General features: G+C 38.3%; 2 protein-coding genes and 1 pseudogene across 2 annotated transcripts; 1 reads left to right on the top strand and 2 right to left on the bottom strand.

Moving 5' to 3' along the window:
• Positions 1-3,805: 3,805 nt before the first annotated feature.
• On the bottom strand, positions 3,806-9,721 carry LOC122484225 (annotated as a pseudogene).
• Positions 9,722-10,631: 910 nt separating this feature from the next.
• LOC122482541 (tripartite motif-containing protein 77-like) lies at positions 10,632-18,528 on the top strand. The gene is made up of 6 exons (XM_043578857.1): positions 10,632-11,042; positions 11,700-11,795; positions 14,337-14,567; positions 15,259-15,281; positions 16,199-16,296; positions 17,812-18,528. Exons 1-6 carry the CDS (start codon positions 10,632-10,634, stop codon positions 18,303-18,305), a joined length of 1,353 nt encoding a protein of 450 aa, XP_043434792.1. The 3' UTR covers positions 18,306-18,528.
• Positions 18,529-27,419: 8,891 nt separating this feature from the next.
• Positions 27,420-30,249, bottom strand: LOC122483223 (tripartite motif-containing protein 77-like). Its single transcript, XM_043579963.1, has 3 exons — positions 30,057-30,249; positions 29,093-29,190; positions 27,420-28,080 (listed from the first exon to the last, which is right to left on the bottom strand). Exons 1-3 carry the CDS (start codon positions 30,191-30,193, stop codon positions 27,587-27,589), a joined length of 729 nt encoding a protein of 242 aa, XP_043435898.1. The 5' UTR covers positions 30,194-30,249; the 3' UTR covers positions 27,420-27,586.
• Between the last annotated feature and the right edge of the window lie 21,241 nt (positions 30,250-51,490).

The raw sequence follows: 51,490 nt of genomic DNA, 5'->3' as shown, positions 1-51,490 counted from the left end.
GAGTTAACTTTCATCACTTGGTGAAGGTAATTTTTACTTACTGTAGAGTTAGTTTTTCTCTTCCCCTACTCTATTCTTTGTAAGTAAATCACAGAGGGGAGGAAGGGAGGAAGGGAGGAGAGGAGGAGGGGAGGGAGAACTGCCAAATTGTCTTCCAAAGTAACTGGTACTGTTCATTCTCAACAGCACTAAATGGGAGTTCCTGTCACTCTGCATTGTCACAAGCATTTGGTGTTATCAGTTTTATTTTATTTTATTTTATTTTAGCCATTGTACTAGATACATAGTAATATGTAATTATGGTTTTAATTCCAATGTCTCTGATTATTACTGATTCAGAATATTTACATATGCCTATGTGCCATCCAGATATCTGCTTTGGTGAAATGTTTGTATCTTTTGCCCATTTTAAAAATTGGGTTAGTTACTTTCTTATTTTTGAGCTTTAAATGTTTTTTGTGTGTATCTGCTGAATACAAATATTTTATCAGTTGTTTGCAAATATTTTCTCACAGGATGTGTCTTGGTTTATATTCTTACAATGATATCTTTCAGAAAGCAAAAGCTCTTATTTTGTATAAAGTCAGATTTAACAATTTCCTTTCATGAAGTGAGCTTTTTTTTTCTTTAAAGAGAGGTGACTTTATTTATTTATTTATACATGTTTGTTTATTTTGAGAGAGAAAGAGCATGAGCAGGGGAAGGACAGAGGGAGACAGAGAATCCCAAAGCAGCCTCCACACTGTCAGTGCGGAGTCCAACACAGGGCTCAGTCCCACAAACTGAACCCAGAGATCATGACCTGAGCCAAAATCAAGAGTAAGGCGTTTAACCGACTGAGCCACCCAGGTGCCCCAGAGCTTTCGGTGTTTTGTCTAAAGTTGTTCTTTCTCCATCGAAGGGCCTTTATAGTTTTGTGACAAATCAGCTGACCCTCCTGGGCAGGTCTCTGTTCCACCTTCTCTCTGGTTCTGATGATCCCTATGCCTATCTTTTTGTCAATACCACATTGTTATTGTCCTTGTCCTGACTACTGAGCAATTCTAGTGCTTCTTGAAATCTAATCATGTATTTGGATATTTTTATTTTTAAGATTGTTTCAAGCTATTCTATTGCTTTGGTGTACTATAATACACTTGATTTTTAAAAACTATTAAAATAAATTTTTCAATAATATACTTTAGAGCCAGCTTATTTATAACTACAAAAAATTTTCTAGGATTTTGTTAAAGCTTACACTGAATTTATAGATCAAATTGAGAGAATTGTCATAACTGTATAGGTTGTCCATTCTATGAACATAGTTTATTTTTCCATTTATTTGGATCTTATTCCTTTCATCATTGCTTTATAGATTTCACTGTACTGATCTGCATATGTTTTAAGTTTATACCTAGTTAATGTATTTTCTTAAAAGTTAACAATTTTGTTTTTCTCTGACTTATTTCTCTTAGCATAACACTCTCTAGCTCCATCCATGCTGTTGCAAATGATGATTTCATTCTTTTTTAGTGCTTGAGTAATATTCCGTTGTGTGTGTGTGTGTGTGTGTGTGTATACACACCACATTTTCTTTATCTGTTCATCAGTCAATGGACTTTTGGGCTCTTTTCATAATTTGACTATTGTTGACAATGCTGCTATAAATATCAGGGTGAATTTATCGCTTCAAATCTGTAGTTTTGTATCTTTTGAATAAATACCTAGTAGTGCAATTGCTGGATCATAAGGTAGTTCTATTTTTAACTTTTTGAGGAACCTCTATACTGTTTTCTGAAGTGGCTGCACCAGTTGGCATTCCCACCAACAGTGCAAGAGGGTTCCCCTTTCCCCACATCCTCACCAACACTTACTGTTTCTTGTGTTTTTAATTTTAGCTATTCTTGGGGCTCCTGGGTGGCTCAGTTGGTTAAGCGTCCGACTTCGGCTCAGGTCATGATCTCGCCTTTCATGAGTTCAAGCCCCGCGATAGGCTCTTTGCTGACAGCTCAGAACCTGGAGCCTGTTTCAGATTCTGTGTCTCCCTCTCTCTCTCTGACCCTCCCCTGTTCATGCTCTGTCTCTCTCTGTCTCAAAAATAAATAAACGTTTAAAAAAATTTTTAAAAAATCTTAGCTATTCTGACAGGTGTGAGGTGACATCTCATTGTAGTTTTGATTTGCCTTTCCCTGATGATGAGTGATGTTGAGCATTTTTTCATGTGTCTGTTGGCCATCTGTATGGCTTCTTTGGGAAAATGTCTGTTCATAATTCAGATGTCTTCTGCCCATTTTTTAATTTTTTGTGTTTTTGTTTTGTTTTGTTTTGTTTTTTGGTTGTTGAGTTGTATAAGTTCTTTATATATTTTGGATACTAATCCTTTATCAGATATGTCATTTCCAAATATCTTGTCCCATTCCATAGGTTGCCTTTTAGTTTTGTTGATTGTTTCCTTTGCTGTGCAGAAGCTTGTTATTTTTATGAAGTCCCAATAGTTTATTTTTTCTTTTGTTTTCCTTGCCTGAGGAGGCATATCTTGTAAGAACTTGTTGCAGCCGATGTCAAAGAGGTTACTTCCTGTGTTATCCTCTAGGATTTTAATGGTTTCATGTCTCACATTCAGGTCTTTAATTCATTTTGAATATATTTTTGTGTATGGTGTACAGCATATGATTTCACTCATATGTAGTGAAAGAAGTGAAAGAGAGAAACAAAACAAAGGAGCATAGGGGGGAAAAAAAGAGAGAGACAGACAGAGAGGCAAACCAGAAAACAGACTCTTAATTATAGAGAACAAACTGATGGTTATCAGAGGGGAGGTGGTTGGGAGATACATTAAATAGGTGATGGTGATTAAGGATTGCACTTATTTCAATGACCAGTGAGTATTTTATAGAAGTGTTGAATCACTAAATTGTACATCTGAAACCAATACTACATTGTATGTTAACTAACTGGAAAAAACGTTAATTTTATTGGGACATATTTGACATACAATAACCTATAAATACTAAAAATGTGCAATTTGAAGTTTTTCAAACAACTGATGACAACTGATATGAATTTGCAAACAACTGATAACAACTGATATGAAACCTTCACCAAAATCACGGTAATGAATCTGTCCATCCATCATCTGTGAAAGTTTCTTTTGCCCCTTGTTTTTGTTTTTGAGGTTTGACTTTGGTAACAACTCTTAACATGAGATGTACCATTTTAACACATTTTAAGTATTGGTAATGATCTCTAGAATTTATGTGTCAAGTTAATTCACTTTTTGAAGCTTTTATAAATGAGGGCTTTTAACATTTTTCAAATACAAATTTTGAAGCTATAAATGGATTGTTAAAAAAAATTTTCATATACAACTTTTTCACTGCAAATATGTAGGAATCAAGATGACTTTTATATATTGACCTTTTATCCTGCCACCTTGCCTAACTCACTTATGAGTTCCAGGATATTTTTAGTAAAGTCTTTGGGATTTCCTACACTCATAATCATGTCACCTGTGAACACATACATTTTATTTTTTACTTTCCAATGTTTTTCTTTTTTTCCCTCTCCAATCAGATTTATTGGACATAACAAAATTCTACATACAAAGTGACCTGGACCTGCTATTTCAAAACATGGTCCTTTCTTAAATATTTTGATAAATCCATCTATTGAGTGTTTCTATTCATTTCTCTAAAATGAATAGAAAAGTACTCAACGCAGATAATATACATGACCTGACTACTGGAACTTTAATAGTTCTACAAGGTAATTAATGTAGGTAAGATGCCGTCCCTATGACAAACTGTTGGAGAACTGACAGGAGATGTTAAGAGGCCATTTCACACACTGCCACTGTGATGCTGTCATGTTTCTGAATTGTAGTGCTCCAATTATCTGATTCAAGAGACACACCACAGGAATGTGGGGTATGAGGTTACCTTGCTGATTGCTAGGCTAGAACAGATATGACTCTAGCATGTGCATCTGATAGGGTCCCACAGAAGCCCAGATTAAGTCCTTGTGAATCTGTGCTCCAACAATGGAAGAGTTCTTCACTATGTCCTCCAAGTGCTGTGCCAAGTATGCTCCTCCATCCTGCCCACTGTCCCCTGGTCCAGGATCCCACAAGGTGTCCAATGTTTGTCATTTTGTTTTTTCTTGTTTTGCTGCACTACCTAGGACTTCCAGTATAATGTTGAATAGAAATTGTGAGAGAAGACATCTACTATCATCCTAAAATTAGAAGAGAAGAATTTGGATTCTCATTACTAAGAATGTTGTCACCTTGAGATTTTTCATAGAAACACTTCATTGAGTTAAGGAAGGTCCTTTCTGTTCCTAGGTTACTGGAACTTATTATCATGAATGGATGTTGTATTTTGTTGGATGCTTTTTCTGCTTCTATTAATATGTTTTTCCTTCTTTAGAAAATTAATAAGGTAATTTACATGGATTATATTTGAAATGTTGAAGTAACCTCATGTTTTCTTGAATAAAGAAATTTCAACATGCTATATTATCTTTTTAAATATTGTTGGATTTGTTTCAAAAATGTTTTGTTGAGGATTTTTGCCTTTATGTTCAAGGGGGATATAAGAATTTAGTTTTCTTTGGTTGTAAAGTTTTTGTTTGATTTTTGGATTCAATTACTTTCTCAGTTGTCTTTCTGTTTTCAACTTCACTCCTTTCTGCTGTAATTTTATTTGTTCCTTCTTTCTGTTTACTGTATGTATAACTTTTTCTCCCTCTAGTATCTTTTTTTTAATGTTTGTTTATTTTGAGAGAGAAAAGGGGAGAGTGAATAGGGGAGGGGGGACAGAGAGAGATCCCAGTCAGGTTCCACTGCAGAGCCTGATTCAGGGCTATATCTCATGACCATGAGATCATGACCTGAGCCAAAATCAGGAGTCAGATGTTTAAATGACTGAGCCACTCATGTACTGCTAAAGAACTTCTTTTAACATTTTCATGAGGTGGGGTTCCTGGTCCTATATCCTCTCAATTTCTTTTTATTCTTTCCATTGTACTTTAACCTGAGAAATTCTTTACTTCTCCTTTACTTTTAAAGAATCTTTCTAGGTCAGTGTTTATTTTCTCTCATGCTTTAAATATTTCATTCTACTCTTTTCTTGCCTACGTGGCTCCTGATGAAAAGTCAGATGGATTTCTTATCTTTGATTTTCTGTCAGCAAGGCATTTTTTCCTCTGAGTTCCTTCAAGATTTTTTCTATTTGGTTTTTTAAAGTTTAAATATTATAATTTTAGTATTTATTCCACTTGGTGTTCTCTGAGTTTCCTGATGTGTGGTTTTGTGTCTAACATTTCTTTGGGGAAATTCTCCATCAGTATTCAAATATTGTTTGTTTCTTTCTTTCTTCTCCTTCTGGTATTCCCATTACATGTATATTATGCCTTTTGTACTTGTCCTACAGTTATTTGATATTCTAAGGGTGTTTTTTTTTTCCTTTTTCTCCTTGTTTTTTAATTTTGATATTTCTATGGAGATATCCTCAAGCTCCAATTCCTCAACCATACCTAGTTTACTACGGAGCCCATCAAAGTCATTCTTAATTTGTTACTATATTTTTTTTGGCTCTAGAATTTTTAGAAATACTTTCTTAGTATTTTCATCCCCCTGCTTCATTATGTGTCTGTTCTTGTATGTTGTCTACTGTTTCCATTAAACTCTTAGCATATTAATCATAGGTTTTAGAATTTAATTTTGTAATCTGATATTTCCACCATTCTTGCCATATGGGACTCTGATTCTAATGCTTCTTCCATCTCTTCAAGCTGTTTTATGCTAGTTTGTTAGTTGTAGTTTCTTGACGAAAAGCAAACATGATACACTGGACACAAGGGATTGCAGTAAATAGGCCTTCAGTAATGTGGTAGTAAGGGGGTGGGTGAAGAAGATGGATTCTGTAGCGCTATGATTAGGTTTGTCTTTTAGTGATCCTGTGTCCCTGGTCCCCTGTGACCTGGAGGTCAGCAGTGCTTCTCAGTCCCCCACCTCTTGGATTTAACACAACAGTGTCTAGAGGGGCTAGAGTTAGGTAGTCCCTTTCCCAGGGAAGTTGGCTCTGGTTAAATAGTTTCTCCTTTTTAAGGAGGACAATCCTTTTTAAGGACAATCCTCTTTAAGAAGAACAGAATGCTCTGACATATTTCAAAATGATTAGTTTTCCCCTCCTCCTGCCAGAGCAGCAGCGATTTTTTCCCCCAATATTCACTGTGAGGACCTGGTAAAGTTCCTACAGGTGAAACTCATAAAACTGTGGGTCCTTCCTATGAGTGAGTCCCCCTGGAGTTTTTAACTCTCAGACTTGTCCACACTGAGTCTCCAGCCATTCATCAACTACAGTACAGGTTTCCTACCCCAGCACCATGTCCCATGGACAATTCTGCTATGCTAAATTGAGACTCTCTGTATCTACCTATGCAACCCTCTCCAATTGTGGGGAGCAGCACTTTGCCCTCTGACCTCAGGGAAATTCTTTGATGAATTTAAGAGTTGTTGATATTTCAGTTTTTCAGATTTTTATTTGTTAGGACACAGTGTGATTTCTGAGCTTCTCACATGTTGCACCAGAAACTGGAAGTCTATGCCTCCACTTTTCAAGTTTCATTTTATTTCTTCAAGTGACTCACTCATTATTTATACCTCTATTTTCATTATTTTTAGTGTCTTAGAGTTTAAAATACAGGCATACCTCATTTTATAGCACTACACAGATACAGAGATTTTTTACAAATTGAAGGTTTGTGGCAACACTTTGTTGAGCAAGTCTATCGGCACCATTTTTCCAGTAGCATCTTCTCACCTCATGTCTCTATCACATTTTAGTAATTCTCAAAATGTTTCTAATTTTCTTATTACTATTATATTTGTTATGGTGATCTGTGATCAGAGAATATGACTCACTGCAAGGTCTGATAATGGTTAGCATTTTTCAGTAATAAAGTAGTTTTTAATTAAAGTATGTAGGTTTTGGGTGGCACCTGGGTTGCTCAGTTAGTTAAATGTCCGACTTCAGCTCAGGTCATGATCTCACATTTTGTGAGTTTGAGCCCTGTGTTGGGCTCCATGCTGACAGCTCAGAGCCTGGAGCCTACTTAGGGTTCTGTGTCTCCCTCTCTCTCTGCCCCTCCCCCTCTCATGCTCTGTCTTTCTTTCTCAAAGATAAATAAATATTTTTAAAAAATTTTAAAGAAGTATGTAGGTTTTTTTTAGACACAATACTATCACACACTTAATAGACTACAGTATAGTGTAAACCTAACTTTTATATGCACTGGAGAACTAAAAAATTCATTTGACTCAACTCTATTGCAATATTTGTTTTATGGCAGTGGTTCAGATCCAAACCTGCAATATTTCCAAGGTATTCCTACAGACATCTTTAAGTGATTTTATCCCCCCTTCAGTAATACTGTACCTCTTCAGATGTGATGTCAAAAGCTTATCATTGTCCTAATTTCTCTTTCCTGTGTCTTATGTCGTTGTCATTTCACTTTTACATATGTCATAAACACATAGTACGTTGTGGCTACTGTTTCTTTAAGCAGTTAGTTATCATTAAAGAAAATATGATAATACCTTACATTTCATCATTATTTATTGCATTTCCAGTGTCCTTCATTTCTTTGTGTAGATCCAAGTTCCCCCCCCCCCCATACACACACACACATGACCTGCTTTCCTCTGAAGAATTTTGTGTGTATTTTTTTTTTTGTACATTTGATCCACTGGCCCCAAATTCCCTCTGTTTTTCTTTGTTTGGAATAGAAAATATCTTCTATTTTTGAAGGATGTTTTCACTGGATATAGAATTGGGTGTTGACTCTTGTTTTCTTTCCATGCTTTAAAGATATCATTCCATTGTCTTCTTTGTTGCATAGTTTCTGGAAAACTTATTGTTATAATTCTTATTTTTTATTCCTCTGTATGCAATTTTTTCCCCTCCTAATGCAGTGGCTGCCTTCAAGACTTTCTCCTTGTTATTACTTTCAATCAGTTTGAATAGGACTTGCCAAGGTGTGGGGTTTTTGTGTTGGTTAGTCCAGTTTTTATTGTTTTCTGGTTGATATTTTCTGAATATCATGGATCTTTTTTTGATGACTTTAACAAATTTTGGAAATTTTTCTAAAATTATTTCTTTAAATGTTTCTTCTGCCATTTTCTTTCTCTTTGTCTTTCTGGGAATTCAATTACACATATGTTATGTCTTTTAATATTGTCATACTGCTCTTTGCTCGTTCAGTTTTTATTTTCCACTCATGGTACTTCCTCTTTGTGTTTTCCTTGTGTGTTTGGTATTCGCCTATTTTTGGGGTCACTCATACTTTCCTTGACTGTATTACATGTACTATGAGGCCTGACAATGACATTGTCTACAGATTTTGTTCCTGGCTTATCTGAGTCTGCCTTAGAGTTTTTGTCTCTCCCGAAATTACCCATGATTCTTGCATGATGTCTACATATTTCATCAAAGACTTTAATATACTAATCATAGTTATTCTAAAGTCCTCATTTCATAGGTCTAACATCTGTGTTGTATCTAAGGCTGGCTATGAGGAGTGCTTTGTCAGTTCAGGTGGATTTTTTTTTTCCCTTTTGATATGCCTCATCATTTTTTATTGAATACCTGATATATATGCAGGAGATACTGTGCTATGACAGTAGATACTGTAAGTCTTTTTCATGTTTTTTGGTGAGCACAGTTTCTTCTGCCAGACCTTTAGTATGATGATTTGTGTTAATCTAGTCTATATTTGACATGGGTTTGAAGTTTGTTATGGCTATGGTTACCAAAGTAAGACTGTGTTAATGCTATGGGTTCCAGAGACCTCCAGTGCCTCTAATAGAGGTTTTCTCATCTTCACACAGTTAGCAAATTGGCTAACTCTTTGCTGTAAGAGTTATCTTTCTTGTGTTGTGCATTATGGGGTATTTAAAGGGATTTGTGGCCTCTACCCATTAAATTCCAGTGATATGCCTCAAGTTGTGACAACCAAAATTGTCTCTAGATAGTGCCAAATTTCCCCAGTTGAGTCAGGGGAGCCCTCAGTTGAGGAGTACTACTTGAAAGATATTCTGTTTACTTCTTGGTTTGGCTCTAGGTCCTCTTCCCAAAGAGACCCTATCTCTTTCATCTCTCTAGCTGTATTGCTCCCTACAAATATCTGTCTATGATCTTAAGGGGCTTTGCACACTTATCCTTGCTCACATTTGGTTTTTAGCAGCTAATTAAACTACTTTATCTTCACAGAGATTTCTATGGGCTCCGGTGGAATCTGCCCCAGATAAACATGAACAGGTCCTGTTTTGCTCTTTCCTTGTGCTCTCTATGCAGAATCTATCTTTGCTGTTTGACTCGCTACCTCAATTCTCTAACAGTTTCAACACAGGTCATTAATGTTTCATTTGTCTAGCATTTTTTCTTGTGGTAGGAGGGTGGCAACCAGCTTTCCAGCTCTCTACATTTCTAAGCTGAAATGGAAAGACCCCCTTATTTTTATCATGTCCCTGCATGTCCCAAAAATGTCCTTATTGGCTGGTAGGTTTTTAAATCTAGGAACGGGTCAAAGATGCCCCATCCTAGTTAATTTTCATATTTTAGTCACCTCCTGTATAATCATTTCGAAACATTTTCTCCTAAGAAACTAAGATTATTTGAATAATCCAGGATTTTTGTTTTGTGTAATGTCTCCTAAATGTATTTGTCTAACTTTCCGCCATGGTTACTTGCAGATTAAATGTTTCTGGGAGGGATACTACAGGTGTGCCATAGTCCTTAAGTGGTCCACATCTATAAATGCATGAAATTCATGGCCATGGTTTGGTTACCTGGTTAATGTATCTGCTAAATATTTACCTTGAAAAGGTACTATTTTCTCTTTTGCATTTAGGAACAATATTTTTAGTAGAACTTTGTTGGTATACAAATACTCTCTTCCCAAAGTCTTAGTTATTTTAGCATCTACTGACGATTCTTGCCAGATTCAATTATTGTTACGGTGTCTTTTTATTTTTTTGAGTTAATCTCTCCAGAAAAGGTAAGTAAGTGTTCAGTGCCATTCTTGCAAATCCAGAAGGTTTTTCCCATCCCCTTGTTAGGCTCGGAGTATTGGCTGTTGTACTTAAGCTAGTTCACTTTGATATCATAAAATGGGAATGCAAATGAGTACTGTATCCATATAATGTCCAGAAACAGAAAAAACAGATTTTTCTTCCATGTTTCTTCTAAAAGAAGAAAACCTCTTATAGACTCTTCTGGGAGTCTTTCTTTCTCTTATTTCATTGGCCAGAATTGGAGCACATACCTGTGCTAACCAATCAAAGAAGAGAAAATAAGGGGAACCCATGATACCTTTGGACAAAAACAATGCCCCCTACTATGACTAGGGGTGAGCCAAAACCTCTGATGTCTTTGTAAAAGAGACAACATGGCTGACAAATCCTGAATTTCTAATGGAAGCTGAAAAGCAGGGCTGGAGGCATGGCTGGAAAACAAGGACGCAGGCTCTCAGTCTGGAATACTCTCCTTCCGCCTCACCGTCTTACTCCAAGCACCACCCATCCTGTTATGCATGTGTGTATTAGTGAGCAAAAGCTTATTTATTTTATTTCCGTTTATTTCCTCAGAAACATGGATTCTACTTTTGTGCGCTACGCCCCCAGTCTGCTTATCTGTTCCATCTGCAAGGACTATTTCACAGACCCTGTCACCATTAACTGTGGACACAGCTTTTGTACTCCGTGTCTCTGCCTCCTGTGGGAAGATGCACAGCATCCTACCCGCTGCCCTGTATGCAGGGCAGTATCTCCACGCATGGACTTCAAAAGCATTATTTCTGCTGAGGGACAAGCTCGTGCTAAAAAAGAATCAGTTGCCAAGAAGTTACCGAGGTCTGCCAGGCAGGTGTGTTGGATACACCAAGCACTAAAGAATATCTTCTGTCCAACTGACAAGAGCCTGCTGTGTTTGCAATGCTCTCATTCACCAGGGCATACCACTCACATACACTGTCCAGTTTCACAGGTTGCTGAGCACTGCAGGGTAAGTACTGCCTCTGAATGCATGTGAAATGTGGAGGACTTGATATCTGATAGGCAATGAGCAAAAGTGATTTTATTTTTCTTCTCTTATGCCTTAAACAAGTAGAATTTGTAAACACCATCTGCCAGGCATGATTCTAAAACCTATGGATACAGCACCGAAGAAACTAAACAAACATCCTTGCTCCTCTGAAGTTTAAATTCTATTAGGCTGGGGGAGAGAAATGATGATGACTTGAAGAGGGTGCTGGTGTTTCAGTGTAACTGGCCAGGTGGATAATCTCTAGTGGCAGTTGACAGTCATTGGCTACTTCTGCCATGATGACAATAAGGCTCTTCAATATGTTCTAATCATGCCATAGAAAACATGATGGCTATATTTCAAAATTAATATGAATTAAGATCCGTTTCTGAAAATGTTCCATGTTACGTACAATATCAGTACTAGATTCCTCAGATAATGGATTTCATTTCCAAATTCAGGAACTCTACTTTTGGTCAGCCTCCCAGTTTTGACTTACTTGCCTTCCCAAAGAAACTCACTGACATCTCTGCTTCCTTTTTTATTTTTCTCATGTCTATCCCTTTATCACTTTTTGAGGTATCTGAAAATTACATATTTGTTTTTCTAGTGCTCAAATTTGTAGTTCTTTTACAGGAGAAACTTCTGATGCAAATGAAATCTATTTGGAAAAACAGGCAGAGAAATCAGAGAAATATAAACAAAGAGTACAACTTACTTAGAGTATGGCAGGTAAGTGGGAAGCCCTGTTTCCCATGGAACCAGCTTGGGACAGATACCATGGTAACTGACAGTGGAAGAACCTAAGTTAAATCATAATGTTCCCTGACCAGATGATCAGAAAAAGAGCTACATATAAGAACTGTATGAAAACATGACCTTCAGTGCAGGATTTCACATTGAGTCCATTGCATAACTAAAAGCCTTTCCCTGATTTTTCTGGATAAAGCAATATGTGCCACTAATACATTATCAGGGACAAGAAAATGCACTCTCACAAGGCAGAATGCAATGATCAGTAGGATGGAGGTAAATACAGACTTCCGTAGGAACTTAGTAAACTTTGAATGTTAACAAAAGCTTCTCAAACCAGTAAAACATCAGTGTGATAAAATAAGTTATTAGAATTTAATTTCCTGGGTATTGATGGCAAAGAGTTCTGAGGGAAAAGAAAACTAAAGATGAGACAACCAGATAACCCATGGAATTGTTTGAGATCTCGGTGCTGGTCCTACTGATTAGTAGATAGGGTATGAAGCAGAACATAGTGAGAAGTGTGGCTAGAAATGTAATCGTAGCCAGGTCAAGAATGCAAATGCCTAGTTAAGGATTTTTGATTGTGTCATTTATTGATTCACAAAGAGGAACAGAGAACCTGATCTAAAGAAGAAAATGACACCATTATTTTCAAAGAACTTGAGCAGTACTAGAGGAGACCTAGAGACCTATAAAAAGGCAATATTAGGGAATAACAATTCACTGAACAGGAATCTGTACATGGTGCTGTGAGAGTGCCAAAGAGGAATAAGAACATTAGCTTGATTGTTTAGGATGGATTTCTGATGAAACATTCATTCATATGAGGACCTATGGTATGTTGCTCACTGTTCTAGGCCAACAAAGAGATATATAACTGGACAAAAAGAGAAACAAATCACTGACCTCAGTAGTTTATAATCTAGTGAGAGAACTAAATCCAGAACATTTATGAAGTCCTTGCAATAAAATGAAAGCAGAAAATGGGTATAAAGAGTGCAGGATGGAATGTGCTGGTATAACCATTGCCAAGGTTACATCTGGGCAGAGATCTGAGTGGTTGTTAGAAGATGGTGGGAGATGAGCACCTGAGAATGCAGCTTCCCAGAGCAGAGGAGACAGAAGAGATTAGTAAAAGAAATGAGTAGTAAACAGGATCAAATGTGGAAAGAAGGTGAAGTACTATAAGAATGAATCATATTATTTCAATTTAGTAAAAATAGGCTCTTGGTTAGAACCTATTGTTGGAATGTGTGGTTCAGGAATGGGTAGGAGACAGAAGGGAAGACTCATTGCTTGGATGAATAGTTGAAAATTGCATCCCTGGGCACAGTGAGTTTGATCACATTTGGTCAATAAGTCTGGCTTTGATGGCAATGAAAGTGTTAGCATAGAAGCTGGATAAAGTCATTATAATAACGATATTTAGTTTTGACATTTCCAAAATAATTTGATAAATGTGTATATGTTTAAAAGCTGTGTGAAAAGAAAGGGAAAGAGTGTGTGAAAAAGTGTCTGAATGAGAGAATAAAATGGAGACAGGTCCATAGGACAAGGGAGAGAGAGACACAGAGACATGAAGGCAAGGCAAAAACTAGTATTGTGGGATAGTAATGTAGACCAGTAGTATCTCTGAGAAGACAAGACAGGGGGACCAGTAAAGAGGAGATGGGTTTAGCCCTGGTAGTAAGGGGCAGGCAGAGCCCAGCACTGGTGGAAGAGCGTGTGTAAGCAATGGAGGTAATTTAGAAAGATCAGGTGTGATGTCCTCTGTTATCCTGAGGAAGCAAATTGTTGCTTTTTCCTGAGAGCAGATAGTCAGTTTGTAAGTACAAGCATTGAAAAGAATGGATTATGGTTTTGAGATTATTAGGAATCCTGTAAAACAACAAAATTTGATCTTAAATTTCTATTTTCACATGAAAATATGGAAGTTTGAGAGTAAGTAGTTGGAAGCAGTGGTGCAGGCAAACAAATAAATGAAAAGGAAGAAAAGGAAGGAGGGAGGAAGGTAAGAAAGAAGCCAAATATGTGGTTTCTTAGAAGGAGAAAGACCTAAAAATGTATGTAGTACTTCTATGATCTGAATTGCTTCCTCCCCCAATTTGTATGTTCAAACTCTAACCCCCAAGGTGATGGCAATAGGAGTGGGGGCTTTGTGAGGTGATTAGGTCATGAGGCCACAGTCCTCAGTAATGAGACCAGTGCTCATCTAAAAGAGACCCTGGAAATGTCCCTTGTGCCATCTGCCATTTGAGAACACAACGAAACGATGGCTATCTAGGAAGTAGACTCTCACCAGATGCCAAATCTGCCAGCATCAATCGTAGACTTCCCAGCACGCAGAACTGTGAGAAATAGTTTCTGTATTCATTAGGTACCCAGTCTGTGGCGTTTTTGTAAAAGCAGCCCAACAGACTAAGACCAGAACATTGGGCATAGCATGCAAACTGTAGATAATGAGAGAAGAGTAAAACTGTCCAGATACATGACCTAATTAAACCAATGTCACTTCAGGGTTTTGTAAATCTAAGGATGGTGATGATCAAGGCTGAATATCCTAAGGTGTACCAATACCTCCACAAAGAAAAGCAAAAACATTTAGAGAGCCTGGCAATTGAAGGCAAGATAATTTTTCATCGACTCCGGAGAAATGTAGCTAGAATGCTTCAAATGGGGAAACTCCTGAAAAGAATCTATGAGGAGCTGAAGGAAATGTGCCTCAAAGCAGATGTGCACCTGCTCCAGGTAAGTACTGAGGAAGGATGAACATGAGCCTGGCTGGAAATCATTTATATCCACTGAGATCCATATCCCTTTTGACCTCCATTATTTTTCTGGTTCCAAAGTTCAAATTCTGCCTCCTCTGTGCAATAGCAGGCTTTGCTCCTCCAGTATAACCCAGAGATCCAGGGTCACATCCACCTTATACAGGAAAAGGAAAACTATATAGAAATGTGAGGAACAGATCCAGAAAAAAATCATCTCACTTTTTCTACTAAGAGTTTCTAACCAACTGCCACAAAGCAGCTTTTAAATACATAATTTAGTTTTGTATCTGGACTTGTCAGTATGTGGGATGTATCCATTCTTTCTCTTGTGAAATCATAGATTTAGAGCCCACACACCCTTATAAGAACTTTGAAGAAACCCTTCGTGAATCTCACTGTATATTACAACCAAAGAGCCATTGTTTGCTCTAAGAACATCTTCTGCTTTAAATTTTATCATGATCATAATTTTATCATATAATAAATAGAAGACCATATAAATAGAAGACCAAATCTTATCTTTTTAAGGATAAGGAAAAGGGCAAATGATTTTACCAAGGAAGAAAGTGGAGATAGAGAATTTTCCAGTTCAGTCTCATAGCCTCAGACTAGACTAAACAGGGGAATATCTTGTGCTCAAAGCTAAGCCTTCCTCTTTCTCTTTACAGGATTTGGGAGACATCATGAAAAGGTAAATTTGCCCCTCCATCCAAGTTATGGCATCGGTGACAGTGGTCAGGTTATTTCTGCTGAGATGGACCCACAGCTTTTTATGACAAGTTTCTTTATGCCCTCATTTATTCCTTGTCTAAGACACTTCTCGGTTTTATATTGACCACTCTTAGGTAAAAGTGAGGGTTGAAGCAGGGTGTGGTTTCAGCTGCAAGGCTTAATGCAGAAGTTGCCAGATATAACTTTTTCCTGCCTCTAATTTTCAAAATCCTAATTATTTGAGGATTATTCCACATATTCTATGGGAAAGGCAGATAAGCTCAGAGAGAGGTGCCTGGGTGGCTCAGTCCGACTTCGGCTCACGTCATGACCTCTCAACTTGAGGATTCATGGGTTCGAGTTCCGCATTGTTTTCTGTGCTGACAGCTCAGAGCCTGGAGCCTGAGTCTGTCTCTTTCTGACCCTCCCTTACTTGTAGTCTGTAGTCTGTAGTCTGTCTGTCTCTCTCTCTCTCTCAAAATAAATAAACATTAAAAAAAAAACAGATAAGCTCAGAGAGGCAGCAGGTGGAAGGATGATAAGAGAGGGGAGGAAAAAAGATGAAAACCCCTACAGAGATTAAGCTCTATATATTAGGCCCTATTAAGCTCTATTTGACACCTATTGGGTTTCAGGAACTAAATGAGAACAGCTGTGTGCCTTCCATAGGGAAGGCCAAGGGAGAAAACACATTTGTGAGTGATCTATCTTACTGAGATTGAAGTGATAAGAGCACAGTAGCTAGTTATAAAATACAAGAACAACTACAACATCCCTCAGTTTGTGGAGTTAAACTCTGACCCTTTGCACCCAATTGTGAGGATTTTGAAGGAGCATCTTCAAGGGAGGCTTATGATAGGACTAGAGGGGTCAGTAAGTGGTTCTGTTTCTTTGCAGGAGTCAGTTAGTGCAGGCGCACTTGCCCCAGCCTGTGGACCCACAGCTCAGTGAGTGGACAATCACCGGGATGTCTGAAAGGCTTAACAACTTCCGAGGTAAGAGGTGGCACCCTGGTGAGACCCCACTATTTCCTCCATAAGGAGATACACCTGGAGGACCTCTCCTCATTGCTCTATTAGTCTTTGCAGAGAACTGGGAAGCAGATAAATATGCAAACCCTTGTAACTAACCATATTTTATTATTAGATACCTGAAGCCAGTCAAAAACAATTAAATATAACACTTATATGACAATTTACAGTGAGTTTAAAAAAATGAAGCACTTGACATATAAATAGTTATTTGTTGGGGGACGGGGAGGCAAGCAGGAAAGGAGCAGAGAGAGAGGGGGGAGAGAGAATCCTAAGCAGGCTCCACACTGTCAGTTTGATGTCAGCGCAGAGCCCGACATGGGGCTCCATCTGATGAACCGTAGGATCATGACCTGAGCTGAAATCAAGAGTCAAACGCTTAAACAACTGAGCCACCCAGGCACCCTGAAAGCACTTGACACATAAAACTGCATATTCATTCAGTGTATTTTAACTTATAGTTGTTAATTGTAGTTATACGTAGATGTTCAGATTCCTAGAAGCACCTTAAATTGTTATTTAAATGTTTATCTAAAAATTTAAGTTAGTGAATGTATTTGAAAAATCATTAGATTTTAGATTTAGAAAGGGATAAAAATGTTTATAAAAAACAGGTACAACCAGAAAACACATGGAATACATGATTTGCTGTGTGGATTCGCTGTCCCTAAGAAAGAAGTAGACAGTGAGCCTGGCTGACAGGAGAAGCAGGCATGGGATGGGATAGGTTGGATTCCGAGTCCGTGATGCCTGAGTTAGAAATTCAGCAAAAGGAACCACTTCTAAAAAAAAAAAAAGAAAAAAAAGGCAAATATGGATTTCCAATTTCTTTTCCCTTTGCTTGTTGACATGTTACATCTTTGTGTTTGGACAAAGTTATCACTATTTAAGACTAATAAGAATAACAGTATCATATTTTTGAAATGATATATAATATTTATTACTGTTACTATATTTATTTGATTTTGTGCAAGTTGATAAATGAGAAAGCTTAAGTGAGTGAAGGGCCATCTTGGTATTTACTTGGCATCAATGAGCAGGCTCCCAAATTTTCAATGAGCTAATGAGAATAAAACCAGATCCTGCCATCCTACATCTTTATTCTCAGAATTGTTTTTCATCTAGTTGTATGAATAGAGATATACTTACTTAGGCAAGAAGCCCCTTCTCCCGAATGGGTCTCTGGATTTCCAATGACACACACCCTGTATAGTCACTTGTGATAAAGGAGTGTTCTGGGGCAGTTAGTGTGGACTCTGCCATGAAAGCTGTTACATGTTCCAGAATTTTACGAGGAATTACTAAGTGGTAAGTACCTTGAAACTGGCCATGGTGGTGTGGGAGTGTTCACAGCAAACAAACCAGTTTTGTTTGGTTTTAGAGATTTGGTTGTTCAGCATTTGCTAGAACACTATTGCACTTGTCCCACAGAAATTTTAAACGCTGTTCTTTGACTTCACTGTTTTCATTTTACTTAAGTGTATATTACATTTGATGATAAGATAAGGAATTACCGTGTGCCTCTGTTTGAAGACCTGAGACGTTTGCAGTGCTGTCCCGACCATCAAGACCTGCCCCACAGTCCAGCGAGTTCACAGTATAAGCCTTCCTGGGCAGCTCAGACCTTCACCTCTGGCAAATATTACTGGGAGGTGGATGTGGGAAACTCTCAGAATTGGATTATAGGACTTTGCAGGGAATCCTGGACAAAACGCCATGACATGCTGCTCAACTCTGAAGGTATCTTTCTACTTCTGTGTGTCAACGTGGATGACCATTGCCGTCTCTTCTCTGCCTCCCCACCACTGCGCCACTACATTCCAAGACCCCAGGGCTTGGTAGGGGTGTTTTTAGATTATGAATTTGGTATAGTAAGCTTTGTTAATGTTGCCAAAAGTTCCCTCATTTGTAATTTCCTTTCCTGTTCCTTCTCCTTCCCTCTCAGACCTTTCATTTGCTATGGACCCAAATGATCAGGAACAGCTCACAAACCTGACCAAGGTCTTAGCAATTTTAATAGCTGGGGAGGGTTCTATCCTGGTGACTTCTTGAGTGGGGAAAATCACTGATGCCTCATGGTCTTGAACTTCATTTTACCTTCAGGAGATACATTTGTTGTATTATTTTTTAAAGTGGTGACACTGTGAAGGATGTACATTTGTCTTTTCTATTTTATTGAAATAAAAGTACTCGATTTTATTATATTGTGTGGGATATGTTCACTTTTCATATGCTATCTGGGCTTGCTAGTGGTGAAAGAATGCATTGATGTGGAAACTAGCTAAATGGATGAACGCAGAGCACAGAGGATTCTCCTTCCAGACAGTTGTCAAAACTCAATATCATGGAATTCTCTTCTCCCTCAATTCATCTGGCTAACTTCCCCCTCCATAAGTTCTCAGTTTACTGGACTAGTTTAGGTCACATTATAACAAAGCTCAACAACAGCTTATCCCTTCCCTTTGTAGAACTCACAACAGAATTTGGATCTTCTTTTCTAATTTGCAAATCACTAGAAGGGACAGCCAATTTCACTCCTCTTCATAGCATATTCCAAGAATGAAACACCAGTCTGGGGACGTGAGAGATACAACAAAATATTTGGATAAGTAAAGGAATGTGTCAGGGCACCTGGATGACTCAGTCAGTTGAACGTTGGACTTTGGCTCAGGTCATGATCTCATGATTTATGAGTTCAAGCCCTACACTGAGCTGGCTGCTATCAGCACAGAGCCCGCTTCAGATCCTGTCCTTCTCTCTCTGCCCCTCCCCAACTTGTACTCCCTCAAAAATAAATAAAACATTAAAGGAATGTGTCAAAATTATTAAAAGCAAAGGCTATATATATAACCAACAAAGGTTAAGATAATGTAGACACAGTAAGATAGGAAGTGCTGAGAAATATTGTTGAATAAAGAAATGAATTATGTTACTGTTCAGATTCATGGGTCAGAAATGACTTTTAAGTGAAAAGATATAGATTGTATATAATTTGACTGCCTAGTGTTGCTGTAGGTCATTCTTGGTGATGAGCACAGTATTCCAGGAATGTAGACAATTTTTACCAGAGTTATACTTATACAGACAATAAGACCTAGAAGTTTAGATACTGCAGTATTTTTAAAGAAATTACATATAGTAAAAATATACATATATACATTTTGGAGGATGCATAAACCTCAATCAACCTCAGTTCTCAACCACATAAAATATCAAATGGCCAACAGTCAAATTTCACTTCAAAAAATGCTTCAGTCTTAGATCTTAGAAGTTTGCAAAATAGCCAGACAGTAAAGTCAAACTCTCTAGGGATGTGAGGTACAAAATGATGACTATAGCTAACACTGCTGCATGGTATATGGGAAAGTAGTTAAGAGACTAAATCCTAAGATTTCTCATCACAAGGAAAAAGGTTTTTTTTTTTCTTTTGTGTAAAGAAGGAATCGATCTCTGTCTCTCCCCCTTCCTTTCTCCTTCTGTCCCTTCCTCTTCTCTCCTTACTCAAGATTCTTTTGGAAGAGAGGTAATATTCTGCCAATTAAATTCACTTCTGTGAAGATGTAGTAGTGAAGAAACTATCTTAAATTTCAAAGAATTGCCTAGGGATTATTTAAAGCAATATGATGATGCTCTCATCTCTTGGAAGTTTCCAAGAATTGCTGCATGCTTAACAGTTCGGTGTTGACCTCTGGCACTGGTCAAAATGGAATAAATCTCCAAAGTCTCACTCAGAGATAACAAGTAGACATGCTGAGCAGAGCACCAAAAATAAGGACTTTGTATGTGAGGACTCTGAGGCATTAAGAATAGAATGTGAAATGAGATGAGTTAACATTGGAATAATTAATTACCCATAATGGGGGTGAGTGTTAAGGAGTTCTTTTTCCTCTTCTCTTCCCTAGCATTGACTGGATGAAAGGAAGATCCACTTCTCTGAACTTCACAGCAGGAGCATATGGCAAAAGCCCCCAAAGAAACACCCACTTCTAGCCAAAGGACCAGGAAGAGAGGCCCCTCATACATCAAAGTGTGGGAAAAAAATCCTTTTCTTCTTCCTTTTTCTCACCCAGCCCTGACGCAAGGTCAGCCCCAGTGACAAAGCTGCGATGAGTGGCAATAGGGAAAGACCTTTGCCCGAAGAGAGAGCCTTTTTTTTTCCTCTGGGGAAAGGGCCTCTGTTGTCCCAGTTCAGGGATTAAATCCCCTTTCTTGTTCTCTTTTCTGTTGCTTCTTTGACTTGAGGACATGCACAGGACCTGTCTGGGTGGTAGGATTAACTCTGGGAGAGGCTCCAGCTTTGAAGACTTGCTCTTAAACTGTGTAAGAAGTAGCCAGAGACTTCTAACATGGGCTGGATGTCCCCCACCACTGGCACAGTACTCTCCTGTGTATTCCACCAGGTCTCCCCCTAGTGTGTGGCTTGTCCTCTCGGGATGATGAGAACCATCTGTAGCCCTGACTGTGCACAGGTACTTCTCCATCAGCTCTCTGGGGAGGTTCTTTCCCTGACCTGCAGTGTTGTCCTCACAAGCATTCACTGCTCTGCACCCAGCTGTGGATTCCAGCAGTGGGGTCCTCCACGACCCTCTAGGGTGCTTCCTCTGTGCAGCTCTACCTTCCACAGTATTCAGTCTTGGGAACTCCAGCCACTTTGACATTCTTGACTTTCCAACCGTCTCCTCAGTTCAGGGCGACCCCTGGGCTGTATGACCTCCTCCCCACTGGGCTACATCTGCAAATCTCCAGGGAGTGAAATGGGACCATCTTTGAGGTCTCCTCATTTGTTCCCTCTCTGTGTTTACTCTCCTCTGCTGCTTATGAAACTTGGAAAAATGTTGTTTTATACCACATTTATGGCTTTTTCTTGTCTGGGGTAGAAGAGCAAATCCCATCCCTGCTACACCATGTTTTCTTAAAACCCAAGTCAGAGGGGGAATTTATTAAACCACAGATTCACATTCTTTAATAGAGAACTATTGATTTTCTTTTCTTTTATTTTTAGCTTCAGTAGTGTGTATCTTTCATTGAATTTACTCATTTCCTCTTGGCTGTCAGATTTGCTAACATTGGTGTTTGCTAGATATTTGTTTTGCTGAATAATCTTTGTAAGCCAGGTTTGGATATTGTTGGGGTGAAGGGCTTCCACCTGAGTTTCTGGAGATAAGGCTCTCACCTTTTGTTGTACTGCAAGGAGTGGGCCCCATTAACAAGTGGTATGGGATGAGTGCCCTTCCATCACATCCCCATGGCAAGAAGTACCTAGTGGAAAGAAAAACTCTTCTGATGGGTTCTAAGTACAGATCTGACTCAAAAGAGATGGGAGCCCATGAGCTTTGGGGCAAACTGCTCAGTGATGGGCCAAGAAAGAAGAGAGGGTCAGGGAATTCCAGGATCATAGTCACAGTGGTCCATCCTGGCTCTGCTTTGCCTGGTGATCTCAGGTTTAGATCTTTTCACTCTGGGGCTGAGGATCCCTGTCTTCAGTCTCCTCCCACCTACCCTTTGTGTGTCGACTGTTTTAGAAGTGGCCAACCAGGACTGCCAGGCACTAACATAAGAGCCTTCCTGATTCCTTTGAGCCCTACGCATTCCTGGTGATGCACGAACGCTGCCCTATGCATGAAGAACCTTGAATGCCTCTCCCTGATATCACTGGCTTCTCTTCACTGTACTCTAAGTAGAAGAAGCCAAATGCCCCTAGGCACTGTCCCTTTAAGAACAAATACAGCAAAAGCTTTCAAAACTCTCGGTGTCAGCCACCTTACCTCTCTGCACTGTCAGGCATTCTTTTCCTCACTGTGTTGGGCAGAAGAACCCATCTCCATGGCCCCAAATCCAGCACAGTGCTGGTCTACTGTGGGTGGTTAGGGCTTCAGGGACGTGCAATTCCTGGTCCCAAGGGAGTCAGGGAAAAGACACTGTCCTAACAGAAACTGAGGCTAGAACAGGAGAAAAAGTTTTTAAAAAGGTTATTGAGGGGCTTCCAACTCTTGATTTTGGCTCAGGTCATGATCTTGCAGTTCCTGGGATCAAGCTCCTCATTGGGTTGTGAGCTGACAGCACAGAGCCTACTTGAGATTCTCTCTCTCCCTCTCTCTCTCTCTGGTCCTCCCCTACCAGAGCTTCCTCTCTCTCTCTCTTTCTCTCTCTCTCTCTCTCTCTCTCAGAATAAATAAATAAACTTTAAAAAAATAAGTGATTGAAAAATTGAAGGATGGGAGCTAACTCCACCACCATCCCTGCTGTAGTTTCCTAAGTGTTTGGCAAGGGAAAGCAAAGCTGGAAAGCTCATAATCTATATTGTACCATGTTTGACTGCAGCACCCTTGAAGGAACAAGTGGTCCTATGGCTCTGAACCAAAGTTGTGTCAGCACCAGAGGCATCTCCCTCTCCCCAGTGTGTAGTACTCCAGAAGCTGCAATGAACATGCAAGTGCAGATTATCTTTTCAAATTAATGTTTTAATTTTCTTCAGACAAATACACAGAAGTGTAATTGTGGTGTCATGTGGTAATTCTATTTTTAATTTTTTAAGGAACCTCCCTACTGTTTTCCACAGTGGCTGTACCACTTTAACATTCCCACTAGCAGTCTACAGAGTTTCTTTTTCTCCATATCCTCCCCATCACATTATTAAATCTTGTCTTCTTGATGATAGCCATTCTAATATATGTGAGGTGCTATGTCATTGTGACTTTGGTTTGTATTTCCTTGATGATTAGTGATGTTGAGCATCATTTTGTATACCTGTTGGCCATGTATATGTCTTCTTTGGAAAAATGTCTATTCAGATATTTTGTCCCCTTTTTAAAAAGTTTTTTAAGTTTATTTATTTATTTTAAGAGAGGGAGGGAGGGAGAGAGCAGGGGAGGGTCAGAGAGAGAGGGAAAGAGAAAACCCAAAGCCAGCTCCTCACCATCAGCACAGAGCCCCAGGCAGGGCTCGAATTCATGGTCTGTGAGATCATGACCTGAGCTGAAACCAAGAGTCGGATGCTGAACTGACTGAGCCACCCAGGCACTCCTGCCAATTTTTAGGTCAGATTGTTTTATTTGTTTGTTTGTTTGTTTATACATTTATTTGCTATTGAGTTGCATGTGTTCTTTATATATTTTGAACATTAGCCCATTCCCAGATATATTGTTTTTTTTTTTTCAAAGTTTATTTATTTTTGGGACAGAGAGAGACAGAGCATGAACGGGGGAGGGGCAGAGAGAGAGGGAGACACAGAATCGGAAACAGGCTCCAGGCTCTGAGCCATCAGCCCAGAGCCTGACGCGGGGCTCGAACTCACGGACCGCAAGATCGTGACCTGGCTGAAGTCGGACGCTTAACCGACTGCGCCACCCAGGCGCCCCTAGATATATTGTTTTTAAATACTTTCTCCCATTCAGTACATTGCCTTTTCATTTTATCAATGGTTTCCTTTGCTGTGCAGAACCTTTCAATTTGACGTAGTCTCATTTGTTTTCTTTTGCTTTGTTGCATTTGTTTTTGGTGTCAGATCCAAAAAATCATTTCTGAGACTGAGGTCAAGGAGCTTACTGCCTATGTTTTCTTCTAGTTTAAAATGGTTGCAGGTCTTATGTTCAAGTCCTCCATCCACTTTGAGTTTATGTTTGTGCATGATGTAAGATGGTGGTATTGTTTCATTCTTTTGTATGTGGCTGTCTGGTTTTCTCAGCACCATTCACTGACGAAGCTGTTTTTTTCTTTATATTCTTGGCTCCTGTGTTGTAACTTTGTTGGCCATGCATGGGTGGGCTCTCTATTCTGTTCTGTTGATCTCTGTGTCTATTTTCAACTCTATACTATCCTGTTTTCATCACAATAGCTTCGTGACATAGTCTGAAATCAGGGAGATGGATGCCTTTAGCTTAATTCTTTATTCTCAAGATTGCTTTGGCTATCCACGGTCTTTGTGGTTCCACACAAATTTTATTATTTGTTCTGTTTCTGTGAAAAATGCCATTGGAATTTGTATAGGTATTGCATTGAATCAGTAGATTGCTCTAGGTAGCATGGACACTTCAACAATATTCTTCCAATCTATAAGCATAGATTCTCTTTCCATTTATTTGTGTCTTCCTCAATTTCTTTCACCAATGGCTTATGGTTTTCAGTGTACAGATTTTTCACCTCCTGACTTAAATTTATTCCTAGGTATTTTATTCCTTTTGATGCACTGTAAATGAGATTATTTTCCTAATTTCTCTTTCTGATACTTCATTATTACTATATAGAAAGTACAGAGTTTTCTTTCAATTTTATTTATTTATTTTGAGAGACAGAGAGAGCACAAGTGGGCGAGGGGAACAGAGAGAGGGAGAGACAGAGAGTCACAAGCAGGCTCTGCACTGTCAGCACAGAGTAGGACATGGGGCTCGAACCCACAAAACTGTGAGACCTGACCTGAGCCAAAACCAAGAGTTGGACAGTTAATCAACTGAGCCACAAAGGCACCCCAGAAAGTTAACAGAATTTTGATGCTGATTTCATATCCTGCAACTTTACTGAATTTATTAGTTCTAACAGTTTTTTAGTAGTCTTCAGAGTTTCCTATGTATAATATCATTTGCGAATAATGACACTTTTCCTTTTTCCTTTTTAATTTAGGTACACTTTATTTCTCTTTCTTGAATAATTGCTGTGGCTAGAACTTCCAATACTATGTTGAATGAAAGGGTGGAGAGTGGGTTTCCTTGTCTTGTTCTTGATCTTAGAGGAAAAGATTTCAGCTTTTCACCATTGAGTATGTTACCAGCTTCAGCCTTCATAGATGGCCTTTATTATGTTAAGGTACATTCCATCTATACCTGATTTGTTGTGAGTTTTTATCAAGATTGGATGTTGAATTTTGTCACATGCTTTCTCTCCATATATTGAGATGGCCATATGATTTTTATCCTTCAGTTTGTTAATGTGGTATATATCACATTGATGAATTGTGGAATGTTGGACCATCCTTGTATCTCTGGAATAAATACCACCTGATCATAGTGTATGGTCCTCTTAATGAATTGTTGAATTCAGTTTGCTAATATTTTGTTACAGATTTTTGCATCTATGTTAAACACAGATATTTGCTTGTATTTTTTTTTTCTTGTGGCATCTTATCTGGTTTGGTATCAGGGTAATATTGGCCTCCTCATAAAATAAGTTGAGGAGAATTCCCTCCTCTACAATATTTAGGGAGGTAGAGGAAGATTGTTATTAGTTTTTCTTTAAATGTTTGGTAAAAATTACCATTGAAGCCATCTATCTGGTCCTGGACTTTTATTTATTGGGAGGTTTTTGATTATTGTTTCAATCTCTTTACTAATAATCTAGAAAGGATTAATCTAGTAATCTGGCATTCAGATTTTCTATTTTTTTATGATTCTGACTTGGTAGGTTGTATGTTTCTAAGAATTTATCTATTTCAGGGTTCCAGGTTATCATATTTGTTGGCATATAATTGTTCATATTATGATTAAACTCATTTCGTACTTCCTTCCTAATTATCCTCATCTGGAAATATAAATAGTTTCTCTTTATTCTACTTATAATTATTGTGAGGACTGAAAGAGTAATTAATTTAAGCTCCTGACATTCATGGAATTAATTTAAGCTCCTGCCTACACATGGAATGCTTTCTATAAATGTTGGTTGTGTTTTATGATGTATCCTCACCAATATTTTGGTGAATTGTTAAATATTAAGAATTAATGTCAATTCATTTTAAGACACTTTCATAAAGTAATTCATGCTCAAGAACACATTCTATGCTACTGATTTTCTGCAATATAAGGAAATGAAATACAAAATATTTACACGTCATTTCAATTTAGCTGGTTTTATTTATCTCTCTGCAATAAAAGTTTGCTACTCCTCCTTATTGTTGTATTTATCTTAATCTTTTTATGCTAATACACAATTAAACATATAAAATATAAGTGTGATTAAGTGTATGATGCTATTAAAACATATAGTACATTCATATGTATGCATACGTGTGTTCATATTGCTTCTGTCAAATGATCCATCATGCATCATCTGTCATTAAACTCCTGGGTGAGATTTACCACCCATGGGTGGGCTCAGTTATTCTCGGACTACCCTAGATATCCTCTCATTAACAAACACATTGCCAGACTTTTAATCAAACCTGTATATTTGAAATACTGATTCTATTTATTGTATCCTATAACTTCCAGTAAGTGAATTAAATGTAATAATATTCAGCATTATGTATATGATTCAGGATAAAAAATATAATAAAATATGTTTATTGTTATAATAGTTTAATATACCATTTCTTTCAATCTTTTATGATTTGATTAACTTTAGAACCATTTTTAATGAAATGGGTCTCTTCATTATTATCATTAGCAAAAACTTGCATGGGTACATATAAATTTAGGCTATCCGTAACTACAGGTATTTTCATTAAAATTATTAAAATTTCTAAAATATGCAGTCTTATTATCTCTGTCAAAGTTCTGTTTCAGTAAGTATTTTTGTGTCTAATTTGCTCAGCCTATCAATTTTAAAGGCAGCCTAATTCACATTTCTATTAAATAACACTCCTGAGTATTCTCATTTGATTTTGGTTACATTTAGTACGTTTTTTGACAGTGATAGAGCATATTCTTATTTGCTGCCTTTTAACATCTATGAATTTACTCATTTATTGAATGTCAATTACATGTTAAACTCAGTGCTACCTACTGAAATATATCTATACATTAGCCTGGCATATATCTTCTCATAATGGGTAAACAAGAGGAAGAGGGGCAATATTAGCTTGTGGACTTTACAGAGAGTATAATGTCTTCTGAGACCATACAATCAGGAGACCTCATTGAGTCCAGAAGCTTTAAAAAAGCGTTCCATGAAGAAGACATTTTAAAGCTGAGACTTGGTGAAGAAACACACCTTAGCAGATGCAGAGCAAAGAGGAGAAAATTCCAGGTCTGCCAGTGAGAAGAAACCTGTGCTCTTGCTTTAACCCATGCAGTCAAGTAAACCCACTCAGGCATTCTTCGCCTCCAGCTACCTTAGAATCAAGTGAAAGGACACGACGTAGAATAAAGATGGCATCAACCTCTAAGAGAGATTGTTTTTATTTAAATACAATGGAAACAAATGTATACGCTTGTAATTATCAACCTTTAAAAATAGTCAATGGGTTGGATAAAGGAAGACGTTGAAGACCATCAAGCAGGCACTTCGCTGAGCTGATGCTTGAGGTCACTTTCTGACATGTCCCTCCTCACGAGGGTGCAGAGCATAGAAAGGGTCTGAAAGGAAGACAGAAGGAACGTGAGAGGAAACTGCAAATGAGGGAGCAATTGGCCACATTCACAAAGCTCACCACACCACACTCATAATCCAGGAACACCCCCACGTGGCCCAGAGGCCTTTCTACATATTGAGGTGACAGTGGGGAGGAGCTAAAGAGACGACACTGGTTGTCCTCTTTGATACAAAAGAGTAGAAAAATCCCCTCTGAGTCAAGCGCCATGTCATTCCTCATTGTCCAAGAATCATCGCAAAATCCAAGGGCCCAGTTCCGACAGTTCCCCACATCCACCTCCCAGTAATGCTGACCACAGGTAAATGTCTGGGCTCCCCATGCCAGAAAGTATTTTGATCTTGTTGCATTAGTGACAACGTCAGGATGATCGCGACTGAAGAGCCAACGTCTCAGATCTTCAAACAGCGGCATGTGACAGGTCGTTGTTTCATTTTCAAAAAAAATGGGCACTGCAGGAGGAAGGAAACAGTCACATTAACATGGAGTGTTACCAATTCCTGATGGACGTGGGCTTAATATCGCGTCTGGGTTTCTAGCTTTCCCTGGAAACAAGGGCCAGGGCAGTGAGGAAGCTCTAGAAATCTACTGTATGCCACAGCCTGTCTTCATAATGAGCAAATCATTAATGAGACAAAATAGAAGACATTTATGAATTTTCTTAAAATGTATAAAGAAGAGGGATATTGCTAAGCTCTGGTTTTTTTCCTCTGAAACTTTTAAAATTGGGACATCATTAGTAATTCACAGTAACAGAAAGGAGTAGCCAACTTCTCTTCTCAGAAAATAAGAATAACTCTAAATAATAATAATTCCTAAAGAGTGGTCACTTTGCCTCATATTTAAGTATCCTTTACCAATATATATCAAGATAAAATAACCGGAAAGAAAAATTCATATCTTCTACAAGTAGAATGTTTGTGAGAATTTTCAGCAAATGTAATTTTTGAGAAGAAAATTATGCAATAAGTGGTTAGCTTACTTTGTGGGGTTGTGTAGAAGTATTCATTTTCTGTTCTTAACACTATTGATTTATACAAAGTATTTTTGTATTATGTGAATAAAGGATGTACTGTGTAAAGTGCGTTTATTGTGAAACATTCCAGAAAACAAAACTCTCTACTCACCTCACAGCCAGTAATCACCACATAACCCGAAACCTGGAATATACTGAATGTTCATGCAGATTTACATGTTTCATACAGTTGACACCAAACCTCAGCATGATGCACACATCAACTATCGTTTCCTATTGCTTACTTCCAGGTAGCTTATCATAAACTATTGTACTGGGTTTTTCTCCAGATATTATTTGTTGGTCCACATATATTATTCTTCCACAAAGGCAAATTGGGTTACAAAATGCCCAGATATGAAATCATCAATCGTACAATGGAGCAACATAACCCGTAGACACTAGCTGAGGAGAACGCACGGCTATCCCACCAAAGGGCGGTCTATTACCAAGAAAACGGTTGAGTCTCTCTATCAGCCCTGTGATGGGCCATGAACTGAGTCGTGGATCCACAGGTTGGGGCATGTGCAGCTGCACTGACTCACTCCTGCAAAAAAGAACAGTCAGTTACTCTTTCTGAGTTCATTTTCATTACAATGGTTATATTTAATGTACGTCCCCGTGAAGATGCTTCATTAAAATCCTCATAGTTAGCATCGTAAATAGTTATGAATGTAACTCCACAAACGAGGAAACTTAACAAATATCCATTTATTTTATGAAGAGCAAACTAAACCCAATTCTACCTCCTAACACTTTGATCCTGGCATAATATTTCAGGATCTGGTTCTTCACAGCCAAGCAGGGGTTCTGCAAAATGGCTCGAAACTGAGGACATTACAGAGGGCACTTTGATTTTTAATCCACACTGGTCACCACCGAGATGCTGTGTCCATATAAGCACAGCAAGGGGGTGAGGAGCTTAGCCCGGGCAGAGATTCTGCTCCCAGGTCCCAGCTTCCGTAAGTGCCACAGACAGCCTTTCCACGTGAAGCTGGAGTCAGCCACGTGCTACGTGGGAGCCCAAACCCTACATGGTCCTCCCCCCGCCCGCCCCGTGGCTTTCTCTCCCTTCTCCCACTTTATGCTTCTCGGAAACACCTATTTCTCCCACATAAGCCTGTCACAGCTTTGGGCCACATCCTCAATGTGTTCTTACGTTTCTAAGCACTAAAATCGTAAATGGCGCTTTGTCTACACGCAGCTTGTGCACAGAACTGCCAACCACACGCGCTTCCACAGAGCCCTGTCCAGCTCCACCTTACACAAAATGACAAACGCGTCTCTACCTTATGAGACATGGAAAAATAAAAATGGGTTCTATTATCATAATAAATCACGCTCCTATTTCAGCACCAATACCCTGATTACTCTTAAACAATTCTCAAACTTTTAATATAGGCGTAAACTTACCTTTTTAAAGTGTTTTCAAAATGCTGCAAAGAGAAACAGAAAAAAAAAATCTCAGTATATGCCTCAAGATTCGCAGTAGAGACCTCATTACTTATTCCCAAGAGTGCGTAAGCCCCAATTCCAGCAAATTGTATCATGTACACGGAAACAGAAAGAGAAAATGAATTGTATAGATTCCGAAATTTCTCATTTTTGCCAGGTCCACATACAAATCCACAGTCTTCAAACAAGCTTCTCGGGGCTGTCCATCAGTAAGTGAATGTATATTGCAGCTTGAGAAGGAGGTATTCTCTAGGATTGTGTTTAACCTGCTTTTTCAGACTTGGGTTGTTACGCATGGCAAGAATACCCTTTGGACTTCTGCATCACCGAGACAGGTAAAACCCTTCCCACAGCATCACAAAGCATCACTGCCAACGCGTGACGGTAGACGAAGAGATTGTGGACGTTCTCCAGGCAGCCCCGTGACTCTCCTCAGCCCTTACCTGGAGCAGCTCCACGTCTGGTTTATGACACGTTTTCTTGAGGTCCTCATACATTCCTCTTAGGAGTTTTCCCTTTTGGTCCATGCTGTCCTCACTTGCTCTGAGTTGTTGTAAAATCTCGTTGCTTTCTTTTTCCATTCTCTCTAAATAACGTCTCTCTTCCTCGAAAAGCAAGTGGTACACCTTCCGATATTCAGCACGGATCATCTCCCTCCGCAGAGACACATAACCCTGCGGTGAGTGAATTGTTTAGATCACAGAGCAGGCTCTCCCTGTCTTATCATCTGCTATTTCTCCTCTGACATTTAGCAACTGGGTACATTCTTGAAAACAGAAATTTAGGGACATCTTTCTGCCCCCTGATCCCCTTTTCTGCTCATTTGGTTATTTTTTGGCACTAGAAGTGAAAACTTGACTCTAACTCCTTCCCCCAAATATCTACGTTTTCTTAATAATAGGTACTTGTGATTTAATAATTGTCCTGCCTAATATGCTAAGAATCCTCATTACTGAATCCATTTCATCTCTTGTATGCCCAGATATTTTAGCTACAGACTAACTCGCTTTCTGAAAATAATAGCAAACATTACTTCCTAGAATAAGATAAGATCTTTCTAAAATGTTTGCTTCCACATCCACAAACTGCAAGCAGACCAGAACCTTGTGTGTGTGAGTGCAGCTTAACTCATCCTGCCCAAGGCTCTACACCCCCTTTCTTAGCTGACTTCCACATGTCCTTAGAGACTTTGGTCAACAACCACCTTCCAGTATTAATTCCTCTCTTCTCACTTTTTTTCACTTTATCTTTCCCTATTTTCCTCCCAACATTTAAACGTGGTTTGTTCATGCACATAGTTTTGAAATTAAAACAAACGTACTCGGTTGACCCGATGTCTTGGCTTTTGTGGTGTCATTTTTACTCCAAAAAAGCCTACTTCTTGTTCACAGGTATACATTCACTGGACTTGTTTACGGAACTCTCAATCATTCTTCCAATCAGTGAAATCTCTCTTTTATTCCTGTTTTAATGAGATTGCTCTTTATCTCCCCAGAACCTTCTTTGCTGAATCCACATGAGTTGTTACATGCATGTTACAAAGTTCTTTAAATTTCATCAGTCCTTCTTGCTATAAACCCTGCATACCCTGGGCTTCAAGGAAATCCCTGTCTCCTGGTTTCTAACAATTTGCCTTCTCCAGCTACTCTTTCCCAGCTGGAGTTACTAATACAGGGATTTCCCAAGTTATCTTTCCATGTGAAAACTTTTTACTTTCCTTTCTAAAAATTCCCATGTGAAAACCCTCTGCTCCAATGCCTAAAATTTTCCAACAATTGTGAAATGCCCCTGTCCCATCCCAATCTTTCACATAGGTTCCAATCTTACGCATCCAACTGCCTCCTGCACATTTCTTCTAGGATATCTCACAGGAACTTACAGTGGCACATTTCTCAAACTAACATTATCTTAACCCAAACCAGCCATGCCTCCTCCATTTCTAACCTTGGTGATGTTCCCATTTCAAATCAAAACCTGTCTCATTTTTAAATTTTACCCATTTAACATTCCACACTCACATCAGATTTTCTGGCATTTCTCTACCATAAAGGCTATCCCTTGAATCCCTCTACTTCCTGTTATCTGTGGTCAACTCATTCCCGATCTTTCCTTTCAGGATTCCTGAACAGTCTCATATTTGCTTTCTTGATGTTCATTTTGAGGTCTTCCAGTCAGTATTGTCTTCACTTTGCAATCTAAATCAGCTTTCTAGAAAAGAATTGCGATAATACCTCTTCTTTGCCTAAACCCCTTCAGAAGCTTTTAATTGTATTCAATATGCTTCAACTTCTAAACGTATATTAGATGAACCTTCAACAAAATGGTACCTAATTATCTGTGCCTTTTTCTGTGTTTCACTTGTATGCTTCTCATTACACCAATCATATTGACCTTCTGTATTTTAAATGAGTTTTTTATTCATTTTACATGCAGCCCATCCACTTAACATGCTTACTTCAACTATGCTTCTCATAAATAGGTCACGCTTGATTTTTAGATCTGACTTCAAATATCTCTACTATCACTCACTTTCCTTGATTGTCTGCACAATGGAGAAGTACAAGCAGGTGTGGGGAAAACCTAAGTTTAGTTTGAGATGTGTATAATTACCTCTTCCTAAAAGCTATTTCCCTGAATAATCATATACCTTGATTTCTGACCTCATGAAGGTGTCTGCCCAAAGTGACCTTCCACATTGTCTTTTCTGATCGTCATATTGAAAATTCAATTTTGTCAAAGCTACTTTCCTTATTTATTTTACTACTGTATTTTTCTTAAAAACACTTATCATGATGATTCATACTCTAAGTTTTCTATTTTGACTTGTTAAATACCTTTCCCAACTGCCTCATGAGCTCCTTGAGTGCAAAGAAATCTGTTGCTTTTGTCTATTTCTATATTGGCCTGGAACAGTTACTGAGATACAGTAGGCACTGAATATTTCAAAGAAAAAATATCCTTAAGGATACCTTGAAGTAATGAAGATAATTTTGTTATATCACCTTGTCATTCATACAGCTCCATTTTGATTCCTTCAAGGTTCTTTAATAGTGTTTGTTTATATTTCCATTAGGAAATCTTTACTTCCTCAGAAATATGGATAAACTTTGTTTCACGTCTCCTATTAGTAGGATTTGATCCATATTTTTGAATCCACAAATGATAAATCTACCTTCCTCTCTCATTCATTAGGTCACATTTTGAAGTAACCAATGTTACATTTCCAGCCATCTCTCAACACTGCATCTCTTATTTGTTAACCAATATGAACTTTATAGGATCTCAACATCTTCAGGATTCTTCTAGTTCTAGGCTTCAACCTTCACATATTTATCTTCTTGATATCCTCATGAATTTACAATTTCAAATTGTCCAATCATTGGAATAATCAGATAATATCTTCTAGATAAAGATTTTTTTTTTTTTTACTTTTAAGAAACCCTGTATTTATCTCATGCACCAATTACTGTCTCTCATGATGATAGTGATTTTCCTATACCTGTTGATGTGTTATGGTGTTATCCAGGAAATAAAATCTTTTAGCTGGATGTTTTGATTTTAGGAAGAAAGGCTAACAAAATGACATACCTCCCTGTACGTGGTTAGGTGGAACTGGTTTGCTATTGATTACCCACTCATGGAAGACTATTAACATTATGATTTTAGCTCAAATTTTTATTGTATAATCACTGTGTGTTAAAAGCAGTACTAAAGGGAATCCCTTACTTATGTCCCCTGTTCTGAACTTCCTGTTCTCTCTTTTTTGATTTCTCCAATTTTCTTGTGTCTTTTCCCACACGGACCTCATTTCTTACAGGAGCTTTTGCTACAAAAGGACCATGAATGTGAGCATAAGAAAAGCTGTTATTGAAATTTTCATCTCCTAACAGATGGAGAAGGGCAGGGAATGCAAGATACATGATTACTGAGAGGGTAAAGTGCCAGTACCTTTCATTGCTAAGCCCAATGTCAAATATGGAGGACTTTTATAACCACAGAATAAAGCTCCAGTTGGAAAGGGTGTCTCACCAGGGAGGAAACTGGCCCTCAAACTTTATGTCATCAATAAAATTTTAATTAATTGAAAACTGTCTCAGATTTTAACTATCCTGTTCCTAGTTATTATCTCCTAATATCCTATTATTTTAACGAAGAGACAGTGTTTCTAAGTCGACTCCATTAGTTGAGGCTTTGTACAATCATGGTTATCATGGACAATAATCATTCCTGAAACTAACATATTTGTCCACCTTAGTCTTACATTGAATTGTCACAGTTTCTGTTCAGTATGATGCACAAATAAAAATTATCTTTATTTCCTAGCCTCTCAAATATCAGATCCCCCAGACTCTTAGCCATTACTTACCCGGTATTCCTCAGCAGTCCAGTCAGTGGAACAATGTCTGTGGGCCTCACGTTCCTTCAACTTACAGCACAGCAAACAGAGCAAGTCCTTCATAACCTCACAGAAGAAGTTCTTTGTTTTCATGTGTATCTCACACATCAGTTTTGCAGAGCTCGGTAAGTGGTAAGGTCTTGCCCATCTGACAAGGAATACATGAGTATTCAAAACAATGTTGGTTTTAGAGTTCAATAGATGGGATGTTTCCCTGAACACAGGGTAGTAAGGAGGATGATAGGCTTCCTCCTGGAAGATAGAAAGATAAGGCATACAAAAGCTGTGCCCACAGCCTATAGTGACTGGGTCTATGAAGTACTTCACACATATGGAGCAAAGTGAATTAATTCTGGAAGATGTTGGAATCCGTATTTATTAAAAGAGAAAAGAAAGAGAAAATTAGTTTGTTATGGGCTTTGAAAGAAGTGCATATTCAAAACTTTTAAAAATCCCAAGAGGCATAAGAATTATTTTCTTTGTGTATGTATGAATATCCTAGTATATACAGCAGGACATGCTATGTATTACATATACCAGATGATGAGGAACAGAGTCCTCATGATGTAACTTATTGATTTGTCAAACACGGCCTTCCTACCAGAGTTTCAACTCCCTTGTACAATTTCAGTTTTGTTTATTCATGTCCTGTCTTCTAAATGGACCTGAGAATGTAGTACAGATCCAATCACCAGCCACAGAGAATGGGTCAGATTTCACCTAATGCAATCATCCTTATCCCTTTGCCAGGGATTCATTATAGGCCACTTGACTCTGTTTAGCTGATGAGATTTGAAGGAAATGCTATTAGGAGGATTTTTTTAAATGTTTATTGGCTCCTGAGAAGAAACATTAGGAGAGTCAACTGTTTCATGTTCCTCTGGATGGTGTTTGAATGTGATGCATGAGACTGCCATTTTGTGACCACAATGTGCACGTGCCTAGAGACCAAAGCATACACCTTGAGGATGACAGAGAAATGGAAGACCTGGGTGTGTGACAGTGTCATCAGGGCATGAATGTAAGTAACTCTAGGATCGACCATCAATGCATGTAAGAAAAATTAAGGAAATAGAAAAATAATTTTACACTCATCATAATTAATCACCTCTTCTGGAAAGAATCATAAATGGATATGAAAACCATTGGCTAAAGAAGTACTCATCCAAAGATTGTTTGTTAATAAGTTCCTCACTTTATTACCAACTAGTATATTAAATCGTTTATTGAAATTTTTAAAAGTATGTAATTTTAGTTACCATAAATTGTGACTAAATATTCAATTATATGGTTGCTGTTATCTTTCCCATCTGGAAGAATTTGAATGAGAGGGGCTGTATATATGGAAGGTTGAAAGCTTATTGTGGGTCCAAAATAGACATGAGGGGAGTTATTACTTTACTGAACAGTTATAAAACAAGCTTTACAATACCTCTTTGAAAAATAGGTAGCAATGAGACAGTGATGCCTACAGATATATTTATGAATAACAGTTTGTGGGAGGAAATTTATGGCTTTCTGCTTGATGAACACACAATTTTCAGTGACATGAAACATAAAGCCTTCCCTCAAACCCACCCATCTTGAGGAGATAGTTTGAGGGACAGGAAGAAAGTTGAAAGTTTAAATTTGCCCTGTGTAGAATGGCCTAGAAACTGGCCAAGAATTCATTCTAATATAATCATTTCTAGACGGATAACATTAATGATAATATTAAAGTGAATATTAAATAACATTAATGATAATATTAAAGTGAAATATTAAAATAGAAGCTAATACTGTTTTCTAATTCTGGACATGACTCCTCTTACCTGGATTACCTGTTTTAGTCTTCTTAACAATAGTAGTAACTTATTTTCTATTTTTACCAACACTTTATGAGGAAGTTGGACATAGCATGAGTAAAATAAGTTACTTGTCTAAAAGTCACACATTGAATAAATGATCCCATACTCAAATATAGATCTTACTGACAGAAAATGAAAGAAAAAAAAAACCCTACATTTTGGTGTCCAAGATGAACACTAAATCAAGAAACATTTACTCATCTCTGAACTGTACTGACAGTAATCTATTATAAGATATCATGATAGTGGAATTTAGGAAACAAAACAGATGAACCTATGGAAAGGGAAAACAAGAGAGAGAGTGAAACAAACCATAAGAGACAATAGAGAACAAACTGAGGGTTGATGGAGAAAGGTGGTGGGGGATGGGCTAGATGGGTGATGGGCATTAAGGAGGGGACTTGTCGTGATGAGCACTGGCTGTCGTGTATAAGTGATGAATCACTGAAACCAATACTGCACTGTATGTTATCTAAATATAATTTAAATAAAATTTTAAAAAGAAAAGAAGATAAGATATCGTGATAAAATACACAATATTCTGGTATTCAGTGGATCAGAGTTTAAAGGATGATATAAAACAAGTTTTTTTTAAAACAGTAAATTCTTTTAATGAGAAATGTGTAATGTGCCATGGAAACAGAGAAAAGAGAACCATCTGATAGTTCACCTTTGGTGACACAACCATGCTGCACGCATTGATAGTGCGCACAAAGAAATTTACTTGTCTTAATGTCTAGCATATTTAAGAACATCATCTCCTCACAGTCTACATCATTTTTATTTTCATTTATTTTTATTATTATTTTTTAATGCTTAGCCATTTTTGAGAGAGACAGACAGACAGAGGATGAACAAGGAAGGGGCAGAGAGAGTAAGACACAGAATCTGAAGCAGGTTCCAGGCTCCAAGCTGACAGCCCATAGCCCAACATGGGGCTCAAACTCATAAACCGCAAGATCACGACCTGAGCTGAAGTCAGACACTTAACAGACTGAGCCACCCAAGTGCCCCAACAGTCTACATTATTTTTAATAAAAAAAACTTGACCTACTTTATTATTTTTTAATTTATTTATTTTGGGAGAGAGAGACAGTTGGGGGGGGGGGGGCAGAAAGAGAGGGAGAGAGAATCCCAAGCAGGCTCTGTGCTATCAGTGCAGAGCCTGACATGGGGCTTCATCTCACAGACTGTGAGATCATGACCTGAGCCAAAATCAAGAGCCAGACGCTTAACCAACTGAGCCACCCAAGTGCCCCAAAGTTGACCTATTTTAAACTAAATGTTGTATAGTTTGTTTGGATCTTATCTACTACCTTCAATTTGAAAATTTCAAAGCAAGTCAATTTATCTACTCCATCAACCCTAAAACATTCAAGACATTAATGATTTTAAAAAGAGACTAATATTGTACTCATAATTCAATTGGACTTATTATCTAGAACTCCAGTTCTCTATTAAATGATATATACCTCAAGTCAGCATGACTGTCAGCAGCAAATGATCACTGTGTTTTAAGATACAGATTTTTCTTGACTTACCATGGGGTTACATCTGAATAACGCCACTGTAAATTGAAAACATCATAAGTTGAAAACACATTTAATACCCCTAACCAGCTGAACATCATAGCTTAGCCTCACGTACCTATAAGTGCTCAGAGCACTTACATTTACAATTGGGCCAAATCAGCTAATACAAAAGTCCATTTTAGAATGAAGTGTTGGGGCATCTCGGTGGCTCAGTTGGTTAAGCCTCCAACTTAGGCTCAGGTCATGATCTCACAGCTCGTGTGTTGGAGCCCCGCGTCAGGCTCTGTGCTGACAGCTCAGAGCCTGGAGCCTGCTTCAGATTCTGTGTCTCCCTCTTTCTCTCTCCCCCTCCCCCACTCACACTCTGTCTCTCTCTGTTTCTTAAAAATAAATAAACATTAAAAAAAAATTAGAATAGGGGCGCCTGGGTGGCTCAGTTGGTTAAGCGTCCGACTTCAACTCAGGTCACGACCTGGTGGTCCGTGAGTTTGAGCCCCGCGTCGGGCTCGGGGCTGATGGCTCAGAGCTGATGGCTCAGAGTCTGGAGCCTGCTTCGGATTCTGTGTCTCCCTCTCTCTCTGCCCCTCCCCCATTCATGCTCTGTCTCTCTGTCTCAAAAATAAACGTTAAAAAAATTTTTTTTTAAATTAGAATAAAGTGTCAAAAATCTGCTGTAATGTATTGAATACTGTACCGAAAGTGAGAAGCAGACAAATGGTTTAAGTGCATCAGAGGTCAATCGTCACGGTCGCTGGCTGACTGGGAACTGCGGCTGCCTCTGCTGCTGCTCAACGTCACCAGAGAACCAATGTTAGGGCACATTGCTGGCCCGTGAAAAGACCAAAACACAAAACTTGAAGTTCAGTTTCTACTGGATGTGCAACACTTTCTCATCACTGTGAAGTCAAAAAATCATTTGGTCCCACCATCTTAAGTCGGGGACTGTCCGTAAATTGATTTGGCTGCACTCAAGAGTCCTTATTTTCATGTTCAGTGGATGCAGAGAACCTTCCCGTATCTAAACTTCCTCATAGGGAAAAGTAACAGTCTTCTCTGGGTCACTCCAGTTCCTAAACACTTGACAATCTCCCTCTGAAAACTGAAATCCAAGTCTGAAGCTGAGAACATTAAGAGACATTTTAAACACTCAACCTAACAATGAGTGTTTCTGGGATAATTCAGCACATTGAATCGACCGGCATTTTAAACAGACCTGAGATACAAACATGTACTTAAATATGCACATACACAGAGCATAACATGAACAGCTTGGTAGGCATGGATAGATGACTTAGTATCTACAGAAAAATAATACAATTAGCATATATTTATTGCTTTACCTACCACACTGCAAGCTATCTGGTGCCAAATTATTTTCTGTACTTCACGATTATATATGAATAATCAACGCACACAAAAATAACAGAGGAAAAATAATCATACTAACTCAAAAAATAAATACAAAGAGAAGAGGCTGCATCCTCATAATGGACTAAATTTAAAGTAATGAAACAATTTCTACTATTAAATTCTTTGGAAACAACCTAAACAAACAGACATGTGGATTATCGTTCCTAATTTTAAGAGAAAATAACAGAAGTTGCTTTCATGAATATGAGTACTCACCCGTGGTTACTGGTAATGGAGATTTCCATTCTTGTTCAGTAAGTGATTCTGTTAAAGTCGGTTCAAGGATGAGGCGCTCACCTTTCAGTAGCAGTAAATTTCTGAAGCCAACTCCAACTCCAGCCAACTCCAAACACAAAGATTCTACGAAATAATGAACTCGGCCCTTTGCCTGATGTTTTATAGTCTTTGAAGTCCAAGCCCATTTACCCAAAGTGCTTCAGTTATTGAATCTTGGGAAAGGTGTTGGGTTACATGATTCGATTTTTGCAGCCTGGTAAACACACCCTGAAGATTATGGCTGATTGGCAACCTTCTTAAACCAACTTATTCAAACTTCCACATTCGATCTCCAGTAAGAAGCCACACCTTGAGTTAACCTATGTGATCCATATGGGTCTGTTGTTTTTAAAATAAATGGATCCCCAAAATATATTCTTCCTATCTGCTTTTCAGAAACTATATTACAATCCTAATTGCACCAACCCATTACTACACACTGTATTTGGTTATCTGTGTGAATCTGTATGCATTCCTTTTTTTTATGTCAACAAGTAGTACTTGTTTTTTGTTTTTTTCACTACTTTCCTGATATTTTTTCAGAAAGAAACTTTATCCACATTTGGTTTATCAGTACAGTGTGATCAAGCCCCTAGCCAATAATACCACTTGCTGGTCTGGCAGAACTATCCTTCTACTGTTTTATGGATCGTGTCAACCTCCACTGAACTAAAATTCTCTGAAATTTTATATTTTTCAGTGAGTCCTCCACAAAATTCTTCCCTTTTAAAGGTTGTTTTCTTTTTGGAAACACAGTACTGTTTTTTTTGTTTTGGTCTAAAACTGCACACACAATAGCTTTTGCTGGTTTTTCTTTAAGACTCTGCTTTTTTTCTTATTACCTCACATATTTTCTCATATACTCCTTTTAATATTCAATACATATGCATAATTGAAAGATTTATGATCTTTTGTGGATTTAATGATCACACAGTTGGTGTGTACTACATGATTGACTCCTAGAAGGCATCATACACATTTTTTTAAATGTTTATTTATTTATTTTGGGGAGAGAAAGAGAGAGCACAAGCAGGTGAGGGGCAGAGAGAGAGGAGATTGAGATATAGAATCCGAAGCAGGCTCCAGGCTCTGAGCTATCAGCGCAGAGCCCAACTCGGGGCTCAAACTCACGAACTGTGAGATCATGACTGACCTGAAGTCAGAAGTTTAACCAACTTAGCCACCCCAGGCACCCTAGGCATCATAAACATTTTTGTACAAGAAATGCTATATTTTCTGGTAAGTTTAGGCAACTATCAAAGTTTTCTCCATCTTGACTAGACGTGCATCCTATTCAGTCTTTTAAAAACATTTTCATGTTTAGTCAATGATAGATCTTGGTGCTTCACCCAGGGAAGGATCTTAGAATGGAAACACTCTACTTTCACTACATCAAATGATCAGTGATCGCAAATCTGCTCTTCTAATGTAGGCCATGGCTAAAAAAGTGAATTATGGTCTTGAGATTCCAAAACGTTTTTCTTTAATATTATCTTCTCTTGGAAATTACATAAACACGTTTACCCTTGACACCCCTTCATTCTCTTGTCTACCCCTGCACATACAGCAGTATAGTAAATGCTTTTTACTTAAATGTAAGTTTCTTGAGGAAAAGATCGTGAATGATCAACTTTTGCAGTGGTATTACCCAAAATATCACCAGGTCTATAGTGGGATGTGAAACCCTTTTTGTTGCCACAGTTCTATGGCCTGGGAGTGTGGAGGGGGGTTAACTCTGGGAGAAATCCTGCTTTCAAGGCTTTATTTTAAACAGTGTAAAGTAAGACCAGAGAAAAAAATTTTAAGTTTATTTATTTATTTTGAGAGTGGGAGAGAAAGAGAATGTGTATGCATGTGTGTGCAAGTGGGGGAGGGGCAGAGAGAGATGGGGAGTGAGAGAATCTCAAGCAGGCTCCGCACAGTCAGTACAGAGTCCCACGGGTGCTGGTTTGATCTCACAACCTGTGAGCTCATGACCTGAGCCAAAATCAAGATTTGGATGCTTAACCAACTGAGCCACCCAGGTGCCCCAGGACCAGAGAAGTTTTTAATCTAGGCTGAATCTACCCCCCCTGTAGTGGGACAATACCCTTCTGAGTACTCTACCCTATATCCTGAGTAGTGTAAGGACTTTCTGCTGTGGATGAGGGGAACATCAACTATTCCCAGCCCTGTGAGAGCTGCAGGTATTGTTTCGTGGGTTTTGTCATCTTTTCTTGATCAAGTATTTTCCTAATATGACTTAACTGATCTGCACTCAGCTGTAGATTCTAGCTGTGTGCCCCTTTACAGATCTGTGTGTGTGTGTGTGTGTGTGTGTGTGTAGCTCTCCTTTCAACCAGTAGTCAGTCCTGGGAACTCCAATCGCCTTGAACTCCCTGAACCCACAACTCCAGTCAGGATTTCCTGTCTCAACACTGAGGTCTAGAAATCGCCAGGCGGTAGGCATGGATCTACACTGGATCGCCTCATTTCTTTCTTCTCTGTGCTGCCTGTTGGCTAATGTCTGAAAGCTGTTGTTCTACAGCTTTTTGTGCTGTTAATGTTGTTATTAATTGAGATAAAATCGGAAAGAAATGTAAGTGATGAATCACTGAATTCTAATCCTGAAACCAACATTGCACTACTAAAATTTAAATATAAAAAAAGGAAAGAAAAACAAAACAAAACAAAAAACTTTTTTTCAGAGAAAATAAATATAAAAATAGGAGAGGCAATAAGGTTCCCACTACTCCCTTTTGCTTAAACATAAGTCTGTGGGAAGACTTATAAACTAAAATTTCAAATTTTTTAATGGATATAGAGGGTTTATTTTTATAAAACATTTTTGAAAATGTATCAGTTTTTATCTTCAGTGAGTGTTGGTATTGTGTCTCTTTCATTCTCTCTTTCTTTCTTTCTTTCTTTCTTTTTAAGTGTTTTGGTTTTTTGAGAGTGAAAGCACAAGAGGGGGAGGGGCAAAGGGAGAGAGAGAATCTTAAGCAGGCTCCACACCCTGCATGGAGCCAGAGGCAGAGCTCAATCTCACAACCGTGAGATCATGACCATGACGTCCTGACCTGAGCCAAAGTCGTGAGTCAGATGCTTACCTATCTGAGCCGCTTGACCCACGGAGCCACCCAGGCACCCCAGGTATTGTGTCTCTTTCATCAGTATTGCCCATTTCATCTAAGCTGTCGAGTTAGTTGGCACAAATGTGCTTCTAATATTACCTTCTTTTCATTAAGATGTCTGTTGATCTCCACCTCTTTTGATATGTTTTAGTTCTTCTCTTTCCCTCTCCCCTCCCCCCCCTCCCCTCCCCACCAGAGTGTGTTTGTGTCTGTCTGTCTGTGTGCTTAGAGCTGCTAGGCTTGAGAAACAATGACTCCCTTTGATTTTTACTGTGTATTTATTCTCCTGAGTGAGTTAGGTAAGCAGGCTTTGGCAGTGGTGGAGTGGGGCTGGGGTCTTGCATAAGAGTTTCTAGAAACTAGGTTCTAGGCACTTATAGTGTTGTAAGCACTGGGCCCCACTACAAGGTGTCGGGGTATGTATGACAAGTATCTCCAATATACCCATTATTAGGAAGTACCTGATGGGAAGAGAATCCAGTATGGGTCATCTGTAAATACCAGATTCTACTCAGAAGGGAAAGAAACAGGGAATGTACAGCTTTTTTAGGGTAAAAGGGGCAAATGTCAGGGCTTTCGAGAAGAGGAGGCCAGGAATCTCCAAGCTCTTGGCCACAAAGGTCCATCATGACCCTGTCCCCTGTCTCATCTAGTGTCCCCTCAGGTGTGAGACCCTCCCATGCAGGGAATGAGTACCCCTGGCACAAAGCCAGCTCCCACCTCCCTTGTCAGGGGCATCAGGAGCTCCTAATCAGACCGGTCAAGCATGTCAAGCAGGTACTGCCCAGAGCCTTTGGACAAGAGTTCTCAGATTCCTTTGAGTGCTGCCCATTCCTAGGGATTCCTGGGCCCTGTCTAAGGTGGGGGGGGGGGGGGGGGGGGGGGCTGGAAATACTCTCCCCAGATTTCACTGATCTTTCTTGGGTGTGGAACATCCCCCACTGTACCCAAGTGCCAGGGGTCAGTTCCCCTAAGGAGAATTCATTCTGGAAATAAATGCGACCTAAGGCTTTAAAATCCTCAAAGGGCCGGCCACCTGATGTCTGCACTGTCACTACCAGACATGTGGCAAGGTAGGGACCCTGGTTTTGGCCCAAAGCCCAGCACAGCCCTTGGGTAAAGCCAGGGCCTGGGCTCCAGGAAGGTGCCATCCAGGGTCCCGCGTGTGTCTAGAAGATGCAGAAGTTAGAGCCACTGAGGCCAGAACACGAGGGAAAAATCATTTTTCAAATAGGTAACAGCAGGGTGTGGCAGGAACTGCAAGCCACTTCTCCAGTCTCCCTGCTGTAGCTTCCGGAATTGTTAAGAGAGCCTCCCTGCCTGTCCTGCTCAGTGCAGCACCCTTCATGCCCTGTGGGGGGCGCGTGGCTCTGTGACTCCAGCACAGGCATGAGAGACAGCCCTGGTCTCCAGCTTCTGGAATAGCCACCCTCTGGCCTCCAGCTCACCCTCTGCCTCCAGGCAAGGTTGGGGAAATGTTGGACCCAGAGCACCCAAACCTTGCCTAGAACCCCCCCCACCATTGTAACCACCCCCAGACCGGTCCCCCCTCATCCTGCAAATATCTCTCATCTCAGCCAGGAGAGTTGCTTCACCTCATTACCAAAACTTAATATATTAACTTTTAAATGCTCATCTGATGGTAGTGATTGTCATTTTAATTTTATGTCTCTAACTATGAATGAGGTTGAGAAGATCTTCACGTTTATTGCTTCTCCTCCTGTGAAGTAACAGTTTCAGATGTTTTTCCTAGGGGGAAGGCGCTGTCTCTATTTTTCTTCCAGATTGGAAGGAATCTTTACATATTTTGGATATTCATCCTTAACTAGTTTTATGTTTTACAGTATTTTTTTTCTCATTTTTTTCACTTCCATTAGGGTGTCTTTTGAGAACAGATGTCCTTAAAAGTTTTGTAGTTAAATTGATCAGTAGTTACCTTGTTTAAATTGTGTTTTTTGTTTCTTCACTGGGAAATCCCTTTCTAACATAGAACCAAAAAGATATTTTCCTGTATTCACATCTTTTAAAATGATGAATTTGCTTTTTCATATTGAACGTACCTGGAATTAATTTTTGTGAAGTGTCACAGAATACTCACTGGGAAGTTTCTCTTTTTTAATCCATTGGCAATGCCTACCTATTCAGTAAAAAATCACATTTCCATATAACAAGTGAGTCTTAGGCTTCCTCTTTGGTTTCTGTGGGTTTCTTGTCCATCTCTGTACCAGTGTCTCACCTCTTAATTGTGTGTCGAGACCATAACATTTGTCACTGATATCTCAGAATGCCTAATGATGTTTTGACCCATAGAAGAATGCTGCTCTACTATTGCCAACATCCATATTTGTATAAAGTGTATATGCTTAAGTATCTAGTATGTATTTGCATGTAATACATTGCGATCTTCTCATCACGTATTTCCAGAATTTGAAATACACCCAAAAAACAACATACCTAAAAATCTGATTGCAGTGTCTTTTTTGAGTAATCTTCAGGAAAATAAATTAAACTCACTACTTTTTCAACTACATACATACAGCATTTTTTCAATGCTATGTGGTATCTGAATTTTCCAAGATAAAGAAAAAAATTTTTTCCTCTATTTAAGTAGTCAAGAATCCAGAAATATGACTATCTAACTTCGTTTTTGAAGTCCTCAACATTCTCTTCAGGATCTTAATCTCCACTATTATACTTTTTTCATTAAAGAATATTTAATCAATATTACTGAATCAAAGTGTGTCTAGTGATACTCTAGCTCTCAGGTGTAAGAAATTTACTTGGCCTTCGTATCTGTAAACCAGCCTCATTCAGTGTTTCCCAAAGTTTGGCATTCATCTGAATTACCTGGAATGACTGAAAAGCCACGGATTTCATCCCCCGTCATGTAACATTTTTGATTCTGTAGGTCTTGGCTTTGAGCCCACAACTGGTATTTGAAACAAGGCTCGGGTGATTATGATGCTGAGGGAGCCGAATGAAATTTTGAGAACCGTGGACAGTCTCTTCTTCATTCCCTATTATCCTCAACATTTCGTATCCTCTATTGATCTATGTCATTTTCAATGGTTGACAGAATTCCTTCTAATGGCTATTCTCAATTATTAGTCAGAAATGTGTGGAATCATATGTATTTCAGAACTACCTTTCAGATATGGACTATGGCAAACAGAGTATATAGTATGTAGACTGTAGCAATTATTGGGTAGTGTAGTGTAGTCAAACCCTGCTGCCAATAAGGCAATCATGTTCACTCATTTATGAATTGGTTCACTCATCAAATATCTGTTAAATGCATGCTATCTCCTAGACACTAGGTTACCTGCTGGGGTAATGAACACTTTCTATATTTCTTGCAATTTCCACTACTGGAAAAGATACAGTCAAATATATTTGGAGTTCATATAAAGAAAGACCTATCTTGGTCCTGAGGGTCAGGGGAGATTTCCCCCTAAAACAGATTTTTATTTTTCTTCTGAGGGTGAACTGAAGTGTAGGACATACTAGATTAAGAGATGGGAGAAGAAGTTTCAGAATGACATGGGCATTGTAGATAACCAAGTCTGTCTATGATGGGCAAACTCTGTGTTCCTACTTTACACGATTGAGCTGGAATCACACACTCGTGTATTTTTGTAACTCCAGTAAACTCCCAAACCAGGTGTGCAACCACAGCATGTATTCTAGATAAGTGGGCCACAGAGATGATTTTAATTTAAAGAAGATGGAACAACAACAACAAAAAAAAGATGGAATCAAAAGTCAAGGAACATATACCAATTGGCCCAGAGATTTCTTTACTGACAAACACTGGGAAACTGGACAGGAGACTGTAACAATTATCCTTTCACACATAAAAGAAGAAATGTATCCTCAGATTCCATCAGTGAGCCATTCTTCCTTATCCAAGAATCCTTATAGACTCCTAGAGCTTACTCCCAACAGTGGCCCACATCCAGCTCTCAATACTGTTTTCCAGAGGTGAAGTCATCATCCATAATATGTCTTGATGTTCTCCACACAGGACAATAGTTAGATCTTTCAGAATTTAAAGATGCATCTTGACAGTCATGCCTACACCTCAAACTTCTCACACAATCAGTTTGATATCATGATCAGTTATTTCTTTATTGAAGGAAATCTCCACTATGGAAAGAAAAGAATATTCTAGTCAAAACCAGTTTAAAAATTCCCAGCCCATTTCTGAGTTGACTTAATATCTGAATTCATATAAACTATCTGTGATTTCAAAATTTAAAAGACAAAACATTCAAGCTTTTTGTTCTTGTGAAATATTTCTTCTCTTAGCACAAAATATTAATTTCTAAGTCATTTTGCTTCCAAGAATGCCCAGATCCAAGTGACTCCACTTTAAAACCTAGAAAGGGGCACCTGGGTAGCTCAGTCAGATACACATCTGACCCTTGGTTTTGGCTCAGGTCATGATCTCATGGTTCATGAAATCAAGACCTGCATTAGTCTCTTTTGTGCTCACAGTGTGGAGCCTACCTGGGACTTCTTTCTCCCTCTCTCTCTCTGCCCCTTCCCTGTTCTCTCTCTCTCTGAAAATAAATAAACTTTTTTAAAAACCACCAAAAAAAAAAAACAATAGATTTTTAAAAATTAAAAAAATAATAATAAAACCAAAAGAAAAAAACCAAAGGACAGTTCTTAAAGGAATCAGGAAAAACACTAAGCAATTCTCCTACATATCAACAGTATTAATATGAGTCTATTACTAAAATGCCCCCCTCAAATTTAAAAAAAGATATTTTTCCCCTTGCAATTTCTCTTACAAATAAATCTAAATGATTGAGAACAGAAAGTTGTTAGTCTTACTTGATGGTGAAGTCATAGGTTATTCTGATAGAAAAATGTACATCATGTTTTAGTAAACTGTGTTTGTTACTGTTGAAATAAGTGTCAATTTTTGGTCACCTGTAACCCTAACTTTAACACTCCCAAATTTTACTTACTATTTTAATTTTTATATTGTGAATGTGCTAATAAGTGCATCCGCTCTAATGAAGTCAGTATCAGTTTTGTTTAAAATCAGTTGATAGTAGGGGCACCTGGGTGGCTCAGTCGGCTCAGCGTCCGACTCTTGATTTCTGCTCAGGTCATGGTCTCATGGTTCATTTTCTGGGATCAAGCCCTGTGCGCTGACAGTGCAGAGCATGCTTAGGATTCCCGCTCTGTCTCTCTCTCTCTCTCTCTGCCCCTTCCCCACTTGCACGTGCGTGCACACATTCTCTCTCCCTGTCTCTCAAAACAAATAAATAAATATTTTTTAAAATAAAAAATAAAATCAGTTGATAGTAAAAACAATAAAATGGATAAAGAAGACTAAGATATAGGACAAAAAAATAAGCTATAGTAGATGACAGGCATGAACGTATAGTTATATACACATATAAGATTTCTGTGCATGTTTTGGTCTTAATATTTGTGGACTATTTATGTCACTTCATAAAGAGGGGCTCTTTGCAATAAGGCAAGAGGAACATATTCATTTCCCAAAAAAAGGGGAGTGAGGGTTTTCCATTCAGTTCAGTAATTCGTTCCAAAATCCTGTTCAAGAAAGCACTCCTGCTATGTGCAAACTAGCCTTATATTAATAAAAAGAGAATATCTCCTCTACTTTGATACTCTCGGGGCACCTGGGTGGCTCAGTTGGCTAAGCATCTGACTTCAACTTAGGTCATGATCTCATAGTTAATGAGTTTGAGCCCCGAGTGGGGCTCTCAGCTGTCAGCACAGAGCCCACTTCAGATCCTCTATACTCTCTCCTCTCTGCCCCTCCCCCGCTCTCTGTCTCAAAAATAAACATTAAAAAAGAAAAGGAAAAGAAAGTTGTTTTAGTAACAAGATACTTTAGTCAGAAAGGCACAGATTACAAGAATTCCATGGTTTTAAGCATGTTGATAAAATTATTTGTTTTAATATTATTAAAGTTTTTGTAGATAAATAATTGAAAGCAATTACCGTAACTAAATATATACTAGGCAATTAAAACCTAACTTCTATTGCAGCTGCTTATACATTGACCCAATGGTGACCTAATTATCACATTAATTACCTTACTGGTTAAATCCATGCTTGCTAGTGATATGGGTTCCAGTTGCCAAATATATTTGTATACTTGCAATAAATAAATAAAATTCCTGTAAGAAAGCTTTGTTGCGTAACCAACAGGCATAGGCCTTTCCAACCCTCTTCCTCCTGTATGAAAGGGTTTTGGTGAGGATTGTTTTGTTAATTTCCTCCAAAAAGCATGCACTTCAGGACTTTGATCCAATCTATAGCTGCAGGAGTGAGTCCTGATTGGTCTGAAATATCAATCAATAATGTGACTAGCCAGTGATTGGTTTAACAAAGGCAGTTCACTAAGCTCATCTACTTTCATTTAAGTGTCAAAACCATCCAATCATGATTTCTTGTCTAAAATTACACTGCTACTAAATGTTGGAGCCAGAAATCCCACCTTTGACACAATAAAATCAGTAAGCCATTACTCTCCAAGACACTACAATAGGCAAAAGCAAGCAATCTGGGCTTTCTAAGCAACTGAATTAATTAAATCAACAAAAATTTTCTGATAAGCTTACAGTTACAAGAACAGTCTGTCAGGTTGGGGGTATAATGGTTAGTAAAATAACATCATTATAAGAGATAATATTTTTTTTTTAATTGATGAAGAAATCTATACAAAGCCACTCATCTGTATGTCTTCTGTCTTTCATCCATGATCCAGAAAAATGCCTTTATTGCAACCCATTGATTAAAATGCACAAAAATGTGCATACATAAGACAGTCATAAAACTAAATTTTCTCTTTGATGTTTCTTATTTCAAACAGAATCTGTCACCGAAATCAATTTCTGAATATGAGTGTTAACAGTATTAATCTTTGTAAAATTGGACCAGATTTCAACTTGAATCTTCTTACATGAATATACTAAGTTTTTTAGTTTGCCTTCCTATCTTTATTACAAACACACTTGCATTGAAAACCAATTGTGAAGGAGGAGAGAATGGCAGCATATTCTAAGTCCTTAGGAATTATTACCAAGCATTCCTTGTCATGGTGAAAAGATTTAACAATCATGTAATTATAATCAGCACCAGAAAACATATCATAATTTAAAAATTTTGTTTTGCAAAAACATTCATTCATTTCTGTTCCAAGTGAACACACTATCCCTCTAATTTCTGACATTTCTGCACAGTTACCAGTGTCACTTTAAGGCAAGCCCATTTGTTCTTGCCATCTCTAACTTTATGTTAGAAAACTGAGGTTTCTGAAATCATTTGCCAACAGTCAAATACAAGTTATTTTCCAAATTATCCAATGTGTTATCTACTTATAAATTACCAAGTATTTCCTCTAACATACTTGCATATTGCCATTTGTAGAACAGAATGTAATATATTTATACAAAGAAAATAAGATTGTCCTAACTCATTTTTATGATCTACACAGAATAAAAAAATTACAAGACTGGAAACTAATTTGTGAGTCTTTATAATCTATATAAACAGCCAAGGAATGAGTAAAACAACAGACCAAAACTTAAGCACCAAATTATTCCAAAAATATATAGCAAAATCAGATGACAAAGTAGCTTAAGTTATGAAAAAGATGAAGGAATGGAGTCATTTTTTAAATTTGAAAATGAAATTATTTCATAGAAACAAATGCAGTTTGCTGGTACATTAAACTTATGATACTGTATTTGCTTTATTTTGAGAAAAGGCAGGAATTCCTCTCATGTAAACTGTGTTCACCAAGGGAATAGAGCTATCGTCTCACCAATGTTTGCTGTAGAAGTAAAACTAAGTCATTCTTGCAATCATGATCTCCTGAGAGCCAATTTAACTTTGATCAGATTGCTTTCACAAATCCTCTGTAGTTTTTGTTTAGAGATTACATCTCCCTAAACCCAGAATTCAGTATAATAATTCACATTTTGATATCAAAGGTCACCTTAGCCTCGGTAGACTAAGAAGAACTTGAGCAGCACTGAAAGGATTTAGATGGCCTCCTGAAGATGAGAAACTATCAGATCCTAGACCACAAGAAAACACTGAAATTAACACTGAAGAGAAGGACCTACATTCAAATACTATACTGAAAGATAGTCAGATGTGTAAGCAGGAATGGGAGAAGAATGTGGGGACCCAGAAACCCAGACAAAAATTTGCCATGTGCACATTGTTTAAAATTAATGGCAAGGATAAACCAACAACAGGAGGGTAATTTCAGTATATGGTTTCTGGAGACTGAGAATGGAATTATTCTAATCAAGGACAGAAAGGTACATCTTCCATTGGTCCTGCCTACTGCAGAAACCTAATCAGGGAAGAGCTTCAGGGATCCCAAACTAAAGGCTTTGCAAGGGCAAAGTAAGTTTGTTTTGTTTGTAAGTCTGTGAAGTTGGCTGGACTGTGGGAACTCAGAAAGTCACCCATTTTCTAGTAGAGAGCCCAGAGAACACAGAACTCCTGACCCAATTGGGTGGATCTTCCTATAAGTATTGATGAGACCATTTACACAATCATTAGATGAGCACACCCTTGTTAGTAGAAGAAACGGTACTTTTTTCTTTAAAAATAAGTAATTTAACTATCAGCAGGCTTAAGACTTTTCTAAGTGGGTGTAATATACCTAGTTAACAAAAATTATGTCTTTCCAGTTTACTCCTGAGCTTTCAATTAATGTTATTGTTTTGACATTTACAAATTTATATACTTTATTTTATTTATTTTATGTTTATTTTATATATAAATGGGGATATCTAGAGGGAATGTTCTAGAT

The sequence above is a fragment of the Prionailurus bengalensis genome, chromosome D1, assembly GCF_016509475.1.
Source record: "Prionailurus bengalensis isolate Pbe53 chromosome D1, Fcat_Pben_1.1_paternal_pri, whole genome shotgun sequence".
In the NCBI taxonomy this organism is placed as follows: Eukaryota; Metazoa; Chordata; class Mammalia; order Carnivora; family Felidae; genus Prionailurus; species Prionailurus bengalensis.
The sequence above is the reverse complement of the archived record's forward strand: the minus strand, read 5'-3'. Positions and strand labels throughout refer to the sequence as shown.

Bases quoted from the DNA above. Each gene is read 5' to 3' on its own strand.
- LOC122482541 (XM_043578857.1), top strand. From the start codon at position 10,632: ATGGATTCTACTTTTGTGCGCTACGCCCCCAGTCTGCTTATCTGTTCC. The intron at 14,568-15,258 runs GTAAGTACTGAG...TTCTCTTTACAG, and splicing joins CAGATGTGCACCTGCTCCAG to GATTTGGGAGACATCATGAA. The intron at 15,282-16,198 runs GTAAATTTGCCC...GTTTCTTTGCAG, and splicing joins TTGGGAGACATCATGAAAAG to GAGTCAGTTAGTGCAGGCGC.
- LOC122483223 (XM_043579963.1), bottom strand. From the start codon at position 30,193: ATGATACAATTTGCTGGAATTGGGGCTTACGCACTCTTGGGAATAAGT. The intron at 29,191-30,056 runs GTAAGTTTACGC...TCTTTTTTGCAG, and splicing joins TTTGAAAACACTTTAAAAAG to GAGTGAGTCAGTGCAGCTGC. The intron at 28,081-29,092 runs GTAATAGACCGC...TTCCTCCTGCAG, and splicing joins GAGACTCAACCGTTTTCTTG to TGCCCATTTTTTTTGAAAAT.